Here is a 72,089-nt window from a genome sequence, read left to right on the forward strand (position 1 = left end):
CAAACCCTGTGCCAGTATGACCGCCAGCAGCAACAGATGCTGATTTTCTCACTATTTCATCTTGTATCAATTCAATTCCTTTATCTAATTCCTTGTGATATCTTATATGATCAGTGGAAGTGGCCTTGGGAAGAAATTGAAAATGCTTGTGGCCGGTCAGGGCAAGAGTAGGAAAGGATTAGTGGAATCTGATCCAGAAGATGATCGTCAGGACTCCGATTGGATGCCATCTCAGGAGATTGGCGAGGAAACCTCATCTTTTTTCGGTAATATTGATCATGATATGGAAGGTGCAAGTGATGAGGACCTTGAGATTAACCATCAAGCATATGTTGGATATAAAAAATCCTGGAATTCAACTCAATACACTAGAGCTAGGAACACTTATCAATATAATCTAGATAATGATGCTTCTCAACCACATTTTTATACCATGGTGCAACAAGATGCCTTCTATAGTCATCTCTTGAATAAGAAAGTTTTTGAACAAAAATGGATAGATTGGAATTATGTGAGAAGTCAACCTAGCATGGATGGTTTAGCTGATATATTTCATGAGCTAGGTCTTTATGAGTTAGTGAGTTTCAAATGTAATTGGAATGCCACTGTCATCAGGCGATTCTATGCAACAATTGAGATTTCACATGAGTCTCAGAAAATTGAATGGATGACAGGAACAAGAAAATTTGAAGCTTCATTTAGGGATTTTGAAAATGCCATAAGAACCCCTTATGATATTGTTTATGGCACCACTGATATAAATAATGAAGAATGTTTAGCTAAAAATGTGTGGAGTGCCTTCTATGAGCCACAAGAGGTTGTTCCTAGAGTCATACTTGGGACAATGACTGGATTGAAGGTATTGCCCGCTATAATTAATAAGATTTTAAGAGCCATTTTTGCTCAAAAAAGTGGAAACAGTGATGCTATTCGGGATCACTACTAGAATATTATTAATCATATCATGAATAGGAGGAAAATCAATGTGATTAAGTACATTTTGAAGGCCATTGATGATATCAAAGTGAGCATAACTCCAAACCTTTATTTTGCTCAATTTATAATGTCTCTTGTTCTCATGAAGAAAAACATCCGGTATGCATCTTGTGATATTAAAAATGTAGGATACAAGCTGTTCAAAGTTAATCCTCGCATTCTGAATAAAGGTTAGGGAGGCCAGGATATCCCTGTGGCTCAGGGAGGTTAGGAGGAGGAACCTCAGTATTATGTCCGTCCTAAGGCTCAGCTAGTTCCTCCTCAGTGGGCACCTCCAACTGGTTTCTTTGATTCCTACATGGCATCCATTCAACAGGGCTTTCAGCAGAGTTTGGATTCTTTCCAGGCTAGATTTCAGCAGAACTTTTATCGGCCTATGATGTCAGAACTCCAATCTACTCGTCTGTCCATCTCCTTGGCTCGTGTGGACATGGCTGCTCTCAGTGCTCAAAATTGAATGAAATGTTTTGCAACCTCTCTCTTGGACAACAGTGGCTTGGTGATCACTTCATTGCTTTCTCCGATCATTTCTACAACATCTATCTTCATCCTCCGCCTCCTCCTCCTCAGGATGACTAGGCTTTTTGGTATTTGATGCCAAAGGAGGAGAAGTTGGAAGAAGTAAAGAACCTATCTTACATTGCATCTTTGCTTCGTTAAGCATGTAATGAACTATGTTTGCATCTTTACATATTTTGTTGAGAACTATATGTGAACAATATATTGTAGTATGATGAACAATGTTTAGTTGCTTATGTATATGTTCTAACTTTGTTGGATGTCTCGAGGAGAACGCTCTTAAGTGATATATTGGATTTTGGTGATCTTATTGATTATAATGATCATATCTCTTTCCACGGATCCATACATACAAGGTAAACTTCATCAAAATTCCTTTTAAAATCTATAACCTGTGCCATTATCTTCTCTTTAATCTTATGGGCACATGTGTAGGGGGAGCTTACCTTGACATGAGTTTTTATAGCAAATTATTTTTTAATTTCATATCCTTGATATTCTCTCTATAGAAACTCACCTTCGAGTCTTCTTTTTGCTAATGGCTAAAAGTGGCTTCAAAACTTAAATCACATCACTTCTTAGTGTTATTGTCATCAATTACAAAAAGGGGGAGATTGAAGCATCTAGGCCTCTAATTCATGTTTTTGTAATTAATGACAATATATCTTTTGTGGACTAACATGTTTGAATGAGTTATGAAAAGGTTAGTCACATGTTAGTCCATAAAGATATACTATCATTAATTACCAAAACACGAATTAGGTGCCTAGATGCTTCACGCGGTAAGCCACAGCTCTTATCATTTTCGATATCTGATAAGTTCTACTATATCGAGGTGCTGGTTTGCCTCTAATCCAAAATCTTCATGCACCTCTTATCAATGAAACCTTCAGATTCTCCAATTTCAACTCGATATTCCTTCTCCAGATGTCTACGTAGCTCTTCCATCTAATTTCTACTGCCTTTAAGTTCTCTCTTACTTTAGGAACTTGCTCTTCAACATCCTTTATTCTATCAAACAAGACGCTAAGGATTCTCTGAGCGAAAGTGACTATGATCAACCAATTCATCAATTTTTTCCTCACAATTAATCCCATGCCATTCATATATTCATTTCAAAGACTTTATCCTTTTCCTCGATTACTCCACATGTATCTTTAAAGTCCAAGGACATCTATTTTATAATCCAATTATTACTCTTTGAATCTTTGGTGTATCCTCTTTGATTTATTGTAGGCAGTATAGTAAGGGTAAACAATTTTATGATTTAGCGCTTCTTCAAATTCTTGACTAATTCACCAATGATCTTCTTCTCTTATCATGCATATAATGTCATATGTTTCCATCGAATCCTGTCAGAATTTTCAAGAGACTCCAATGATTTCCATCTCAAGGGTTTAATTCAGTTATATTCACCGAATAATATATTCTTTGCCCTAGATATTCAATCTTATTCCATTGATAATTTATGGGGCGATCCATACTTCATACTTATTCTTATTAGATCCGATAGAGGTGTATTAATCGTCTAGCCCCCAAATCTCATTGTAACTTCCTCATATATATAAATTTCTGTGCTTCAATTATGACTACCATTATACAACATCTGTTATCCATCAGAAATCCTTAGTCAATGACAGGTCCACTTGCATCCACCACCACTTCATTGGTGATATCTGATAATCCAAAAGGTCCTTCAACTCACTTTTGATTTATGTTCTTAAGGCTATTCTTATAGTGAGGGTGGTTTAATAGTCTCTATCTGATAATCTTCTTACTTCGAGCTTATGACTCCATCTATACCGTTTCATAAGCGACCTGGGTGAACGGGAGGCGGCGGACACTGTGGTTAGGATGGCCACAGTACACGGAGGCTACCACTATGCATGCGTGTGCAAGGCGGTGGCATGAGGCATGAGGGGGATGGCGCAGGGCGTGATGCGTGCAACCATAGGGTTAAGGTGGCGTGGCACTATGCCACACCCGAATAGCGGCGGGACAGGGTTGGGGAGAGAGAGATTGAGAGATTATTTTTCTTTCAACTCTTTTTTTTTTTTGGTGAAAGCACGGGTGTGACAGATCTATCCCACTTAGAAAAATCTGATCCTCGATATTTAGAAGGGCTAGATAGGGTAACTCGTTCTTGAGATCGTCATCGTGTTCTTAGGTGGCCTTAGCTTCTGTGTAATTGTTCCAATCTATTCAATAGAATCTGGCAGTTGATCTCTTCGTCTAACGGTCTGCTATATCCAATATTCTAATTTTTGTTTTGTAGTACCATATACCAGGTTGATGGTCCATTTATTTCAACGGTATGAGCTCTTCAAGGATTATCATATGCTTAACCATGACACATGAAAGACGTTGTGTGTGTTTGACATTTCTTAGGGAAGCTCGAGGCGGTAAGCCTCGGCACTTATCGTGTTCAATTAATCTCATGCACCTCTTATCAATGATACCTTTAGGTTCTCCAATTTCAACTCAAGATTCCTTTTCCAAGTGTCTACGTAGCTCTTCCATCTAATTTCTGTTGTCTTTAATTTCTCTCTTACTTAGGAACTTGCTCTTCAACATCCTTTATTCCATCAAACAAGACACTAAGGATTCTCTGAGCCAAAGTGACTATGACCAACCAGTTCATCGATTTGTTCCTCACAATTAATCTCATGCAATTCATATATTCATTCCGAGGTCTTTATTCTTTCCTCGATTACTCCACATGTATCCGTAAAATCCAAGGACATCTATTTTAATCCATCTATTACTCTTTAAATCTTTGGTGTATCCTCTTTGATTTATGGTAGGCACTATGGTAACGGCAAACAATTTTATGATTCAGGGCTTCTTCAAATTCTTGAATATTTCACCAATGATCTTCTATTGTTAGCATATAATGTCATATGTTTCCATCGAATCCCATCAGAATTTCCAAGAGAGTCCAATGATTTCATACTCTAGGGTTTAATCCAGTTATATTCACCGAATAGTATATTCTTTGCGCTAGATATTCAAGCTGAGTCCACTATTAATTCATGGGGCGATCCATACTTCATACTTATTCTTATTAGATCCAATAGCAGTGTCTTAATTGTATGTCCACCAAATCTCATTGTAACTTCCTCATATATTTAAATTTCAAGACTTCCATTATAACTACCAATATACAACATCTGTTATCCATCGGGAAAACCTTAGTCAACGACATATCCACTTGCATCCACCAATACTTCATTAGTGATCTCTGTTAAACCAAAAGGTCTCTCAGCTCACTTTTGATTTCTGCCCTTAAGGCAAACAGAGGGTGGTTTAACTGTCTCAATCTGATAATCATCCAGGCTTGGAGCTTACGATTGCATCTATACCCTTTTTATAGGCGGCCAAGGTGAACAGGAGGCAGTGGACATTGTGGATGGGGTGGACACAACGCGGGGCTACGGTCACTGTGCGCGCATGTGTGAGGCAGCGGCGTGAAGCACAAGGGGGACGGTGCGGGGGCATGAGGCATGTGGCTGTAGGGATGATGTGGCGTGGCACTGTGCAACGCCCGACAGTGGCGGGGCATGTTCGGGGGGAGAGAGAGATTGAGAGATTTTTTCTTTTGTCTCTTTTTTTTTTTGAAACTACGGGTGTGACAATATGTTAATTGTCCCATGATATATGCTCCTGTTATAAATGAGCGGACAAGATCAATTCTAGTTTCTTGGAGATTAGTTAGATCCACTATTGTCAAGCCAAATTAGGGACGCAACATAGTTTAGCTAGAAATGAAACCTGAGTAGAAAAAGTCTAATTAATTCCTCACAAATTCCAGTTTTTAGTGAGTACTTGAGACGAAAAAATTCCTGCACAGACAGTGCGACAAGGATTCTAGAGCGCGTAAATTAGGTTAATTAGAACCACAAGAAATCGAAATCTCATGCATCAATATATGCTTTGACTTTGACGATAGTAACTATTTTCAAGGAAACTGGTTAGCCAGAATTAATATTTGATCATTTCCATGATTTTTAGCTATATACCATTATATTGACCATAGTGGTACCAATGATCATAAAAATATATGGGACGATGGATACAAGTTGTCACTACTATAAAAACTATTTTTAGAGACACTTAAGTGTCTTTCTACAGGCGGGCCATATAGCAAACCGATTGAGCAATTTTCAAAGGCGGGTGACAGAAGAAACCAATTGTGTAAAGGTCATTTCTAAAAGTGGTTCCTTATGTGAACCGACTGTGCAAATCATACCATTTTTACTTGCGATTCCTTAAGTAAACCGCCTGTGAAAATAGACTGATTAATACAGGCAGTTCACATAAGGAACCGTCTGTGGTAATAGTTATTTTTACAGGTGATTCCTTATGTGAATCACTTGCGAAAATTGAGGGCCCTTTTCAGAGGTGGTTCACATAAGGAACCACCTATAAAAATGGATGCTAGGTTATCTTAAAAAATTCATAATTTTTTTATACAAACTCGGATTGAGACAAATTTTATTTAAAAATTGTAACCCTCGTCGAGATCTACAACTTTGTAGTTGAAATCTTTTTTATTTAAGATAATTTATGTGTCCAAATAATCAGTTAAAGTTTTACACATAAGTTTCGATCACACATATGCTATTGTTACCATAAGTCCTATTAATACAAGTAAACTTAGAGAAGAAAAAGAATACTACCAAGTTCAACATCTTCAAAAATATCAATTAGAAGAAGATCAAAGACCTCACTATCAATAACAAGACTCTACTTACAGAAGTACTAGTGATAACAATAGCATCAAGTGTCATGAAGCGTCAGCACGACCATAAATATTTATTATTTTTATTTTATTTTTCTCTTATTTTTTCTCAACTAAGCAGCACTAGAATAGGAACTATAGTATATTTCTGCTCAAGTTTGATATAAGGGGTGACGGCTATGTACACAAACGTGTATTCCAAAAACTGTGCAAAAACCTCTCGGGGCGAGAACTCAATCTTCCAAGCTATTTTTGGCCTCCAAAAAATTACCGAACCCTATATGGCGAGGGAGAAATGGATGTAAGTTTTTACCATGGCCTTCAAAAAACAGCCAAATCATAGTCCGCATGCAAAAGTTATGGCCGTTTTACCGAGGCGGTTCACAACAATTATCACAAGAGGTTCACTTAAGGAGCCACCTATGAAAACCTTCGGCATAAAAGGTTAAAAGGATAAAATATCCCATTTCAATTGTAGCTACTTGATGGATGAGGTGGTAAGGCGGTTCGCGTGCGAGGGTAGATGGGAGGGAGGTCGCGGGTTCGATTCCCATCAAACGTAAAAACTAAAAACAGTGTGAAAATATAGCATGGCCATTGGCTTGCAATGGCATGGCTGCGAGGGTTCCTCAGTTAAAAGAACTTTTTTTCACTTGTTCAGACAGAAAAATATCGATTCGGAGACCGACTATCATAGGCAATTCACTTAATGAACCACCTGTGAAAATCCATTTCCACAGCCGGTTCTTTAAGTGAACCACCTATGAAAATCTATTTCCACAGGGGGTCTATTTTGCACATGTTGAAATCATCCATTTTCGCCGACCTTTGATCACAGGCGGGTGCACTAAACGCCTGTGAAAACGGGTTACGAACTGCCGCTGAAAATAGTTTCTGTAGTAGTGTGTACATTGATCTATCAGCTTTGTTGTTATCTGTTGGAGAAAGAGTTCATCTTGCCCTAGCAAGTACGACGAGAGTTTCTTCTAAGGAGGAGACTCAAATTTGGAGATGAAGTTTAAGAGGAAGGAACACCACGAATGTATTAATAGTAGAAAAAATGAATCGCTCTGGGAGGAGTATCACAGCGTGACTTAGTGTGTTTTCACCTTTGTTTCTTTTTTTTGTTGTCTTGCCCATCCCCTACCCAGAGGACCATGGCCTCCTATTTATAGGGTCGTGCGTAGCTTGGCGTACAAGTTATCATAATGTAGAAATATCCGGGATCTGACCGAATTACTGGGCCTTATCCCGGATAACTACATTCTACCATATCGGGGAGATAAATATCCATCGTGGTAATTGTCGTGGTGCCTGCCCCCTGAAGCGGGCGAGCTGGTCGCCAACTACAGCTCAGCACCGCACTGTCAGGGGTGTCAGGACAGCCTCCATCATACCGGGGTGTCAGAGCAGCGTCCGTTAGCCTAGGTATTTAATACCGGTCACCTCCTCTCATGCAAAGTACGACCGGTGCTTCCCTTTTGGCATATCTTTCCTGAGGCCTGACGACTCACCCAGTAGCCTCTGGGAAGCCAGCTCGGGCAGCGGGAGGCTAAGGTATCGGGAGACCGAGCCTTTGGGAGGCTGAGTCTCTGGGAGGTGGCACTCCGGAAGGCTGGGGCTTCGGGAGGCCGAGGCCTCGGGAGAGCGAGCCTTCGGGAGACCGAGTCTTTGAGAGGCTGAGCCTTCGAGAGGTAGGGCTTTGGAAGGTGGATGCTTCGAAAGGTGGAGGCTTCGGGAGACCGAGCCTTTGAGAGGCTAAGCCTTCAGGAGGCAAGGCTCCAGAAGGCATGGGCTTCAGAAGGCGGAGGCTTTGAGAGATCGAGCCTTTGGGAGGCCAAGCTGGTTAAGCCAAGGGGCCATCGGGGGTCCATGATAATGACCCCCAACATTATCTAAATAACTGATATATCCATTTCAAAAAAAGATCTGATATACTCTAGAGTATCCCTTTTTGATCTTACACCTTCCGGTGGGCTTGTGTGTGAGATCAAAAATCTGGTGCAATTTCATTAATCTGGTTGCGCTCACTACTACAGAAAACCCTATCACTGACGGCTATTAAATCCTCTTCATTGCAGGTTTTTCAGCCAGCAGTGAAGGGGGTTATCACTGCCGGCTCAAGGCTTCAGCCGGCAGTGATACCCGTGTATCACTGCTGGCTATTGGTTTCCACCGGTAGTGATCCTCAGGGAATCACTACCGGCTGAATCCTTGAGCCAGCAGTGTTCTCCCTCTCCTCCCTCTCTCCTCTCTCCTCTCTCTCCCTCTTAGTACATGCATACAAAGAGATACATATTTAATGTAAATCTATAATAAAGACATATTCATTAATACATAGTAATTTATGTCTTTTATTAATACATAGTGTATGGAATTGAGAAATATGGTGTCATTTGAACATATATATGCTATCAAACCCCTTGGTAGACTTCTTCCTTATCGCATGCATACTCTCTACTAGAAGGTATGGTGTTATCTGAAGGTCTCCCAAATGTTGATGGCACAATCAGTTAATGAAACTCGCCATTTGGATTGATAACATGCTTGATGAAGAATCATGCGATCTTTTCTTGAATGACATGTATTTCCTTAGGGAATATCAAACTTCTACGGCATTTGATGCGTTGCATTCAAAGAATCAAAAGAATTATCCTTGAATACATATAGAATTGAAAAGAAGGCATTGACATGTAGTTTCATACATAAACATCATTAAACATTACAACATCTCCATCTCCGCTGAATGTGTGCATGAAACTAAGAACATAGAACCCGCAGAGATTGTTGCTAGGTGGCTACCTCATACACTTCAAGAGTAAATGATTTGTTAGTGGAATGAATTGAACAATTCATTTAGTAGGAAATAGAAGACATGAATATTCCCTGCATACCAAAAAGTCAGTTTTTACATCGTATTGCTTTCTATATAGAAAGTAGACAATACTTTTTTGCAGTACTTTGTGTATGCCCTGTACGTCAATATAAATACTAATTAAACTTATATGTAATCAACATGAAGATTAAATGATCGAGTTTACCCATTTAGCATATCAATAAGGTCTTGGTAAGTTAACTTATGTCTCTTATGTGAGTCCAAAACAATAACCTTGCTTAAGTTTAGGTGGATGACAAGGAGGATCTAATGAAAATTGCAGAAATATGTGACCATAACAAATTAGTACTAGAATCGAGTTAGTCATAAAAGCAGAATGCCCTGGCACGCAAACACGTACTCAAAGATGTAGGATAAGAGTACGACGGTCTTATGTTGGTGGTGAAGCAGATAGTTCAATAAGTAGTCCTTGGTGAAGTATGGATTCATCTTTACAAGTTTCTCGTTGATAAGCCCAAAACAATGAATCCTAATTTATTACCTAATTCTTGTCTGCATGTGTGGATCTCCATTCTACGAAAGATAGAAGGTAGCCATGCAATTTCAAGGTACAAGATCATATAGAGTCCACGCGCTGATTATGGACAAGTCGAGGACATCTTCCTGGTACAATTCAGACAAGTACTTGAACTTCACCCAGAAGCAGTCATCCCTATTGAGGATCTGTACCTTATAGGGAATGACTGTATATTTTGTCTGGACTGTTCCAAAGGTTTGGCCAACTCAAACAGCCATCTAAAATCCAACTTTGGAATTTTTGCTCTTGCAACAAGCTGTGCTAGTTGCTCTTCTAATAACCCAGAAGTAGTAAGGAAGTCCCCAATGCTTGGAGCATCCTCAACGATTGGACGTGATTTGCTCTTGGCATACTTCTTGCTGATGCATTCATAGTCAGTTGGTGGCTTACTTGAAGTCGCCCCGTCTGTTTAACTTTGTTTATATTAATGAAAAATTTCATGCTATCGTCAGGCACAACTTGCTTTGGTGGAGGTGCTAGAGGATGGAAAAAAGTCGTTACATTGGCATCCACAATCTTTTTTGTTTGCTCAGGATTAAGTGAATATTTGGTTCCACAAACATCTTAGATAGCACTAACTTCTTAGATGATGTCATATTCTTGGATGCTACAAAACCTGATCATGTTTTTCGAGATGATGACTGGCTTCTTGATGGTGCTAGCTTCTTGAGCAGTGGACCTCTTTGAGGCTTTGGCTAAGGTGCACTTCTTCTAGGAGATCACTGAGGAGAGAGAGTTCCACGAGGTGATGACAGCCTGGGTGTCATGGAGAGTAGAGGTTCTTGGGAGCTGTCCCTGATGGAAAGACTATGTAGGCCTTGTCCCACGCGATGAATATATGCTTGTTTCCTCCTATAGTGTTCACACCCTCCTCTGCAGGGTTGTCCACCTCAACATGATGATAATGGTCAACTTCCTCGTCTACTTCGACCACAATGTAGCCTTCGGTATCGGACGTCCGAGCAAAAGTTTATGGGCGCTGTGGGGATAAGCCACGCCGAAAGCCATCTTGATGGTAATGTTCTTAGAACCAATATGTAGTTCACACGGTGTCCATGCTTTGATGTAGTCCATGGGATAAGTGATGGAGTCAGCTCTCGGAACTCTCATGGACGCACAGCTATTCCTACGACCACCGAGGCTAGAGCAGACAACATTAGGAGACATTGTCAGCTATTCCTGTTCGCTCCCAATGGCGGCCCATTCATGCGTGATGGCTTCATATACTGCTTATCTTATTTTTATATCTTTCTATTCCCTCTCACGTTGTAGCACAAGTTCGAGTATGTTCATCATCCTAGCTTGTTCTACATCTTGTACTGCTTGGGATCTCTTTCAACTCTTGTAACTGTCGACGACACCTGGAAATCCATATTTCCAACCCACCACACCAATGCCTCATGCGAGGCCACCGTGCTCCTTGTTTTCTAGGGCTAAAGTAAGCTCGTATGTATCCCTATCTGGTTTGAAAGAGCCATGTGCAGACTACGTGTGGGCGTCAACAAGCCTTTTTGCAAGAGTTTGCATCACTTCCTAATCTTTAGAGGTTGTAAATAATAAGCTTCCATCAGCCGAGTAAGATACACCCCTCCCACGAAGGAAGCACATCGATCATTTGCTTCAACCCTCTGTCTTAAGTGTGGCATCTCTTTCTTGCAGTTCATCTAGCTCTTGTTGCCACCACTGTTCTTTCCTCACGTACCCATGACTACTGACTTTGCGGAGGCAAAGGTTCTTCTTCGAGTTTGCTTTGTTCACCTCACTCAACTTATGTGCTTCTTCTGGCAGCTTGTACTCCGCAAAAGGCTTTCAAATGATCTTCCAATTGCGGCCATTTGCTGAAATCTAGCATTGTACCTTTTGCACATAGGTTCTGTTCGGTGTGCCCTTCCAATTCTTAAATGAAATACCCATGATCATTAGCACCTTATGCTTAATTACTTGCATATCTGTCCCTTCAAGGAACTCAAACTTCCCTAATATCATAGGCCACAAGATGTTGTTCTTGATTGAATCAGGAACCATGTGCGGATCACCTCGTTCACTAGTCCACATTTGTACTTGATGGGCACGTGATCCTTAACAGCTATCCCACAAACTGACTTGTACGGCCCTAGAACTTTCTCTAGTGTAGCTGGCCTCCTGCTGGTGAGATCTCCGTGATCAAAAATCATCTTGTAGCCATCTTCTAGGGACCACAGACATGATGCCGCTCTTAGGATTGCTCATTGTGATGACCCTCCGGAGCATCAGGCATCTACACATAAGCTAAATATCATCGAGCACCTATACAATCATATGTACAACAGATGCATTTATCTACCTATGAATTACCTCATTGCCTTCACTGGCATCTGCTTCGTGCAGGTTAAGGTAGTTACTTGGGCTACCTTCTTCAATGTTTGATGGCGGCATATCTCCTTCTAGCACTTGGGTCGGATCATAGGAGCCACCTTCCTGAGTGTTCTACATACGATGGCGATGAGTGGTTGGTGGCACCATCCCTTCCTAAGTATTTTACATAGGATGACGATGAGTGGTTGAATGTTCTGCAGATAGAGAGCTAAGGAAGTAGGGGGATAGAGAGAAAGGCGACCAAGGAGAGAGAGAGAGGGGCTGGCAAAATAGTGAGATAATCGGGAGGGAGTCAATAGAGAGAATGCATACACATACAATATTGTAGATGAGTACATTATGATGACATGTAACTAAAAAGGTACATTGCCATGACCACAACATATTTGCCCCAAAAAAAGAAATGAGCCAAAATCAAGAAATAGTACAACCATCATGCCATAAAATACTTAAAGTACTAATTGGGCAAACCTTAGAAATGAAACTAAAGCTAAACCAGAAAGAAATGAGCTTTCACACAAATAGGCACAAAGTACTAACAAGTGACATATTGATCTTAGGCAACAATCAAGAAAAGTTTAGTGTTTCTTATTGGAACTGCCCAACAAAGCACCTAAAGCATGATTACTAATGCTATTCTTGGTTGAATGGCCTAACTAAAAACAAACAACCTAAAGAATCAGCTCTCCCAAACCTCCTACTTTCTGTGTTGAGAATATCTCTATCATTTCTCAACTTTGCATAGTCCCGATTAAAACAAGTCACATCATCTTACATAGCAAAATAATGATGATTACAACCATAACTAGAATTATGATATCTTTACATGTGAAATCACACTTCTTCTCCTTATTTTCATTGTTAGCCAATTTTAGCTTGGTTTGGATAAATTGACTATGGTATGCCGCAATAGCTTCAAGTTTGGACTTGTATCCTTTGTAACAGGCTCATTCAAATCCATTAACTTGTGCATGGCATGCCTCCTAACTGGAGAACACTCCAATTTGCCGACCACGATGGACAACATACCATGTTATAGCAGTCCTATATTTTAAAAATTATGCATGAGCAGACAAACTAGAAAATAATTCATATTTCAAAAATTATATTAGTGATATGGACACATGTTACATTTTTTCCTCTATCTATATTTATATTCATGATATGATTTGCTATCAGAGGGCTAGTTGTAAGCAACAGGCCCTGTGTTTGATGATTGATTCTTGTGGCCAATAGAAAACTAGTTTCAGATGGTTGGCATCTCATTTGAAGTTGATTGCCCAACAAATACATTTAAGGAGATAAAAAGAGACCTGACAACGATATCTTTCAAATCGATAGATGCATAATCTGGATTTTTCCAAGAGCTAGATACAGGGAGAATGTACATCTCCAACAAATACAGGACCAATAAAACAAAATAGAAAGGTCAATTATGAAATTGAAAGTCTTCTCATCTTTTCATATAACCAAAGTAATCAAATCTAAAAGGAATGGTTTATGATCTAAGACTATCAGAAAGACCAATAATAAACTTGTTATTTCAATCAGTGAGATTTATGTATGACAAAGACCATTTGTGATCACTATTATGGAGCAGGCCATAAGCAGCACCCTATCAGTGTCGGTTGTGCAAAAACTATGACTAAAAATGTACCAGTGCCGGTTGTTAAATTCTTGTGCATGAACAATAGCTGAGGCGCTAAGAACTGGCACAAATAGTCATTATCAATGTCAGTATTAGTGCCAGTTCTAGCCACGAACTAGCAGATAGTTCTTTTCAGTGCCAATTCAAGGCACAACTAGCATAGATCTGTTCGAACCCAAAATTTCTATGCAATGAAATTTTGGCTCGCACTCTACCTCCGCTCGGCTCCTTCATGGCTTGGCCAGGCCTTATCCTCTTTGTCTCTCACCCTCGTGTCCTCACTCCTCAATCCTCACCCCCATCTCTCTCTCTCTCATCCGGTCTCTCTACTCTTGCAGTCTCCTCTACCTCCACCGGCCTCCCCTCCAGCCTCCTCTCCTCTGGCCTCCTCCCCTCTGATAGCAAGTACAAGCTCGGCCACAAGATCAAGAGTGGCTCCTTCGACAAGATCTACCTCAGTTTGATCTCCATCCCGCCTTGCTCCATTTCCTTTCCCCCGTTTGCTTTTCTTAATGTTTGGATCTGATGATGTTTTTTTGTTGTGTTGTGGTGCCCTCTGTGTAGCGACGCACATCGACACACGACGACAGTGGTGGCGGGGGAGCAGCGGGTTTGAGCTCGACCGGTAGGGAAGAAGGGAGCATGGGGAAGTGTGGAGGAGGGCGGTTAAAAGAAGAGGAGCTCGGCGGTGGACCTTGCCCCCTCTCCTCTCAGATTATTCCTCTGTTGGAACGTGACCTTGCCCCCTCTCCTTTCCTCCCCACCTAATTCATTTCTTTGGATAGTCACCGATTTACACTACATAAGCAACCAGTAAAGGAGACACCACATTAGTGACAGCTGCTCAACACACTAAGGACGTGTCCAATAAGGACGTGTCACTAATGTCCTTTCTGATTGGGATAATACTGATAGGTCGTGTTGTGATTGTCACTAATGACTAGGTCATCAGTGACGGGTCAAGTTGTGACCCATCACTAATGATAAGGTCATTACTGATGGGTCAACCTAGGCTAGTCATTAGTGATGGGTCACAACTTGACCCATCACTAATGATCCACTCATTAGTGATGGGTCGTCCTATACCAGTCATTAATGACGTGTCAACTTATAATCCATCACTAATGACCAGCTTCACTCACTAATGACAGTATTTGCAAATATTTTTTATTTTTATTTTATTTTTATCTTATTTTTTTCTCACATCAACAGGACTACAATAGGAACCATTGTACATTTCTCCTCAAGTTTGATGTAAGGTGTGGTGGTTACGGACACAAACACGTGTTCCGAAAAGGGTGCGAAACTTTCGGGGCAAGAATCAATCTTCCAAGCCATTTTTGGCCTCGAAAAAAATTGTCGAACTTGATAAGGTAGGGGAGAGATGGATGTAACTTTTTTTTTGATGGCCGTAGCGCCAAGAAACGTTGAAATCGGAGTCCGTATGCAAAAGTTATGCCTATTTTATGGAATGCACTCTAGGTCACCTATCAAATTATAACCATCAACAAAATTTGGCAAAACTAGTCATTAGTGATGGGTCATGGATATAACGCATCACTAATGAACTTTGGCAAAGAAAGTTAAAAGGATAAAATAGCCAGTTTCTATCACAACTACGTGATAGCAGAGGTGGTAAGGTGGCTACATGTGCGAGTAGGAGGTCACGGGTTCGATTCATATGGAACGCAAACTAGAAAATAATGTGAAAAATGTGTGGCTTGTGATGCATATCGGATGGGCCTGTGTTGGGACGGCTCGGGTGAAAAAATATATTTTTGACTTTTTTTGTGTCAAAAAACACAAAAAATGATCATCGGTCATTAGTGACAGATCAAGATTACAACCCGTCAATAATATTCAGTCAATAGTGACAGGTCACGGTTACGACCCATCAATAATGATGGAATATTAATGACGGGTCACGGTCACCCGTCACTAATGTCCTACCATTAGTGATGCGATAAGAGTGATGGGTACGGGACCCGTTCACTAATGCTTGTTATCAACAGTCACTAATAACTTTTTTCACGTAGTGTTAGCTTTCAATCCCCTTGACTCCTCGTACATCTGAGCTATTGGCATTGATGGCATCAAAACTTGTATGATTGATTGTGTGATGTGTTTGTATGATCAATGTTGATTGTGAGATTGATAAGAGCTATATCTTGTATAGCATAATAACCTTATAAAACTATGTGGGATGAGTCGATTTGATTATGAGATGTGTTTGTATGATTAGATGAGTTGATTTATGCATGCGACAGCAGTGGCGGCAGCAGGAGCATGGTGGTGCTAACAGCGCTAGGAGCGGCAGCCGAGCCAGGTTGAAAGAGCCAACTCGTTTATTTTTTTGGCTCGGGAAACCTTTTCAGTGCCGGTTCCAGACCCGACACTGAGAGTCATGGAATATCAGTGCCGATTAAAGAGTGCTGATTCAAAAACTGGCAGTGAAGCCTTTTTCAACCAGCACTAATATGCCTCTTCGTAGTAGTGGATACTACGTTAGTTAAGCAGTCAAAATAGATAATTGTAACATTTAGACACCTTCTAGTATTATCTATTTATCCAAAATGGCTCCAATGACTAATATTATAATTCCCACTCTCCTAGTTAAAGGATGGCACCTACTAGCTACATTCCCCTAAAACAGATTTGTGCTAGTGAGAGTGCGAAGACCAAAAAGATCTTGCCCTTCTTTGAGACAAGCTTGCAGGCTAGGCTATGCATACTACAAAACTATAAAAAGTAAACATGTACATCATCTTAATAGCTGTCTAAACATGAGAAGCCAGATGGAGAAAAATGAAAAGTGGCATGCAAGTTGATACACAGGCTAATAAACATGTTATTCAAATTTCAAAAGTTACATGTTATAATTTAATCAACCAAGTAGCAAACTAACAATGCTACCTCATCCACTAATCTATCTCCTCACCAATTAACACCAGTACCAAGCATTACAAACCCTAAATCAGCTAACTTCTCCAGTTCATAATCCTCTTATGCATAAGTCAGTCGAACTGTATAATTTGGAATCAAACCCCAAAACCCAACCTACTTGATTGTATCATCTCCACAACAAGCCAACCTAACCCTAACAAGGCAAGCGGCCTTGGGGACAGTGGTTGACGATAGTGTGCTCGTCGGTGCAGGCTCCTGGTCCTCCGGAGCAGCAAGGATGGCTGGGCCGGAGGCACTCTAGGGATGAGGACAATGCATAGACTTTTGGGCTAAGGCACAACAGGGGAGGGGATGACGGGCTCGTGCTAGACAAGGTGAGATGACGGCTAGCTTGTCAGTGCATGCTCCTGGTCCTCCGACGGTGTGGGCAAGGACAAGGCACGGACGGGCTACTTGGTCCTTCTCCTCCAAGGGCAGGGATGGCGGAGCCGACGGTGCTTGAGGATGGAGCACAGGAAGAGATTTGGTGAAGGAAGATAGAGGGAAAGCCCGGAATGGGGAAAAAACTCTAAGTCCTCAAGCGCGGAGGCGGCGATTTGGTTTAATAGGGGAGGGTCTTCACTGATGGCTTAAGAGGACAACCGACAATGAAAGAGGACCTTCAGTGCTAGCTCATAACATAGGCGGGTAGTGAAACCCATTCCACTGTTGACCCTAGAGGTCCACCGGCAGTGAAACCCCTTTCACTGCTCGAGTAGTCGACAACGGTTCAACAACCATGGTGGTCTACACCGACCACGGTTCATCGATCCTCTTGTCATGGCAGCCTACCACTTGCTAATTAATTTGAGCTTCCTATATACCTCTACTGACCACTTGCTAAACCCTAAACCCTAATTGGAGCTTCCTATATACCTTAATTTCATGGATAAATATTTTAAGTAATTAAAAATTTAAAATAAATATGCTCATACCAATAGCTATTGTAAATCAATAATAAAGACACCTTCATTAAGAACATAGTAAACCATGTCCTACATTAATACATACTAATTCATGTCGTTCATTAATATGCAAATAAAGTTACTTAATCTAGCTTAATGATTCACACTTCATTATGATCATGGTGTACATAGGAGGGTTCGTCGGTGTCTTCAATGAGACCTAGGTCGACGTCCTCTCTAAAAGGAGGTAGCAAGCACATCAAATTAATTGTAGTCTTTCTCATCCATGACATTCTCCACTCCAACAATCCTTTTTTTTTCTTGAAGAACAACATGTTGCTCTTCCTTATTAGTCGGGTCTGGGTTCTTTATATAGAATACTTGTATAACATCTTACGCAAGTACGAATGATTCTTCTATGTAACCGATGAGTTTTTGGTCTACTGCAATCATACCGTCCTTGTCGATCTTCACGCCCCCTAGGAGTCTGATCCATTGGCACCAAAAAGAGGAACCTTTAACACCCCATAGTCGAGATCGCAGATCTCCTCTATGAATCCATAGTAGATCTCCCTATTGCCATTATAATCGTAGGCATCTATACGGACACCGCTATTTTTGCTGGTGCTCTTATTATCTTGTGCTCTCGTATAAAATGTAAAGTCATTTATGTCATATCCTTGGAATGTGAGGATTGTAGTTGACGGTCCATGGGCCAACACATTCAACTGAGTACACTCTATCTGCTTATCCATTCCCTATCTACATAACTAGGCACCCAAATGATCTCGATGCTCTCGCGTGATCAAAACATCATACTTCCCTAGGTTTTTGGTGCATGTACCATATTTTTGTGTTCTTTGACATATGGGCCCACTACAATTGATTATTATGGAACTGTGAAATGTGCTTGCATGAATGAAACGGGATTGTTACCGCGGAATAAGTTCGATCCTATCGCCCCTTTCCCATGTAGCCTCCCCTCATGGCTAGATACAAGCACACCAACTAATTTTGATTCATGTAGTCGATGCAGAAATTAATGACCTCCGCGGTTTCCCAGCTCTCAGTCATGCAGCCCTTTGGCCAATTTCAGTTACAAATGTATTTCTTTAGAACTCCCATGAACATATCGAAAGTGTACATCTGATGCAAAAACATGTAGCCAAGAATCTATATCTCTTTCACAATTTGAACAATGAGATGCACTATGATATCAAAAAAAGATGGAGGAAAATATGCCTCAAGCTAGGATACTGTCTCGACCATGTCTTCCTGTAGTTTATCTAGCTTGGTCGGATCGATAGGCTTCTGTGATATCATGTTGAAGAATGAACACAACTTTATGATTACATTTGAGAACTTTAGCAACCGAACACCTCGAATTGTAATTGGAAGCATATGCAATCACGAGACTTCATGCTCATTAATTTGAAATCTTTCATGTTGGCTAGTCTCTTTATGTTGGTGGAGTAACCGGATGGAACTTTGATTCCATGCAAGCACTCGCACATTACAATTTTATCCAACTTGCTCAGACTGTACCTAGCAGGACAAATGTATTTGTTGCCTTCTTCTATATCTTTAGGATATAGATCATGTCTGAGTTTCAAATGTTTCAGGTCCTTCCATGCTTGGAGTGTATCCTCTGTTTTGCCAGGTATGTCTAGTTATGTACCAATCAAGCTATCACACACGTTCTTCTCAATGTGCATGACATCGATTGCATATTGAACCAACAAATCCAGTCAATAAGCTATCTCATAAAAATCATATCTCTTTTTTAACATAGTAGCTCTAAGATTAGATTTCGGAACTGGTGTACTTCTGCCTCCCTTTCCAAGGATAACCCTAAGTCCCTTTACCATCTCATATACCTGTCTCCCAGTGCAATGCTTAGGAGGTGGTCAAGTCTCAACATTTCATCAAAAGCTCTCCTATTGCTACGGTACAAGTGATCCTTACAAAAAATTTACGATGACCTAGGTACACTATTTTTTAGTAGTTCTTCAGCCACAATCTCTTTGTTTCATCCAAGCAATGCATGCATGCAAAGTAGCCTTTGACACTCTAGCTCGATAGGTTGTCCAGGGTTGGCCGATCTTGGATTTTTATGAACAGCACTACATATAGGGTGAAGTTCTTTCGCTTGTATTCGTCGCTTACCTGCATACCATCATTCCATAGTGTTATAATATCTTCTGTTAATGGTTTCAAGTAGGCATCGATATCGTTGTTAGGTTGTCGCAGCCCTTGTATTAGCACCGGCATCATAAGGTACTCTTGCTTCATAGACAACCAAAGAGGAAGGTTGTAGATACATAGAGTCACATGCCAAGTCCTATGACTACTGTTCATGTTGCCAAATGAATTCATCCCATCCATACTCAATCCAAATCTTATATTCCTCACATCCATTTTGACATGCAAGTATTTTTTGTACTTCCAACTCCAATAGGCACACAACATGCTTAGCGTAGTACGTGTTTTGTAGAACACATTCCCCTTTGGAAGCAATTTCTACAAGAACAATAAAAACTTTGTGAAGCTCGTATCAGACGACCTACTGGGTGGCAAAAAACTGCTTCTTGTTCTCGTAATCAATGCATGGATATCACATGTCTTAAGACTGCGTATTTGACTTGTGCGCCGAGGTTGCTACCAGAAAATACTCCACGTCATTCTTGTACTCTACAATCACACGGATCACATCGTACATCCATCTTTTGTCCATCTACAATTGTATCAATATTGTAAATTTATATTCATAATACCTAGAAGATTTTTCAATCATCAACAAATAAATAACCTCGTCATCTCCTACCGGAAATTGGCCCGAATTGGAGGAACAACTTTTTGTATGCTTTCGTGTCCGCTTCCGATGTGTTTGTTGGTGCCATCTCATTATTATTTAACTTTTATAGGACTAATTAAGTAAAAATGGAAAATAAATACGCTTATATATAAATTTTCTATATTGGAGCTTGCTAATTGAATAAAATATAAATATTATAATTGGATCTTACTACATACCTAAATATCATGGCTAAATTTTCTAATTCGTTAAAAATAAATAATATCATATCTAAAGTTTCCATATTGCAGCATGCTACTTAATTAAAATATAAAAAATAAAATTAGAGCTTTCTACATACCTAAATATCATGGCTAAATTTTCTAATTCATTAAAAATAAAAAATAAATATGCTAATTCCTAAATTTTCTATATTGGAGCTTGCTAATTCATTAAAATATGATAATATAACTGGAGCTTGCTATATACCATAATTTTATGGCCAAATTTTCTAATTCATTATAAATCAAAAATAAATATGCTCATACATATAGCTAAGGCAAATCAATAACAACGACACTTTCCATCATAAGATACTAATTGAATCTTCCATATCATAAATGACGTATAATAATATCTATGTTGATGTGTGTTTGCCCGATCTTTTAAAAGGTAATATGATAAGTCGATTGGTGGAGCTTCGACGTTGATGATCTAAAGGCTACGAACAGAACAGATCGAGAACCCTCGCAACCACTACACCACTACTCTGTGGTTATCAACCATGCCAAGACGCAGTTGACCTCACCAAGAAGGCTTTTCCTGCAAGCGAATTGAGAACACAAGTAAAACAGTTAAATGCAATCTGAATATTGCTAATTTCAAATGTAGTACTCGAGTTGGGGTTCAACAAACCGATAAATGGTGAAACTATCTAAAACAGAATAATCTAAACTAAACTCGAGCCTAAACTACGATGGCTACTATGTATATATAAAGGGATGTGAGGAGGTCGACCTAGGGTTGTACAGACATGGAAAGAGGCATACACAACCTGGACTCCGACCCCGACAAGATTACAAGACCCAATAGGGTCCGATACGGTGGCGCAACACTTTATTTCTTTGATTGACTAAACTGTCAGGAATATTTGGTCGAGCTCATATCCATTGGAAATGGCTCGTCGTAAGCTTTCCAGAATGTCCAAGATTGGCTAAAACAGACTTCGTATGAGAGAGTTATGCCAATTTTACTGACGTTTTATCCTGAGACTCGACCACGACCACGACTTTGACCACGACTAGAGCTCAGCCTCGAGTCAAAGTATACTTAGCCTTCGAGGGGTGACATCTGGGTAAAGTTATGGTACTTGTCCCACGTTCCTAAGCAATAAAATATCATAAGAATTTAGTAGTAATCCATCCAAGGAAGCATAAACAGCAGGGAACGAGTTCACATGGTCGTCTAATTATCGTGCACGTGCCCTTTTATTTGGACCTTGTATGATTTGAGGATTAGTGGTGGTATTGATTGTATTCGAAGGAGCCATAGGCTCATTATATGTTGTCTTAAAACATCATGGTCATAGGATCATCTCAATTATTTCAAAATCTAGAGCAATTTCTCAAAAAAAATTTCAACTACAAATGGATTGGAGATGAAGTTACATACATTAGAACACCTAGGACATGAGAAATCCAAAAACTTTTAAAGCCCCAAGAACTAGGTGGTAAAAATGGTCACCATCGAGTAAGAACAAAGCTCTTCTCTATTGTGATTGAGATTGGAGAGGGAGAGGGTCACTGTTATATAGGTAAGACATCACTGTCGGCTTATACGACCAGCCAACAGTCATGTCGTGCTAGCACTGCCAGTCAGTGGCTTTAGCCGACAGTGATGATGGATTTAGGCATCACTGTCGGCTCAAACAATCGACCAACAGTGATGCCCATTATCACTGTCGTTTCGTAAGCCACAATAATTGAATCTTCCCATGTGACTTATGAACTAGGAATGATTCCCATCACTGTTGGGCTATTAGAAATCAGTAGTAATGAGCTAATATATACACTACATGAAAAATAGCCAAAGGAGACTACATAAGTGACGGATCGTAATATAACCCGTCATTTATGATGAAAGTGACGGGTCGTAGTTGTGACCCGTCACTAATGCCAGTCATTGGTGATGGATAAAAATTTAACCCATCACCAATGACGACTCATCACTCATAGGTCATCTTAGGACAGTCATTGGTGACGGGTCAAATTTTGACCCTTCACCAATGACTAACTCATCGGTGACAGGTCTCATAGACCTATCATAAGTGAAGGGTCAAGTTATCACCTGTCACTAATGATGTTATTCAGAAATACAGAAAATGATCCAAATATTATAAAAAAAATTATTTTTATTTTATTTTTCTCTTATTTTTTTCTCACTTCAAAAGTACTAGAATATGAACCATTGTACATTTCTGCTCAAGTTTGATGTAAGGGGTAATAGCTATAGACACAAACATTCGTTCCGAAAATGGTGCAGAAACTTCTGGAGGCAAATACTCAATTTTCCAAGCCGTTTTAGGCCTCAAAAAATTCGTCGAACTTTACAAAGTCGGGGAGAAATGGATGTAACTTTTTCTATAGATGTCTGTAGAGTCAAAAAAATATTAAAATCGGAGTCCCAATGCAAAAGTTATGGCCATTTAACCAAAGGCACTCCGAGTCAACTGATTTTTATGTCTATTGTAAAATTAACATTCGTGACGGGTTATTACTGTGACGGATCAAAGTTGTGACCCTTCACAAATGACCTTAATAAGTGACTGATCAAGTTTTGACCTATCACTAATTACCTTATTGGTGACAGGTCCTTACCCGTCACTTATTACATGTCATCAGTGACGCGTTTGGGGTGACGGGTGTGGAACCCGTCACCCATGACGTTTATGACCCATCACCTTTATCTATTTTTCACGTAGTGATAAGACCTATTTTATAGTAGTGGCTTGCTTTGGTAGCATTGGTGAATGTGGGCATGGTAGAAGCTGATCCAATGTTGAACAGTTTGCTGGATTGTACAAGTTATGGTTGCTGGTGATTCTTCTGCGACACCACCGATTTAGTGCTAAAAAAGTAACAGTCAAGACCAAAATGATAATGTTGGAAAAACATTGCACCCCGCTCTCTCCGTTCTAGTATTGATGCGTTCTTAGCACGCAGCCGGCAGTTAGCAAGTAAGGGTCAAGATCCAATCACAATGTCGATGGCATATTTTCCGCTTCATCTGTCGGTGTATAAAATGTGATCTATTTTGACCAATGGAGTAATTAATAATCATATGACTCGTTCCTGATCCACAAAATGACTTCATCCTCATTTGCATACGATTCTACTGCTCCTCATCGCTAGCTCCTCCGGCATTCCGACTCCCGACTTCCTAGATACTACGTTGGTTGGCAGGAAGGGTAGCATTTTGTCCATTTAGACGTGAGGAGTGGCAAATCCAAGACTGGCATCCTAAAATGTGGCAAATTAATGATCAATATATTCTGCCTTGTTGACTTCTTTAACATCTTGATGGCACCCCTCGTCAATCCGCTCTGGACCTAGCTTGATCTCAACAATAGAACTCCGTAATCAAATGCTATTTCCCTTGAATTGAGCGAAATTAAGGCTGCTTATGACATTGTCGGTTGAATCAGAACAAAATAGAGAAGATGTCATTAAGTTCAAATCAACATATTATATTTCTAAACAAGGCTGGAAAAACTATGTGCATTATTATATTGACGGCGAGAAGCGCATGGGTGTCTGTTGCCCCCTCCATTCTAGTATTGATGGGTTCTTAGAATGTAGCCGCCGGCCAAGTAACGATCAAAATCCAATCACAATGTTGATGGCATATTTTCTGCTTCATTTGTCGGTTTCTCAAATGTGATCTATTTTGACCAATCGATGCATGCGACTGTGCTCACTTGTACGAGATCAATATCAGGATCATAAGACACGCGCGCTCACATATCTTGATGATCGAATTGATGGGTTGACCACTAAATTTCGTGCTAATAAAGCTTTAACGAACAGGTAGCAAGTAATGGTCAAAATAAAAATATAATGACGTCTGAAAAATATTGCGTCCCGCTCACTCCGTACAAGTATATGGATGGGTTCTTAGCAGCCGGTAGTTATGATTTCGTGACGGGAGGGAGTAAGTTAATGAATTGGACAATGACATATTTTCTACTACCTCCAAATCCCAAATATAAAAGTCTATTTATGTTGGTGTAAGTCAAATTTTTTTAGCTTTGACCCTCGATAACTCAGAAATCATATAGATTGATATCACAAGGTTGTGTTACTAGATTCATGATAAAAATATTTTCATAATATACAACAATTTCTACTTGAAACAATATATATTTTTTCATAGATATTATTAGTCAAATTAAAGTGTTATATTTGAGACCGTATGGATGTCCTAATAGACTTATATATAGGCATCATTCCATATTTTTCTATTGCTACATCAACATTTTTTTTGCAAGTTTGACTGCTCCTTAGTTTTTAAATTAGACGATACTATATATTTGTAACTAATAAAATCCATCAATACCTAGAAAAGATATTGATGGAAAGATACATATTTTTATACAAGTTCAGACATCACTTTGATAATAGCCTAACGTCATGTCTCAATTTGATTAATCTTAGAAAAAGATAACTATAATTAAGAGGTGTCTAATCTAATCCTAGAATCTCACGAGTTCCTCTCGGGGTTCTAAGTCTTGGAAGTCCTGTCGGATGATTCTGTTCATGGATCTTAATAATAGTTATAATTCTGGTTCCTATCCGACTAGGTTTTCTTTTTCTTCCGGTCTCTAGCTCCGGTTTGGTTCAAGATACGATTCTTCTCCCACGGGCTTAGCTTCTGATCTTGCTCCGCGATCCCTTGGATGTACAAGACAGCTGTTGAATCTGGTTAAGGGGAATGTTTCGATCTAAGGTGTCTCTTCACTCCGCGTAGTCAATGCTATTCCACTCCCGTCAATGGAAAAAAAAAACAAAGAAATTTCCATTGGATGGATTGGTCACATGGGTGAGAGGCAGACATTAATTTGACGAGACTGATCCTAACGTTTACCGAGAAATTAAACATGAGGACGAAGAAGTCTAATTCCACACGTCCTAATTATAACTGAGTAACGTCAGACAAAAGCAGTCCTGTACGAACAATGCGACAAGGATTTTTGGCCCCACGCAAGTATACCCTGGTGCACAGATGTTTCTTGCCAGTGGAGAAACATCGATACTGTTACATTCGATTTCAAGAAGAAACCAAATGCCAACAGTTTACAGATACATATAGTGATGTTATCAGTAGATTACGGACACACGTGCTTCATTATTACAATATTATTTATTACAAAATGACCACACGGGTTTAAAGAAAATTATGTCACAATATAAAATATAACTCAGCGTGCTGCCCCACTCCAAAGTAAGTCGGTCGAAAGCTCCGCATATCATCTTCACACTAAGTAAGAAATCATCAAAGGAGACACATCATTAATGATGACTCCTCAGTACGCGTCACTAATGCACTATTAGTGATAGATTTAGTGATAATCCGTCACTAATGTGTGGCCCTGGCTGGGACCCAGCTAGAATCTATTACTAATGGCCCCCTCCTATTAGTGACAGTGAGAGAACGACTTGTCACTAAAGATAATAGTGACGGGTGTCCTTATAATCTGTCACTAATGATTGATGTTGCAATGCGGTATTGGTTCCCGCAAACTTCATGACAATATCGTCATTAATTGTTTGTCGATGATCATCCTACAATATTGTGAGTTATTCCCTCAAAATAGACTCTTTCGCATGCGATGCTTCTCCTGCCATGGTTAGTCAAAGATAAAAACAACGAAAGATAAATTATCCCTATCAACTACTAGGTGGTGGAGGTGAAGTCACACACTCTCAAGCGTCTTACAACGCTCTTTCAAGTGTTCTTACTAATCACCACAGTTGGCACAACCGGCGGTTAGTTCGTGATACCGTATCGGGTACGAGTGAGGTAGTTGCATGGGGAGAAACCGTTCTGATCGAGAGAAGGTATAGCTTGGACAGGAAATATTTTTTAGCAAGGAATGGCAATAATTGAAATCAGATTTGCAAAGCTGAATAAAAGTCCATAGTATTCGTCACAGTTGCTGGCCCGAACACGTTCCTAGAACTAGCTCAAGCAAACCGTAAACTATAACAAACACAAGCACAATGGAATAAAATTAGCAATGCAAACTGATTCTCTCTTTTTTTTGCACTCTTTGTTTTCTTTTTTTTTTTGCACTCTTTGTTTCTTCTTTTTTGGCACTCTTTGCTTCTTACTTTTTTTTTCTTTTTTTCTTTTTTTCGAATGTGACACAAACTCAAAAACTTTTCTACCGCATTTTCTAAGACCATTGAGGTACGTGGGTCGTAAACTTTTTCTGGAGAGTAGGGGTATAAAGGTAATAAAAAGATACTCTCTCTGAACTTTGGCTACCTTTTGTTTCAGCTATCGAGTGATACTCGAACTTTGTCAAATGTTGCTCGATATGGTGAGTATGTAGGGTGTCCGAGAGTAGCCAGAAACAGATAGACTCCGACTAGGTAGTTGGAGTGACTGGTCGGGACCCCGAGTGGGTGGTCAGAGTGTCTGGTCGGGACCCCGAGTCGGAGGTCGGAATGCCTGGTCGGACCCGAGTGGGTGGTCGGAGCGACTAGTGGTCGAACACGAGTAGATGGTCGACTCGACCAGTGGTCGAACACGAGTAGATGGCTAAAGCAACTTGATGGTCGACTCGACTAGTTATTGAACTCGAGTAGATAAACAATCTCAGCTATAGCAAATAAGGCTAGACCGAGATACACAACAACTAAATAGCAAGACTCGACACTAGAAACTAAGATCACGATGACTTGACCAGCAACAAAGACATTGACGATGGACTCAAACTCAACAATTGCGAAGGCTCAAAGTGGTTTGGACAGCGGAAAAAACTAAGATATAAATATTTTTGTGGGGCAATTTTCTGGACTCTAGGTAATGGAAAATGACAAAACAAAGGGGATAACTGAGATTACCTAACGGGCAACCGAGGCTCTGATACCACTTGATGTGCGTTTGCCCGATCTTCCGAAGGGTAATATGATAAGTCGATTGGTGGAGCTTCGATGTAGATGGTCCAAAGGCTGCGAACAGAACAAATCGAGAACCCTCGCAACCACTACACCACCACTTCATGGTTATGAACCATGCCAAGACGCAGTTGACCTCACCAAGAAGGCTTTTCCAGCAAGCGAATCGAGAACACAAGCAAAATAGGTAGATGCAATCTGAATATTGCTAATTTCAAATGAAGTACTCGAGTTGTGGTTCAACAAATTGATAAATGGTGAAACTGTCTAAAACAAAATAATCTAAACGAAACCCGAGCCTAAACTATGATGGCTACTATGTATATATAAAGGGATGTGAGGAGGTCAATCTAGGGTTGTGCAGACGTGGAAAGAGGCATACACAACGTGGACTCTGACCCCGACAAGATTACAAGACCCAATAGGGTCCAATACGGTGGCGCAGCATCTTATTTCTTTGATTGACTAAACTGTAAGGAATATTTGGTCGAGCTCATATTATTGGAATCGGCTCATCGTAAGCTTTCCAGAATATCCAAGATTTGCTAAAACGGACCACGTATGAGAGAGTTATGCCCGTTTTACTAACGTTTTATCCTGAGACTCGACCACAAACATGACTTCGACCATGACTAGACCTCAGCCTCGAGTTCGAGTAGACTTAGCCTTCGAGGGGTGACATCTGGGTAAGGTTATAGTGTTTGTCCCACGTTCCTAAGCAATAAAATATCACAAGAATTTAGTAGTAATCCATCAAAGGAAGCATAAATAGCAAGGAGCGAGTTCACCTAGTGGTCTAATTATCATGCACGTGCTCTTTTATTTGGACCTTGTATGATTTGATGATTATTGGCGGTATTGATCGTATCCGAAGGAGCCATGGGCTCAACATATGTTGTCTTAAAACATCATGGTCATAGGATCATCTCAATTATTTCAAAATCTAGAGTAATTTCTCAAATAAAATTCAACTATAAATGGATTGGAGATGAAGTTACATACCTTGAAACACCTAGGACATGAGAAATCCACAAACTTTTAAAGCCCCAAGAACTAGGTGGTAAAAATGGTCACCATCGAGTAAGAACAAAGCTCCTCTCTATTGCGATCGAGATTGGAGAAGGAGAGAGTCACTGTTATATAGCTAAGATATCACTGCCGGCTTATACCACCAGCCAACAGTCATGTCATGCTAGCATTGGCGGTTGGTGGCTTTAACCAACGGTGATGATGGATTTAGGCATCACTGTCGGCTCAAACCATCGACCGACAGTGATGCCCCTTCACTGTCGGCTCATAAGCTACGATAATAGAATCTTCCCGTGTGACTTATGAATTCACATCACTACTGGGCTATTAGAAATCAGTAGTAATAAGATAATATATACACTACGTGAAAAACAGACAAAGGAGACACCACATAAGTGACGAGTCGTAATATGACCCGTCACTTATGATAAAAGTGACGGGTCGTAGTTGTGACCCGTCACTAATGCCAGTCATTGGTGACGGGTGAAAACTTGACCCATCACCAATGACAACTCATCACTCATAGGTCATCGTAGGCCAGTGATTGCTGACGGGTCAAGTTTTGACCATCACCAATGACTAACTCATCGGTAACGGGTCACATAGGCCTGTCATAAGTGAAGGGTCGAGTTATGACCCGTCACTAATGACGTTATTGAGAAATACAGAAAAATGATCCAAACATTGCAAAAAAAATTATTTTTATTTTATTTTTCTTTTATTTTTTCTCACTTCAGAAGCACACTAGAATATGAACCATTGTACATTTCTGCTCAAGTTTGATGTAAGGGGTAACGGCTATGGACACAAACGCTCATTCCGAAAAAGGTGCAGATACTTCCAGAGGCGAGAACTCAATCTTTCAAGATGCTTTAGGCCTAAAAAAATTCGTCGAACCTGACATGGTCGGGGAGAAACGGATGTAACTTTTTCTGTAGATGTTCGGAGAGTCAAAAAACATCAAAATCAGAGTCCGTATGCAAAAGTTATGACCATTTAACCGAAGGCACTCTGAGTCAACTGGTTTTTATGTCTATTGTAAAATTAACATTGGTGACGGGTCCTAACTGTGACCCATTATGACTTGTAATAAGTGATGGGTCACAGTTGTGACCTCTCACTTATGACCCTCGCCAAAATAGTTAAAATGATCTTTTATCCGAGTCCCTTCAGGACGCACGCGAGGTTGAGGTGGTTAGGCAGCTATGCGCTTGAGGGGCCGTCGCGAGTTTGATTCCCACGGAATGCACATTCTAAAAATATCCTGCAAAATAGGTAGAGACTCGTGGCGAGTGGTGATGGGCCTGAGTTGGATTGACTTGGGGATAAGCCAATGACCTTAATAAGTGACGGATCAAGTTTTAATCCATCACCAATGATCTTATTGGTGATGGATTCTTACCCGTCACTTATTATATGTCATCAGTGACGCGTTCGGGGTGACAGATGCGAAACCCATCACCTATGCCGGTTATGACCTGTCACCTTTGTCTATTTTTCACGTAGTGATAAGAACTATTTTATAGTAGTGGCTTGCTTTAGTAGCATTGGGGAATGTGGGCATGGTGGAAGCTGATCCAATGTTGAACAGATTGCTAGATTGTACAAGTTATGGTTGCTGGCGATTCTTCTGCGACACCACCGATTTAGTGCTAAAAAAGTAACAGTCAAGATCAAAATGATGATGTTGGAAAAGCATTGTACCCCGCTCTCTCTGTTCTAGTATTGAGCAAGTAAGGGTCAAGATCCGATCACAATAGCGATGGCATATTTTCCGCTTCATCTGTTGGTGTCTAAAATGTGATCTATTTTGACCAATGGAGTAATTAATAATCATATGACTCGTTCCTGATCCACAAATTGGCTTCATCCTCATTTGCGTACGATTCTACTTCTCCTCGTCGCTAGCTCCTCCGACGTTCCGACTGCCAACTTCCTAGATACTACGTTGGTTGGCAGGAAGGGTAGCATTTTGTCCATTTGGACGTGAGGAGTGGCAAATTAATGGTCAATCTCTTTTCTCCCTTACTGACTTGTAAAACATCTTGATGGCACCCCTCTTCAATCTGCTCTGGACCCTAGCTTGATCGCAACAATAGAACTCCGTAATCAAATTCTATTTCCAATCTCTTGAATTGAGCCAAATTAAGGCTGTTTGTGACATTGTTGATTGAATCAGAACAAAACTGAGAAGATGTCACTAAGTTCAAATGAACGTATTATATTTCGTAACAAGACTGGAAAAACTATGCGCATTATTATATTGACGGCGAGAAGCACATGGGTGTCTGTCGCCCCCTCCATTCTAGTATTGATGGGTTCTTAGAATGCAGCCGCCGGCAGTTAGCATGCAAGTACCGGTCAAGATCCAATCACAATGTGGGCGGCACATTTTTTGAATATAAGCGCTTAATTTGTCGATGTCTAAGACGTGATCGATCTATGTTAGAACAGATAGACCAATGGAGTAATGATCGGAAGACTTGTTTCTCATCCAAGTACAAAATGGCGTTTATCCTCATCTGCGTACAATTCCCCAGCGTGTTCAGCTCCACGCGTTCCGACTCCGCCGGCCATTCGTGTTGGCTTCGTCTTCCTGGAAATCATCACCCTCAACGACCTCGTGGTCCTCGTGGGTGTCACGTGTCGCTCACCGCACGCCAATGTCACACTGCAGTTATGCTTTTCGAGAAGCAAACTATATTAGCCCCCGTCATGACAGTGATGCATGCGACTGCGCTCACTTGTACGAGATAAATATCAGGATCATAAGACACGCGAGCTCACATATCTTGACGATCGAATTGATGGGATGACCACTTAATTTCGTGCTAATTAAGCTTTAACGAACAGGTAGCAAGTAATGGTCAAAATCAAAACATAATGACGACCGAAAAATATTGCATCCTGCTCACTCCATACAAGTATATGGATGGGTTCTTAGCAGCCGGTAGTTATGATTTCGTGACCGGAGGGAGTAAGTTAATGAATTGGACAATGACATATTTTCTACTACCTCCAAATCCGAAATATAAAAGTCTATTTATGTTTGTTCTAAGTCAAACTTTTTTAGCTTTGATCTTCAATAACTCAAAAATCATATAGATTGATATCATAAGGTTGTGTTACTAAATTCATGATAAAAATATTTTCATAATATACAACTCTTTCTACTTGAAATAATATATATTTTTTCATAGATATTATTAGTCAAATTAAAGTGTCATATTTGAGACTGTGTGGATGTCCTAATAGACTTATATATAGGCATCATTCCATATTTTTCTATTGCCACATCAACATTTTTTTGGAAGTTTCACTGCTCCTTAGTTTTTAAATTAGACGATACTATATATTTGTAACTAATAAAATCCACCAATACCTAGTTCTAATTTAATTTTGGCCAACCAGATCAATGTCCAGATGTTTTGCATTTTTTAAACAATTTCCAGTATTCTTCTTTTCCTAGGAATTATAGTAGGTTTCCCATGGACTTTTAATATATATTAGATTATTACCACAACATGTTCTTAATTCGTTATCATTTTTGTGAGTGTGTAAAGATTTAAAAAATTAACCATCGTTTTTGCCCTAAAGTTATGTATTGTATCTTTAAAAAGTTACCATGATAAAATTTGAACCTACAATTGGCTGTGTGGTAAAACCAAACTTTATGTCATTTGTACCCTAAATATCTTCCGTAGTTTCACTCTCACAATTTCAAATTTTACCATCACAACATGAGTGTGTTCAAAATGTACCATACTTTACAGCCTGAGTCGTCATCGACAACTTTAACATATTGCCACGTTATATTTGGAATTTACCATTAGTTCATAAAATTGGTTCAGTCTGATTGTGGCCCCAACCATTGAAATGTGCTTGACATTGCGTCGTCCTCACCAATGGAAACAAACAGCTCTGCTTCCTACTTTTCTTTCTTTGTGGTGAGACCTGCAAGTTGCTTTCCAATTAACCGGTCTGAATAGAAACGTGGTAGACCATCTGAATGGACTGAAAACACTAATCACTTTATGGATAGTACCTTCTCTATGCCTAGTTTAGTTGAAGAATATACTGTCAAATGTCCATGCTCCATGTGTAGGAATTATGTTAGGCTCAAAAGGATAATGATAGAATAGCACTTGTGTAAAATGGGTTCAAGAAAAACTATAAAATAGGGACTGCACATGGTGAGAGCTTTGTTAGTGGACAAGATGAAGCTGGCCGATGGACAATATGTTGGTTGACATAGCTAATGTACAAGTAAAGCTCAATGAAGAGCCAATTCCTTTTGCACGAGCTTTCTAGCTATAGGATAGTTGTTGGTGCTGATGAGATGGTTCATGAGAAAATTGCACAGTCGCACATGTCTGCCATAGCCCGTATAATAGATATCAAGTTAGAATACAATATGTTTATTTCCTGCTATGATGATATGTTAGAGCTAATAAAGGCAGCAGCAACCGCTTGATGGAAAAATTATGTACAAGAGCATTGGTGGTATGCCACATGGGCATCTTGCAATAGGACATGGTGCATAAGGAAGGCTAATGTTCTTGTTGCTGCCAAAGAAAACAATATTAGACCAGCAACCTCCCTTTCCTACCGAACTATGCTTCAAGATAATCAGCGGTTGGCCCACCAAACCGCAGAACTCGTTCAAGAAAATGAATCTGAAACAATCATCAATAGGGGACTTATTGCTTGTCATGACTCCTCTACTACTACAGAACTGTTCAAAAGTAGCGACATATCAGTGCCGGTTGTACAGGAACCATCACTAAAAATGTATCAGTGCCAATTCTTAACCTCCCGCACCTGAATAGTGATGGAGCTCTAAAAACCGACACTGATACGGACTATCAGTGCCAGTTGTGACTAGAACTAGCACTGATAGTTCATCCGGACCAAAAATTTCAATCCATTCTAATTTTGGCTCGATCAAACGTCCGGCTCCAATTATCAGTGCCGGTTCTAGTCACAAGCAGCTCTAATAGTCTCTATGGATCCAATATTTTGTTTCAATCTAATTTTGTCTCGATCAAGTCCGACTCATCTAGATATTTTTGTTGCCTCAAGCCAACAGCCTCTCTCTCTCTCTCTCTCTCTCTCTCTCTCTCTCTCTCTCTCTCTCTCTCTCTCTCCTGTTGCCCATCTCCCATCTCAGATCTCGATCTCTCTCTCTTTCAAGTACTTCATCCCACCACCGGCCTCCTCCCCTCCCCATCCCTTTCTTCCTCCTCCACCGGCCCCTCCCTACTAGCCTCCTCCCCTTCCCATCAGACATCGCCAGTCATCGCATGGGGCAGCGGGATCCTGCTCGTGAACAGTGGGATCCAGCATGTAGGCAGCCATCGACCATGTGCTAGAGAGCCTCCCTGAGCAACGGGCATAGAGGCTGAAGGTCTAGATCGTGTGGGAGTCCGCTATGCTAAGGTTTGTGGCACAGGATGTGGGCATCTGCTGTCGACCATGTCACCATGCTGAAGTTCGAACTTGGTGTTCGCCACGCTTGGCGTGACTATAGCCCTGGCCATGGCAGCCGGTGGGGGCTCTAGTGGGCAGCCACCACCTCCCAGAGGTCCAACGCACGGAGGCCTGAGCTCCACAGGCACGGCGACGACCTCAGCGCCCTCCAAGTCCTACATGCATGAGATTCATCCAGTTGATTTGTTCTTTGTTGTGTTCACGAGTTGAGATGAGATGCGATTAGTACTACATGCATGCATCATCTAGTTCACGCACTGACCATGAAATGTTCTTGAGTTGAGATGCATGAGATGAGTACTGAAATGTTCTTGAGTTGTGTTCTTGAGTTGAGATGCATGAGATGAGTACTAAAATGTTCAAAATAACATGAATGAGATGGATGAGATGAGTCAATTTGAGCATGTTGTGGCAGTGGTGGTAGCAGGAGCATGACTATGGTGGTGTGGCGGGAGCAGTAGCCAAGCCAACTCTTTCGAGCTACCTCGTTTATTTTTTGGCTCAGGAACCTGTTTCATTGCCAATTGGAGGCATGAAGTGGCACTGAAAACAACTTTCAATGTTAGTTTCAGACCCGACACTAATAGTCAGTAACTATTAGTACTGAGTGAGGAGTGACGGTAGAAAAATTGGCACTAAAGCCATCTTCAACTGGCACTCTTATGCCTTTCTGTTGTAATGCTCACTTTTCTATCTTCATATAATATATTTTTGTGTGACGTGTACAAATGATTTTATGCTGTCCATAGGTGCTTTATGTAAGAAATGGAATGGAACTGCCAGGTGGTGTAACTCTCTTAACTATCCTTCATGTTGAAGAGCAAGTAACTCCCTTGACTAGCATAAATGTAGAGGGTACTACTTGAAAATGAGCAGATGATAACACTTTTTTAGATATCTTCATCAGGCTTCTCCTACTTGCTTCGACTATACTTGTCGAAATGCTTGACTTTATGTAGAGTGCAAGTATGATATGAATTAATATTTGTATTTCTAATGAGTTGTGTGTTGTATGATGTGGCTGGTGTCTACAAGTGCTTAATCACTGAACTATGTGTTATGTGCAATTTGTGGTTTGTATGCTGTACGAAATGCACATTTCGGTGGACACTATATATCAGAACAAAACCTGACAAAATGCATCTAGTCAAGGAAAAAAATTAGTAAAGGAAAAGTCAACAAAACCTGATGGTACCTACCCACCGAGGGAAAATCAACAAATCCTGACGGTATGCATCCAATCAAGGAAGAAAACCAACTGTTTAACACCATATGTTTTAGCATTTAGAAAATACCAAAAATTCACTCTTGTTTAAAAAATTCTTAATGATTAAACCAACTTAAAATTCAGGAAATATATATGTGTGTATGTATATTCTTATGTGCATATATACATGTATAATATTATTGGACTATGAATTCCAAAATTCAATAGAGTCAATTTCTAAATTTAAACCCTGCATTAATTTGAGCAATTGCATTTTTTCTTTCTCGAGTCATTGTTTCCTTGTGTGGTGATTCAAATTTGAATGCCTCTCAAATGTGACTCAATTTTAGCTCTTTTCGGTAGTTTCCCAATCCAATTCAATCCTCGAAAATCGATCTTCCAATCCAACTCAAATCTATAATTCAAGTTATTTGGATTGAATTATTCCCAAATTAACTTGATCAACTCGAATTTGAATGTCTCTCAAATTCAAATCTAAATCTTGATTCAATTCAGCTAAAATCCAATTAAATTCAAATCTTTTGAATTCGAACCTCTACCAAATATCAGGGCTTCAATTTCACATCCAAATACATCTTAATTCAAATAAACTAATTTGAATTAGTAAAAAAGATTAATTCAAATCCTCATTGAGTTTCGTATTCGAATGCAATTCTAATCATTCGAGGTCTTTTCAAACGCTTTCCAATTAAATTGCTTTGTGAATTCAAGTCAGTTTGATTCAAATCTTGTTTCAATTCAAATCTCATATTCAAATTCTTGTTCCAATGTTATGTCAATTATAATTTGAATTCAATTTGAATTACCCCAACTCAATTGAATTCAAGTTATTTATTTTGAATCATCATACGTCCGTCACAAATTCAAATACATTTAATTTCAATTATTCCAAGTCCAGTATCAAATTCAAATACATTATTAAATTTAACATCCAAATTCTCTCTCTTATGATATTTTCTCATCTCTCTATGTTCTTTCTCACTCTATCTGATATCTCTCTCTGGCACCACTTGAAGCATGGTAGCAAAAGTCCACTGTCACCACTCTGCCTCCCTTTCACACCATAGCAGCAGCAGCATCGGCCATCACCTCTCTCCCTCTAATATTTTCACCGGGAAGCAAAAGACATCTCCTTGTCCTCTGCTCCTCTCTCTTCCCTCTCCCCGCAAAAGGTCATCTACACGCCGTAAAAAAAACATAGAGTACCACGCCGCCAAACACCCTGTAACATCAGCAGCAATGCAGCCCGCGCCATCTGAGCTTGCGTGCGCCATCGTCCACTACATCATAGTCATTAAATCACCGCACAACGGCATTCCGCCACCTTGAGCCATCATTACCTCATCCCGTGTCCTCAATGAGCACCACCCTTCTCCCTCCTCCACTCTTTTCTCCACCCATACGAGGCTGGCACCATAGTGCCTCCTCCCATGGCCTGTCTCCCCAACCACCTTTGGTCGCTTGCCGTGTCCAATCACCAGCCGCTTGCCCCAGTTGAGCCCATCTCCTCCCTTCCCCAATCTACCACGATTTTATGTGCCTAGGCTGCATCATCCAACACGCGTTGTTGCTCGGCCGCGTCATGCCGCGTGCCACACCGCCAAGCCAATAGTCCAGCTGGCATGTACATCGTGTAATTAGTTGACCCTTCCTCGCTGAGCCGCTATAAGATCTATCATCATGCGTGCCATTGCTCTGCTGCACCCCAGCTCTCTTGGTAATGAGCCTTAGCTCCATCTCAGAACAGTGCACTGCACCGACCTCTGTCTCCCTGATGAGGACATCACTCCTTCGGTTACACGCACCACAAATATTCCTCCTCGCGCTGCTGTAATTCAAGGTCCTTTGACAAGAGCTCGTGCACGAGAACTTAATTATCAGGTGAACTCGTTCCTCGCTTTCCATACAAATGTTTCTAAGGATTGGATGCTACTAACTTATTACGATGATTTTATTATCCTTAGGAACCTGAGAGAAGATCCATATAAGCACAAGTGTAACCGGAGGGCTACCGCGCATAAATCCAGTTCTGTCCCCAAGATCAATTCGGAATCAGAATGACAGACAGCACCAAATTCAAACGACCATAACTCTTGATTCCGAAAGGTGGTCGAGGCCCATGAGTACTGGTTGGAAAGCACGCGGAGTCTACTTTCATACGGATCTGACCTCATCTCCAAATACCTTCTTTGTTGTCCGGAATCGGCAAAACAAGTCGCATCGCTCTTCCAGTCCGAATCAGTTTGGACCTTGGGCCTTGTAATTGAGTTGTATTCGAGCTCCATCAGTTGTGGCCGAATCCTTTCTCCTCCTAGCTTATAAATAGATAGCTGCCCCCTCTTCTAGGGTTTGGGTTTTGCTTAGATTACTACTAGACAATTAGTCAGTTTTTCGCCGTTCATCGGTTTGTGGAACCCCAACTCGTGTGCTTCATCTTTATTAGCAATTCAGATTGCATCTTCCTTGTTCTTGTGAGTTGCTTCGATTGCTTGCAGGAACAATAACCCTCGTGGTAAGGTCAATCGCGTGCGAGCGTGGTTGATAACGACAGTCGTGCGGGTGTAACGAATTGCGAGGTGACAATCTGCGGGTTGAAAGCCTCCAAGCGTCAACGTCCTCACGACGAAATCAATCGAACCTATCGGAAGATCGGGCCGCTGTTCTCATCACTCCCAGCAGTCATGCACACGTAGATAGCCACGCATCCCCTTGTGCCACTGGCTCGGGCCTCGAGCCACCGCCGACACCATGGAGCGCACCACTCTACTCCTCTGACCCGAGTCAGCCTCCCTGTGCTCTGTCACGCCCTAGCGCATGCTGTCGCACCATGCCACACCACTCCACCGCTTGGCCGAGAAGTCTCGGCGACCACCATCTCTTCCCCACCAGCTCGCATCTCAAACAGCCATCAGGCCAAAGAGACTGCCACCGCTGGCTCCCCAGGCCGACCGTCCTCCGACCATCTTGATGAGGACATCACTCCCTCGGATACATACAATGATCCTCCATTGAACTTTCAAGGTCCAATCACAAGAGCTCGCGCACGACAATTAAATTTAGAGGTGAGCTCGTTCCTAAGCAACTCTTTATATAATTTTGAGAATAGATTACTACCTAATGATTATGTGTTGTTAGGAATCATGGAGAGGACAAGGAAACACATAGAGGAAGGCTTGGAGGCGTGGAGGAGCAGCTAGGACGTCCAACAACAGCAGGAGGTCCAGTCCAACTCGAGTCCGAATCAGCCTCGGCCTCCAGGACCAGCGAGAAATAAAACGGACGCCCAGGACGCATCCGGACTTCGTTTTCGACGATTCACATATGGTTGGAAAGATAATTTCATAAGGAAACCAATGGCGTTGGTTTGAGGTCCAAATTCCTTATGAGTCAACGGGAAACGTCGAAATAAGTCAGCGTCCAGAATCTGTTCCGGTGCTGCGTCACCGTTTTTGGTCCGTTGGGCCATGTATTGTGTTGGAGTCCATTATGGACGCGTCTAGGGGTCCTTGGCCGACCCTAATCCTTTATATACAGTAGCCGCCGCCCTAATTAGGGTTGGGTTTTGCTTAGATTATTCTGTCAAGAACAGTTTCGCCGTTTCGTCGGTTTGTGAGACCCCAACTCGTGAGATTAATCATTCATCTGCAATTTGGTTGCATTCTTCCTTGTTCTTGCTTGTGTTCTTCGATTCGCAGGTAAGGTTTTTAGCCTTCTTGGTGAGGTCAATCGTGCAACGCCGGTTGATAACCAGAGGAGACGTGGTGCTGCGATTGCGGGGTTTCGGATCGTGTTGTTCGGAAGCCGGATCGACTTGTGTCTCGTTTCCACCAAATCGAGAGTTACCAGAACCTTTCGGAAGATCGGGAACCCTTGTTCATATTAAGTGGTATTCAGAGCTTCAGGTATACCGTCAGGTTCATATCTACCTTTAGTTTCGAGTGTTTTCGCCTTCGTTCCATAGTCCACTGCCATATCGTTTTTTTTTTCCTGTCCTACAACCCTTCCGCGCCTTTAGCTTTTGCATATTTCAGTTTCAGAGTTCGTCGTGTTGAGTTTGTGTCCTGGTCAAGGTCTTGTTGCTGGTTAGGTCGTGTTAGAGTCCAGTTCGTGTGTTTTCCCCCACCGTTTCCATCAAACCCTAGCCTCCGTCGCATATTTTCCCCACTTTCTTCCCGTTTTGTCCTCTAATTCGGAGTCGTTTCTCAAATCGGGCATAACTTTCGCATATGAACTCCGTTTTCAGAAAAGTCATAGAGTTTTTCGCATCGAAACAGCGTTTCGGATCCGTTTGTCCCCCGCTTTGCCGGGTTCGGCGAAATCAGAATTCCCAAATTCGCCTCCGAAGTTTGAGTTTTCAATTTCCAAATATTTGTCTCATTTTACGGCTGAACTTCAGAAAATTCTACAGGCCACGTCTTTCACTTGTTTAAGCCCAAATTTTCTGTGGTTCCCTCTTGTGTGCTCCTAAGTGAAAAAAAAATATCAAAAAAATAAAAAGAAAAAGTCGAATTTTCCCAAAAAAACAACGACAGCCCAAAAAAATAGAAAAAAGAGAGGGGCAAAAGAGGAACAATATCTAGAGGAGCACATAGAGAAGGGCAAAGTGAGCTGTGTTAGCGTGTGCTGTTTAGTTCTTTGTTTCTGTTGCTCTTGCTATCTATCATACTTGTTTCTCCACCTTGTTTAACACACATACTTGGTACTTGCAACACTTTAGGCCAGCAACGAGAACAAGTACTTGGGACTATAATTCAGTATTACTATCTGTTTCTGATTTGTGTTCCACATATACATATTTGTTCTCTTTGTGTGCCTTCCAAGCCCCACAGATTCTTCTGAACAGCACTGGTTTGCATCCCTGCAATCGCTCGCACGCCTTCCAGGTATCCTTTGCTTTGCTGGTAAGAACCCTGGTAAGAGCTTGGTAAGGTGTCTACCTTTGCTGATCTTGATTGAGAGGCACCACTCCATCTTTGTAGTACGATTATTAGGGATAACCTTCACTGTTTGTTGTTGTGTTTGTTTCCACAATGTCAGTTGAAGGAGATAAAACGCCAAAGGACTTCAAGGAGTGTGTGAGCCAAGAGCAGCTACAAGCTGTTGTAGACAATGCTCAAAAGGAGATGAGGGAGACAGTCATCAAGGCTGTAACTGAAGCGATAATTGAGATGAAACTTGCAAATGCGGTTGAGCGGGTGGACAAACGGTTATCCGAGCTCACCGACAGGGTAAATGCTTTGGAAAACCGTCCTGTGCACAACGAAGATGTGAATGGAAGCAACACCGGTGATGAGTTGTATGATGACGATGTTAATGTTGATCCAGCGGCGACATTGCAAAACAGATTACGGCGTCGTCTTCGCACTAACACCACAGGTATGGGTGGCGTTCCACATCACCACCACCATCGAGGTATGTATAATCGAGCTCCTGAAGATCCTTATGCTAAGGTTAAATTTACTATACCTTCTTTTTCGGGACATTATGATGCTGAGGGATATCTTGATTGGGAGATGACAGTAGAGCAAAAATTTAGTGCCCATCAAGTACCTGAACAACATAGAGTTAGACAAGCCACTAGTGAGTTTAAAGATTTTGCTATTATTTGGTGGACTGGTTTAGCTGCAGATGGTGCCACACCTCGTACATGGGAAGAGCTTAAGGTTGCTATGCGTGATAGATTTGTTCCCCCATCTTATCATAGAGACTTGCGTAAGAAATTGATGCGCTTAGAACAGGGAGATAAATCTGTGCAGGATTATTATGGTGAGCTTCAAAAGGGCTTGATGCGTTGTGGCATAGTAGAGGGAAACGAAGATTCTATTTGTCGATTTTATTCGGGTTTGAGACGTGAAATCCAGGATATTATTGATTATAAAGAATTTAACAATGTCAACCAGTTGTTTCAGTTTGCTATGCTTGCAGAGAAGGAGTTGCAGGGGCGTGAGCAGCAGGGCAAGTACAAGGCCAGCACCACATACACGCCGCGCACAGGACCATCATTTGGGCTGTCCAAACCATCCACTTACAGGGCTCCCTCACCAGCGAGCAAGCAACAAGCAGCTACGGCACCAAATCCTGTCACTACACGACCTTCGGGCTCAGGTAAAAATTCTGTTTTGCAGGGACCTTCCAAGAGTGCTTCCTCTGTTGCATCAACGGGACGCACCTCTGGCATTCAATGCCGTCACTGCCATGGATTCGGTCATGTGCAGAAGGATTGCCCAAGTCAGCGGGCATACATTGCAACGAAAGATGGGTACATCAGCGCCTCTGACATTGAAGAAGAAGAAGAACCAGTTGTTGAGGAGAGCAACGAAATCTTGGGCAGTGATGACACAGCGACCTATAGGAGCATCATTGTGTAGCGGGCGCTCAGCACAAAGGTACAACAACCAGAGAAGCTGCAACGCCATAACTTGTTCCAGATTTTCTTCGTCATCCAAAATCGGCGAGCACGTGTCATCATCGATGGAGGTAGTTGTAATAATTTGGTGAGTTCAGATTTGGTCAAGAAGCTTGGCTTGACCACACGCCAACACCCCCATCCATATAATCTTCAGTGGTTTAATGATGCTGAAAAAGCTAAGGTAACACAAACTTGCAGAGTTTCTTTTTCCATTGGTTCCTATGCTGATTATGTTGACTGTGATGTGGTACCTATGGAAGCTTGCTCACTTTTATTGGGTCGACCTTGGGAATTTGATAATGATGCTATACACCATGGTAGAAGTAATACATATACTTTTATGCATAAAGGAAAGAAAATTACTTTGGTTCCTATGACCCCTGCTGAAATTGTACAAGCTGATAAAGAACGAGCTGCTAATTTGCGTGATACTAAATCTGAAAATCAGCAAGTTGCTAATTCTCTTTACCCACCTAAAAAGGATAAGTCTACACCTAGTTCTAAGGTAGAGGGCATAAAATTGAAGGGTGGTGTTATGCTTGCACTAAAAAGTGACCTTACTGAAATTTCTAATAATGATATTTGCTACACCTTGGTTTGCAAACGAGTTTTGTATTCGCTTGATGATGTTATTAGTTTGATACCTCCTGCTGCCACTAACCTTTTGCAGGAGTATGAGGATGTTTTTCCAGCTGAGATACCCCCGGGACTACCACCTATGAGAGGGATAGAGCATCAAATCGATTTGATCCCGGGAGCAACATTGCCAAATCGTGCTGCGTATCGAACCAATCCCGAGGAGACTAAGGAAATTCAGCAGCAAGTCCAAGAGCTTTTGGACCGCGGGTATGTACGTGAGAGCCTTAGTCCTTGTGCTGTTCCTGTGATTTTGGTTCCTAAGAAAGATGGTACTTGGTGTATGTGTGTTGATTGTAGAGCCATTAATAACATTACTATTCGATATCGCCATCCTATTCCTAGACTTGATGATATGCTTGATGAGTTGTGTGGCTCTGTAATGTTTACAAAGATCGACTTGCGTAGTGGTTACCACCAAATTAGAATGAAACTTGGAGATGAATGGAAAACAGCTTTCAAAACTAAATTCGGATTATATGAGTGGTTAGTAATGCCTTTTGGTTTAACTAATGCACCTAGCACTTTCATGCGTTTGATGAATGAGGTTTTAAGAGCTTTTATTGGACGATTTGTGGTGGTTTACTTTGATGACATATTGATTTATAGCAAGTCTTTGGATGAACATATGGATCACTTACGTGCTGTTTTTAATGCTTTACGTGATGCACGTTTATTTGGTAACCTTGAGAAGTGCATCTTTTGCACGGATCGAGTCTCTTTTCTTGGCTATGTTATTACTCCACAGGGAATTGAGGTGGATGAGATGAAAATTGAAGCCATAAAGAGTTGTCCGGTGCCCCAAAACATCAAACAGGTGAGAAGTTTTCTTGGACTTGCAGGTTTTTATCGTCGTTTCGTGAAGGATTTCAACGCCATTGCTGCCCCCTTACACGAGTTGACAAAGAAAGGTGTGGTGTTCCATTGGGGTAAGGCACAAGAGGAGTCCTTTGACACTTTGAAGGACAAGCTTACGCACGCACCATTGCTGCAACTTCCAAATTTTGGTAAGACCTTTGAGCTAGAATGTGATGCTAGTGGAGTTGGCATTGGAGGTGTTTTGATGCAAGAAGGTAAGCCCGTTGCATACTTTAGCGAAAAATTGCATGGCCCTGCTCTTAATTACTCTACGTATGATAAGGAATTGTATGCACTTGTACGTTCTTTAGAGACGTGGCGTCATTATTTGTGGCCTAAAGAATTTGTTATACATTCAGATCATGAATCGCTTAAGTATCTTCGTTCTCAAAATAATCTGAATCGTAGACATGCTAAGTGGGTTGAATTTATTGAATCTTTTCCTTATGTTATCAAACACAAGAAAGGGAAGGATAATATAATTGCTGATGCTTTGTCTAGACGATATGCTTTGTTGTCCCAACTTGATTATAGAATTTTTGGACTTGACTCAATAAAAGAACAATATGTGCTTGATCCTGATTTTAAAGATGTATTGCTGAACTGTAAAGAGGGACGTACATGGAACAAGTTTGTGATCAATGATGGATTTGTGTTTAGAGCTAACCGTCTATGCATTCCAGTTGGTTCCGTTCGTCTTTTGTTGTTGCAGGAAGCACATGGAGGAGGATTGATAGGACATTTTTGGTGCTAAGAAGACGGAGGATATGTTGGCCACACATTTCTTTTGGCCAAAGATGAGGAGAGATGTTGAGCGGTTCGTGGCACGCTGTACCACATGTCAAAAGGCTAAGTCTCGCTTGAATCCACATGGTTTGTATATGCCTCTTCCTGTTCCTTCTATTCCTTGGGCAGATATTTTGATGGACTTTGTTTTGGGATTGCCTAGGACTAAGAGGGGGAGGGATAGCATTTTTGTTGTTGTGGATCGTTTTTCTAAGATGGCACATTTTATACCTTGTCATAAAAGTGATGATGCCGTTTATATTGCTGACCTCTTTTTCAAAGAGATTGTTCGCTTGCATGGTATGCCTTCTACTATTGTTTCAGATCGCGACGCTAAATTTTTGAGTCACTTTTGGCGCACTCTATGGAATAAGTTGGGTACAAAACTATTGTTTTCTACTACTTGCCACCCACAAACTGATGGCCAAACGGAGGTAGTGAACCGCACTTTGGGTACCATGTTGAGAGCTATTTTGAAGAAAAATTTGAAGATGTGGGAAGAATGTTTGCCCCACGTGGAGTTTGCTTATAATCGGGCAACACATTCTACCACCAAGGTAAGTCCTTTTCAGGTAGTGTATGGTTTTACCCCTCGCGCTCCTATTGATCTTTTGCCTTTACCTACCACTGAAAGAACACATAGTGATGCTAGTGCACGTGCTGATTTTATTCGTAAGTTGCATGAAACAACTAAAATAAATATCGAAAAGATGAATGAAAAGTATAGAATTGCTGGTAGTAAAGGTAGGAAAGAAGTCAAACTTGAACCGGGTGATTTAGTGTGGTTACATTTAAGAAAAGATAGGTTTCCAGAGCTGCGTAAGTCTAAATTAATGCCAAGAGCTGCTAGTCCTTATAAGATAATTGAGAAAATAAATGATAATGCATATAAACTTGAGTTGCCACCCGAGTTCGGGGTTAGTCCTTCTTTTAACATTGCAGATTTGAAACCTTACTTGGGAGCCGATGATGAGCTTGAGTCGAGGACGACTCCAATTCAAGAGGGGGAGGATGATGAGGACATCACTCCCTCGGATACATACAATGATCCTCCATTGAACTTTCAAGGTCCAATCACAAGAGCTCGCGCACGACAATTAAATTTAGAGGTGAGCTCGTTCCTAAGCAACTCTTTATATAATTTTGAGAATAGATTACTACCTAATGATTATGTGTTGTTTAGGAATCATGGAGAGGACAAGGAAACACATAGAGGAAGGCTTGGAGGCGTGGAGGAGCAGCTAGGACGTCCAACAACAACAGGAGGTCCAGTCCAACTCGAGTCCGAATCAGCCTCAGCCTCCAGGACCAGCGAGCAATAAAACGGACGCCCAGGACGCATCCGGACTCCGTTTTCGACGATTCACATATGGTTGGAAAGATAATTTCATAAGGAAACCAATGGCATTGGTTTGAGGTCCAAATTCCTTCTGAGTCAACGGGAAACGTCGAAACAAGTCAGCGTCCAGAATCTATCCCGGTGCTGCGTCACCGTTTTTGGTCCGTTGGGCCATGTATCGTGTTGGAGTCCATTAGGGACGCGTCTAGCGGTCCTTGGCCGACCCTAATCCTTTATATACAGTAGCCACCGCCCTAATTAGGGTTGGGTTTTGCTTAGATTATTCTGTCAAGAACAGTTTCGCCGTTTCGTCGGTTTGTGAGACCCCAACTCGTGAGATTAATCATTCATCTGCAATTTGGTTGCATTCTTCCTTGTTCTTGCTTGTGTTCTTCGATTCGCAGGCAAGGTTTTTAGCCTTCTTGGCGAGGTCAACCGTGCAACGCCGGTTGATAACCAGAGGAGACGTGGTGCTGCGATTGCGGGGTTTCGGATCGTGTTGTTCGGAAGCCGGATCGACTTGTGTCTCGTTTCCACCAAATCGAGAGTTACCAGAACCTTTCGGAAGATCGGGAACCCTTGTTCATATTACATCTCCCTCTCTGGTCGGCCACGTCCACCACCCTCCAGCCTCCAACCTCTCTGCCCCCCTCTCTCCGTGGTCACCCCTCCCTCTCTCCCTCCACCTCTCTTTGTCACCATGAAACCACCAGCCTTATCGTCTAGCACCTCTCCCTCTAAGACTATTCGGTGGGCCCCACATGCCATACCGGCCACCTATCCACCGGTTTATCCAAAGTGGACCAGCCCACCGAGCTCCCCTTTAGACCACCAACCATGGGTCGCATTCACCGTATAGTTACCCCATCGGCCCACGCATTCGGTGCACCATGCACTCCCGTCAGAAACTCCCTCTGGTTGACAGCTACATGGACCAAGTCCATGGAATAGTAATCCCTCTTTCTTTTTCCAGAAATTAACATTTCCAACAAATCTTCCGATGGCCATATCTTCTCTATTTTAACTCCGATATCAGTGATTCTTTCGCTAATATTCCTCGAAATTTATAGTATACCTCCCTGCAAAATCATGTTAGTTTGGGGGCTCTCATAATTTTCTCGTCCAGTATTTATTTTTGTGTCACAGTGTTTAACCTAGAATAGATTTTGTCGTTAGTAAATAAAGTTAACTTTATATAGTTCAATATTTATGCTACGTTATAATGGTAGTTTATTCGCATATGTTAACCAAGGTTAAGTATAGGTTTAATCCTTATGTTAATTAAAGAATAGTTTTTAGAATAACTAAAGAATTAATCTTTTAATAAATATTTAGAAAGTAGATGGTTATTTTATGCTATAGGTTATACGTTAATCTTAGTTTAATTAATGTAATAAGATTAACATAGGTAGCTAATAAATAAATAAATGTCAATCATTAGAATATAATAGAATAATTTCACATTGGTAATTAATTAATTAATTAATTACCCATTTATATGCAATTATTAGATTTAAAGAATAGTTTAACCTAGTTAATTAATTACATGCATGCTTTTATGATAGAAATAAAATATAGCTTAATTAGAGTGGCAATTAAAAAACACTAGGTAATTAAGAATAATTACTAAATAACCTTAGTTTAGTGTTATACATTAGAATATTAATTCGACCCTTAAGCACATATAATCACCTAGACTTATACTTACATATATATGTATACATGCTCACACACATATAGATATAAGAATCAAATATGTTTATGTCTGTACACATGCACTCACCTACACATAGAAACTCTAACTATAGCTTTTCGGCAATTAAGCTATTAGACGCTCATCAAGTAAATAGTAATTTGTTCGGGCTTTCTCTTAAGCTAATAAAACAACTAGGCTAACAACTTGACCTAGCTTTACTAAATGACCCTGCTAGACTATGTGTTCGTTTCGCATAACTAAGAGTGGCTGATCGTCTTTCCATTAGGTTAGCTTTCGTTGTTTTTCCTGTCGTTCTTCTTTCCTTTGGCGTTTTCTTTGGTTTTATTCTAGTATTCCTCTGCTTAGTTGTTGTGCTTTTTTGTCATTAATCTATGTAGGCTTGGAGCCAAAAATCTAAGCAAGGATGCAAAGAAGGAAGTGGAGTCAAGAACTAATGATGAAGAACCCAAGAGACTCGAATGACAAGACTAATCAACGGTTGACCTTCATCAACGAAAGTCCTATCCCCTTGATCATTTTGAGCTCATGTTTTGCAATAACTAATTGATCAACTTAAAATATGACTTAATATCATATGTGATATGTATTATACTATTTTAAACTTCTTGCAGTAGTACATCCTATCAAAGAATTATCATGCCTCAAATGTCTTATCCAGAATACATATCACCCTAAGATTTACATGTTATTATCTATATTTACATCGAGCGAAGCCATGATATCTAGCAAGCTTAGGATGGAATACACCACTTCATAAAATGTTGCTTGTGGAATACGTCTCTTCGGAGATGTCGCTAGTGAAATACATCTCTTCGGAGATGTGTTTAATCATTTCAACTCATAAGCCATGAATTTTTGGTGAGTGTGGAATCTTTGATGTCATGTGGGATATGGCAGGTGGTGTGTAAAATAGGTGAAAACTGTTTTGGTGAGGGTCGGATGAGTAGTTCTCTAGTGAGGATGCTCCTGGGAGCTAGAGTTACCCGACTGTAATAATTGCAAACTGAAGATACCTACCTTAGCCGTATAAGTACCGAATCATTGTGCCATTATGCTAAGCTAAGACCATACGTCCTATATGGGTAGAATTTGGTCTCAAACCTCATTAGCTGAGCTCATTGACATCCTAGAGGCAGGGGTCCAACGGGAGCTCAGGAAAAGACTCGTTACTGTGTGCAGTATGAGAGCTGGCTGGTGGCATTGCAGTGTCTATCGAGCCGCAATTAATCCAATGCTCCAGACCCTAATGTCTTTCCCATCGACGGATCGTGTAGCAACATGATCAATGGGTACGGGATATTAGTATGATTTGCTCCTCCACTTACAACGGTTAGAGGCTAAGCATATCATATGGGTACAGTGTACAACCTCTACAGAGCCTAAATCTATTCGAATAGCCATGTCTACAATCATGGACATGCACAGCAATGACATCATTGATTAGACTTGGGGTGTGACGGTCTTTGATGAGTGAGTGTACAGACTAGATGTCCGTGTGATGATATTGTTGGCTCAATCCGCTAGGAGCTGTGTTGTACTAGAGGTACACCAAACACAATGACAGGGACTTCGGAGTGATGTATATCCCCTCCCAGGATCGCAACCATCTAGATAAACCTCAACCCAGATAAAGTTAAAGAGAAGAAATCTAATGTCGCATCTGCACCCGAGTTGCCTGTGGCATTGGGTTGTTCTGCTTTGCGTTGTTTTATTCCACTATAGGCTCTTCTTCCTGGATGATTTGTCGTAGATCCTAATCCACAAGATCATCGTTTATTCTATTCTGGTAATTATTTTATTCGAGGTATGTACTTGATATCATTCAATTGAATTATGTGCGTATTAGGTACTTGATCGAAGGACTGATACATGAGGCACAGAGCAACCTGAGGTCGGGGTCCTCACAAACCATGACGGCTAGAAAACATCATGGATGGTCACTGTCACAAAAAGGTATTCATGACAGTTTCCTGTTAGAGAAGGGTTGTATCCCTGACTATGTAGCCCTGATGGGAGATGGCTGATGGGTGCCTTTCACGGATGGTTATTCCTGATGTTAGCAGGCCTTCGGTGATGGTTTCTAGCTGTCGGGAGAAGTTAATTTCCTGGTAGTGCATGGACGCTCATTTTAGCTACGTGGAATCAATCTATTCCAGTTCCTTGAAAATTACTCCACTATTATTAAACTAAATTACTGTTGAGACACGTACAATTTAGTTACTTGTAGGTCTCACTTTAGGGAATGCACAATAGTGCCGCCTTATAGTTTCCATTTAACAGACAATCTTGACAATGGTTTGTCCACATTCCCTTAGTTTGTGGCTCACTTGAAGGAGAAGAATTAAAATGCTTGCCTCGCAACAACATGTGATACAATAGTGTGTGCGTCATCTTGTGTAGCCCTGAATTTTTCCCCATGTGACAGTTGTTTCGTGAGACAATGATCAACATCTTTCTCTCAACTCCCTTTCTCTTCCACATATCTTATGTGGCAATGCTTCTATCAATGACCCGTAAAATTAATTATGTGAATACTTATTTAAAAGTAGAGATATCTGATCATCAATATATGTATTGAAGAAAAGATACATATTTTTATACAAGTTCAGACATCACTTTGATAATAGCCTAACGTCATGTCTCAATTTGATTAATCTTAGAAAAAGATAACTATAATTAAGAGGTGTCTAATCTAATCCTAGAATCTCACGAGTTCCTCTCGGGGTTCTAAGTCTTGGAAGTCCTGTCGGATGATTCTGTTCATGGATCTTAATAATAGTTATAATTCTGGTTCCTATCCGACTAGGTTTTCTTTTTCTTCCGGTCTCTAGCTCCGGTTTGGTTCAAGATACGATTCTTCTCCCACGGGCTTAGCTTCTGATCTTGCTCCGCGATCCCTTGGATGTACAAGACAGCTGTTGAATCTGGTTAAGGGGAATGTTTCGATCTAAGGTGTCTCTTCACTCCGCGTAGTCAATGCTATTCCACTCCCGTCAATGGAAAAAAAAAACAAAGAAATTTCCATTGGATGGATTGGTCACATGGGTGAGAGGCAGACATTAATTTGACGAGACTGATCCTAACGTTTACCGAGAAATTAAACATGAGGACGAAGAAGTCTAATTCCACACGTCCTAATTATAACTGAGTAACGTCAGACAAAAGCAGTCCTGTACGAACAATGCGACAAGGATTTTTGGCCCCACGCAAGTATACCCTGGTGCACAGATGTTTCTTGCCAGTGGAGAAACATCGATACTGTTACATTCGATTTCAAGAAGAAACCAAATGGCAACAGTTTACAGATACATATAGTGATGTTATCAGTAGATTACGGACACACGTGCTTCATTATTACAATATTATTTATTACAAAATGACCACACGGGTTTAAAGAAAATTATGTCACAATATAAAATATAACTCAGCGTGCTGCCCCACTCCAAAGTAAGTCGGTCGAAAGCTCCGCATATCATCTTCACACTAAGTAAGAAATCATCAAAGGAGACACATCATTAATGATGACTCCTCAGTACGCGTCACTAATGCACTATTAGTGATAGATTTAGTGATAATCCGTCACTAATGTGTGGCCCTGGCTGGGACCCAGCTAGAATCTATTACTAATGGCCCCCTCCTATTAGTGACAGTGAGAGAACGACTTGTCACTAAAGATAATAGTGACGGGTGTCCTTATAATCTGTCACTAATGATTGATGTTGCAATGCGGTATTGGTTCCCGCAAACTTCATGACAATATCGTCATTAATTGTTTGTCGATGATCATCCTACAATATTGTGAGTTATTCCCTCAAAATAGACTCTTTCGCATGCGATGCTTCTCCTGCCATGGTTAGTCAAAGATAAAAACAACGAAAGATAAATTATCCCTATCAACTACTAGGTGGTGGAGGTGAAGTCACACACTCTCAAGCGTCTTACAACGCTCTTTCAAGTGTTCTTACTAATCACCACAGTTGGCACAACCGGCGGTTAGTTCGTGATACCGTATCGGGTACGAGTGAGGTAGTTGCATGGGGAGAAACCGTTCTGATCGAGAGAAGGTATAGCTTGGACAGGAAATATTTTTTAGCAAGGAATGGCAATAATTGAAATCAGATTTGCAAAGCTGAATAAAAGTCCATAGTATTCGTCACAGTTGCTGGCCCGAACACGTTCCTAGAACTAGCTCAAGCAAACCGTAAACTATAACAAACACAAGCACAATGGAATAAAATTAGCAATGCAAACTGATTCTCTCTTTTTTTTGCACTCTTTGTTTTCTTTTTTTTTTGCACTCTTTGTTTCTTCTTTTTTGGCACTCTTTGCTTCTTACTTTTTTTTTCTTTTTTTCTTTTTTTCGAATGTGACACAAACTCAAAAACTTTTCTACCGCATTTTCTAAGACCATTGAGGTACGTGGGTCGTAAACTTTTTCTGGAGAGTAGGGGTATAAAGGTAATAAAAAGATACTCTCTCTGAACTTTGGCTACCTTTTGTTTCAGCTATCGAGTGATACTCGAACTTTGTCAAATGTTGCTCGATATGGTGAGTATGTAGGGTGTCCGAGAGTAGCCAGAAACAGATAGACTCCGACTAGGTAGTTGGAGTGACTGGTCGGGACCCCGAGTGGGTGGTCAGAGTGTCTGGTCGGGACCCCGAGTCGGAGGTCGGAATGCCTGGTCGGACCCGAGTGGGTGGTCGGAGCGACTAGTGGTCGAACACGAGTAGATGGTCGACTTGACCAGTGGTCGAACACGAGTAGATGGCTAAAGCAACTTGATGGTCGACTCGACTAGTTATTGAACTCGAGTAGATAAACAATCTCAGCTATAGCAAATAAGGCTAGACCGAGATACACAACAACTAAATAGCAAGACTCGACACTAGAAACTAAGATCACGATGACTTGACCAGCAACAAAGACATCGACGATGGACTCAAACTCAACAATTGCGAAGGCTCAAAGTGGTTTGGACAGCGGAAAAAACTAAGATATAAATATTTTTGTGGGGCAATTTTCTGGACTCTAGGTAATGGAAAATGACAAAACAAAGGGGATAACTGAGATTACCTAACGGGCAACCGAGGCTCTGATACCACTTGATGTGCGTTTGCCCGATCTTCCGAAGGGTAATATGATAAGTCGATTGGTGGAGCTTCGATGTAGATGGTCCAAAGGCTGCGAACAGAACAAATCGAGAACCCTCGCAACCACTACACCACCACTTCATGGTTATGAACCATGCCAAGACGCAGTTGACCTCACCAAGAAGGCTTTTCCAGCAAGCGAATCGAGAACACAAGCAAAATAGGTAGATGCAATCTGAATATTGCTAATTTCAAATGAAGTACTCGAGTTGTGGTTCAACAAATTGATAAATGGTGAAACTGTCTAAAACAAAATAATCTAAACGAAACCCGAGCCTAAACTATGATGGCTACTATGTATATATAAAGGGATGTGAGGAGGTCAATCTAGGGTTGTGCAGACGTGGAAAGAGGCATACACAACGTGGACTCTGACCCCGACAAGATTACAAGACCCAATAGGGTCCAATACGGTGGCGCAGCATCTTATTTCTTTGATTGACTAAACTGTAAGGAATATTTGGTCGAGCTCATATTATTGGAATCGGCTCATCGTAAGCTTTCCAGAATATCCAAGATTTGCTAAAACGGACCACGTATGAGAGAGTTATGCCCGTTTTACTAACGTTTTATCCTGAGACTCGACCACAAACATGACTTCGACCATGACTAGACCTCAGCCTCGAGTTCGAGTAGACTTAGCCTTCGAGGGGTGACATCTGGGTAAGGTTATAGTGTTTGTCCCACGTTCCTAAGCAATAAAATATCACAAGAATTTAGTAGTAATCCATCAAAGGAAGCATAAATAGCAAGGAGCGAGTTCACCTAGTGGTCTAATTATCATGCACGTGCTCTTTTATTTGGACCTTGTATGATTTGATGATTATTGGCGGTATTGATCGTATCCGAAGGAGCCATAGGCTCAACATATGTTGTCTTAAAACATCATGGTCATAGGATCATCTCAATTATTTCAAAATCTAGAGTAATTTCTCAAATAAAATTCAACTATAAATGGATTGGAGATGAAGTTACATACCTTGAAACACCTAGGACATGAGAAATCCACAAACTTTTAAAGCCCCAAGAACTAGGTGGTAAAAATGGTCACCATCGAGTAAGAACAAAGCTCCTCTCTATTGCGATCGAGATTGGAGAAGGAGAGAGTCACTGTTATATAGCTAAGATATCACTGCCGGCTTATACCACCAGCCAACAGTCATGTCATGCTAGCATTGGCGGTTGGTGGCTTTAACCAACGGTGATGATGGATTTAGGCATCACTGTCGGCTCAAACCATCGACCGACAGTGATGCCCCTTCACTGTCGGCTCATAAGCTACGATAATAGAATCTTCCCGTGTGACTTATGAATTCACATCACTACTGGGCTATTAGAAATCAGTAGTAATAAGATAATATATACACTACGTGAAAAACAGACAAAGGAGACACCACATAAGTGACGAGTCGTAATATGACCCGTCACTTATGATAAAAGTGACGGGTCGTAGTTGTGACCCGTCACTAATGCCAGTCATTGGTGACGGGTGAAAACTTGACCCATCACCAATGACAACTCATCACTCACAGGTCATCGTAGGCCAGTGATTGCTGACGGGTCAAGTTTTGACCATCACCAATGACTAACTCATCGGTAACGGGTCTCATAGGCCTGTCATAAGTGAAGGGTCGAGTTATGACCCGTCACTAATGACGTTATTGAGAAATACAGAAAAATGATCCAAACATTGCAAAAAAAATTATTTTTATTTTATTTTTCTTTTATTTTTTCTCACTTCAGAAGCACACTAGAATATGAACCATTGTACATTTCTGCTCAAGTTTGATGTAAGGGGTAACGGCTATGGACACAAACGCTCATTCCGAAAAAGGTGCAGATACTTCCAGAGGCGAGAACTCAATCTTTCAAGATGCTTTAGGCCTAAAAAAATTCGTCGAACCTGACATGGTCGGGGAGAAACGGATGTAACTTTTTCTGTAGATGTTCGGAGAGTCAAAAAACATCAAAATCAGAGTCCGTATGCAAAAGTTATGACCATTTAACCGAAGGCACTCTGAGTCAACTGGTTTTTATGTCTATTGTAAAATTAACATTGGTGACGGGTCCTAACTGTGACCCATTATGACTTGTAATAAGTGATGGGTCACAGTTGTGACCTCTCACTTATGACCCTCGCCAAAATAGTTAAAATGATCTTTTATCCGAGTCCCTTCAGGACGCACGCGAGGTTGAGGTGGTTAGGCAGCTATGCGCTTGAGGGGCCGTCGCGAGTTTGATTCCCACGGAATGCACATTCTAAAAATATCCTGCAAAATAGGTAGAGACTCGTGGCGAGTGGTGATGGGCCTGAGTTGGATTGACTTGGGGATAAGCCAATGACCTTAATAAGTGACGGATCAAGTTTTAATCCATCACCAATGATCTTATTGGTGATGGATTCTTACCCGTCACTTATTATATGTCATCAGTGACGCGTTCGGGGTGACAGATGCGAAACCTATCACCTATGACGGTTATGACCTGTCACCTTTGTCTATTTTTCACGTAGTGATAAGAACTATTTTATAGTAGTGGCTTGCTTTAGTAGCATTGGGGAATGTGGGCATGGTGGAAGCTGATCCAATGTTGAACAGATTGCTAGATTGTACAAGTTATGGTTGCTGGCGATTCTTCTGCGACACCACCGATTTAGTGCTAAAAAAGTAACAGTCAAGATCAAAATGATGATGTTGGAAAAGCATTGTACCCCGCTCTCTCTGTTCTAGTATTGAGCAAGTAAGGGTCAAGATCCGATCACAATAGCGATGGCATATTTTCCGCTTCATCTGTTGGTGTCTAAAATGTGATCTATTTTGACCAATGGAGTAATTAATAATCATATGACTCGTTCCTGATCCACAAATTGGCTTCATCCTCATTTGCGTACGATTCTACTTCTCCTCGTCGCTAGCTCCTCCGACGTTCCGACTGCCAACTTCCTAGATACTACGTTGGTTGGCAGGAAGGGTAGCATTTTGTCCATTTGGACGTGAGGAGTGGCAAATTAATGGTCAATCTCTTTTCTCCCTTACTGACTTGTAAAACATCTTGATGGCACCCCTCTTCAATCTGCTCTGGACCCTAGCTTGATCGCAACAATAGAACTCCGTAATCAAATTCTATTTCCAATCTCTTGAATTGAGCCAAATTAAGGCTGTTTGTGACATTGTTGATTGAATCAGAACAAAACTGAGAAGATGTCACTAAGTTCAAATGAACGTATTATATTTCGTAACAAGACTGGAAAAACTATGCGCATTATTATATTGACGGCGAGAAGCACATGGGTGTCTGTCGCCCCCTCCATTCTAGTATTGATGGGTTCTTAGAATGCAGCCGCCGGCAGTTAGCATGCAAGTACCGGTCAAGATCCAATCACAATGTGGGCGGCACATTTTTTGAATATAAGCGCTTAATTTGTCGATGTCTAAGACGTGATCGATCTATGTTAGAACAGATAGACCAATGGAGTAATGATCGGAAGACTTGTTTCTCATCCAAGTACAAAATGGCGTTTATCCTCATCTGCGTACAATTCCCCAGCGTGTTCAGCTCCACGCGTTCCGACTCCGCCGTCCATTCGTGTTGGCTTCGTCTTCCTGGACATCATCACCCTCAACGACCTCGTGGTCCTCGTGGGTGTCACGTGTCGCTCACCGCACGCCAATGTCACACTGCAGTTATGCTTTTCGAGAAGCAAACTATATTAGCCCCCGTCATGACAGTGATGCATGCGACTGCGCTCACTTGTACGAGATAAATATCAGGATCATAAGACACGCGAGCTCACATATCTTGACGATCGAATTGATGGGATGACCACTTAATTTCGTGCTAATTAAGCTTTAACGAACAGGTAGCAAGTAATGGTCAAAATCAAAACATAATGACGACCGAAAAATATTGCATCCTGCTCACTCCATACAAGTATATGGATGGGTTCTTAGCAGCCGGTAGTTATGATTTCGTGACCGGAGGGAGTAAGTTAATGAATTGGACAATGACATATTTTCTACTACCTCCAAATCCGAAATATAAAAGTCTATTTATGTTTGTTCTAAGTCAAACTTTTTTAGCTTTGATCTTCAATAACTCAAAAATCATATAGATTGATATCATAAGGTTGTGTTACTAAATTCATGATAAAAATATTTTCATAATATACAACTCTTTCTACTTGAAATAATATATATTTTTTCATAGATATTATTAGTCAAATTAAAGTGTCATATTTGAGACTGTGTGGATGTCCTAATAGACTTATATATAGGCATCATTCCATATTTTTCTATTGCCACATCAACATTTTTTTGGAAGTTTCACTGCTCCTTAGTTTTTAAATTAGACGATACTATATATTTGTAACTAATAAAATCCACCAATACCTAGTTCTAATTTAATTTTGGCCAACCAGATCAATGTCCAGATGTTTTGCATTTTTTAAACAATTTCCAGTATTCTTCTTTTCCTAGGAATTATAGTAGGTTTCCCATGGACTTTTAATATATATTAGATTATTACCACAACATGTTCTTAATTCGTTATCATTTTTGTGAGTGTGTAAAGATTTAAAAAATTAACCATCGTTTTTGCCCTAAAGTTATGTATTGTATCTTTAAAAAGTTACCATGATAAAATTTGAACCTACAATTGGCTGTGTGGTAAAACCAAACTTTATGTCATTTGTACCCTAAATATCATCCGTAGTTTCACTCTCACAATTTCAAATTTTACCATCACAACATGAGTGTGTTCAAAATGTACCATACTTTACAGCCTGAGTCGTCATCGACAACTTTAACATATTGCCACGTTATATTTGGAATTTACCATTAGTTCATAAAATTGGTTCAGTCTGATTGTGGCCCCAACCATTGAAATGTGCTTGACATTGCGTCGTCCTCACCAAGGGAAACAAACAGCTCTGCTTCCTACTTTTCTTTCTTTGTGGTGAGACCTGCAAGTTGCTTTCCAATTAACCGGTCTGAATAGAAACGTGGTAGACCATCTGAATGGACTGAAAACACTAATCACTTTATGGATAATACCTTCTCTATGCCTAGTTTAGTTGAAGAATATACTGTCAAATGTCCATGCTCCATGGTGAGAGCTTTGTCAGTGGACAAGATGAAGCTGGCCGATGGACAATATGTTGGTTGACATAGCTAATGTACAAGTAATGCTCAATGAAGTGCCAATTCCTTCTGCACGAGCTTTCTAGCTATAGGATGGTTGTTGGTGCTGATGAGATGGTTCATGAGAAAATTGCACACTCACACATGTCTGCCATAGCCCGTATGATAGATATCAAGTTAGAATACAATATGTTTATTTCCTGCTATGATGATCTGTTAGAGCTAATAAAGGGAGCAGCAACTGCTTGGTGGAAAAACTATGTACAAGAGCACTGGTGGTGTGCCACATGGGCGTCTTGCAATAGGACATGGTGCTATAAGAAAGGTTGATGTTCTTATTTCTACCAAAGAAAGCAATATTAGACCAGCAACCTCCCTTTCCTACCGAACTATCCTTCAAGATAATCAGCGATTGGCGCGCCAAACTGTAGAAATCGTTCAGTGTTATGAATCTGAAACAATCATCAATAGGGGACTTGCTGCTTGTGATGACTCCTCTACTACTACAGAACTATTCAAAAGTAGCAACATATCAGTGCCGGTTGTACAGGAACCATCACTAAAAATGTATCAGTGCCAATTCTTAACCTCCCGCGTCTGAATACTGATGTTGCACTAAAAACCGACACTGATATGGACTATCAGTGCTAGTTCTAGTCACAACTGGCACTGATAAATCATCCGGACCAAAAATTTCAATCCATTCTAATTTTGTCTCGACCAAACGTCCGGCTCCAATTATTAGTGTTGGTTCTATTCACAAGCGGCTCTGATAGTCTCTATGGATCTGATATTTTGTTTCTATCTGATTTTAGCTCGATCAAGTCCGACTCATCTAGATATTTTTCTTGGCTCAAGTCCAATAGTCTCTCTCTCTCTCTCTCTCTCTCTCTCTCTCTCTCTCTCTCTCTCTCTCTCTCTCTCTCTCTCTTTCACTCTGTCTCTCTCTCTCTCTCTCGTTGCCCATCACCCCTCTCAGATCTCGATCTCTCTCTCTCTTTCTTGTACTTCGTCCCACCGCTGGCCTCCTCCCCTCCCCATCCCTTTCTTCCTCCTCCGCCAGCCCCTCCCTACTGACCTCCTCCCCTCCTCATCCCTCATCGCCAGCCATCGCATGGGGCAGTAGGATCCTCCTCGTGAGCAGTGGGATCCAGTGTGTAGGCAGTCGTTGACCATGTGGTAGAGGGCCCCCCTAAGCAGCGGGCACAAAGGCCGAAGGTCTAGGTCATGTGGGAGTCCGTTGTGCTAAGGTTTGTGGCACAGGATGTGGGCATCTGTCGTCGACCACGTCGCCATGCTGAAGTTCGAACTCGGTGTCCGCCACGCTGGGCGTGACTACAGCCCTGGCCATGGTAGCCGGTGGGGGCTCTAGTGGGCAGCCACCACCTCCTAGAGGTCCAACGTGCGTAGGCCGGAGCTCCACAGGCACGGTGATAACCCTAGCGCCCTCCAAGTCCTACATGCATGAGATTCATCCAGTTGATTTGTTCTTTGTTGTGTTCACGAGATGAGATGAGATGCGATGAGTACTGCATGCATGCATCATCCAGTTCACGCACTAACAATGAAATGTTCTTGAGTTGAGATGCATGAGATGAGTACTAAAATGTTCAAAATAACATGAATGAGATGGATGAGATGAGTCGATTTGAGCATACTGTGGCTGTGGTGGTAGCAGGAGCATGACTATGGTGGTGGTGGTGGGAGCAGTAGCCGAGCCAACTCTTTCGAGCTACCTTGTTTATTTTTTGGCTCAGGAACCTATTTCATTGCCAGTTGGAGGCATGAACTGGCACTGAAAATAACTTTCAATGTCAGTTTTAGACCCGACACTGATAGTCATTGACTATTAGTACCGAGTAAGGAGTGACAGTTGAAAAATGGCACTAAAGCCATCTTCAACCGGTACTCTTATGCCTTTTTGCTGTAGTGCTCGCTTTTCTATCTTCATATAATATATTTTTGTATGACGTGTACAAATGATTCTATGTTGTCCATAGTTGCTTTATGTAAGAAATGGAATGGAACTGCCACGTGGTGTAACTCTCTTAACTATCCTTTGTGTTGAAGAGCAAGTAACTCCCTTGACTAGCATAAATGTAGAGGGTACTACTTGAAAATGAGCAGATGATAACACTTTTTTAGATATCTTCATCAGGCTTCTCCTACTTGCTTCGACTATACTTGTCGAAATGCTTGACTTTATGTAGAGTGCAAGTATGATATGAATTAATATTTGTATTTCTAATGAGTTGTGTGTTGTATGATGTGACTGGTGGCTACAAGTGCTTAATCACTAAACTATGTGTTATGTGCAATTTGTGGTTTGTATGCGGTACCAAATGGACATTTCGGTGGAAACTATATATCAGAACAAAACCTGACAAAATGCATCTAGTCAAGGAAAAAATCAATAAAGGAAAAGTCAACAAAACCAGATGGTACCTATCCAACGAGGGAAAGTCAACAAATCCTGACGGTATGCACCCAGTCAAGGAAGAAAACCATCCGTGTAACACCATATGTTTTAGCATTTAGAAAATATCCAAAATTCACTCTTGTTTCAAAAATTCTTAATAATTAAACCAACCTAAAATTCAAGAAATATATATGTGTGTATGTATATTCTTATGTTCATATATACATGTATATTATTATTGGACTATGAATTCTAAAATTCAATAGAGTCAATTTCTAAATTTAAACCCTACATTAATTTAACTCATTGTTTCCTTGTGTGGCGATTCGAATTTGAATTATCCCCAAATTAACTTGATCAACTCAAATTTGAATGTCTCTCAAATTCAAATCGCAATCTTGATTCAATTCAGATAAAATCCAATTAAATTCAAATATTTGAATTCAATCCTCTAGCTAATATTTGGGCTTCAATTTCAAATACAAATACATCTTAATTCAAATAAACTTATTTGAATTAGTTCCAAATCATATCCAAAGCTAGATTAATTCAAATCCTCATTGAGTTTCGTATTCGAATGCAACTCTAATCATTCGAGGTCTTTTCAAACGCTTTCCAGTTCAATCGCTTTGTGAATTCAAATCTTGTTTCAAATTCAAATCTCATATTCAAATTCTTGTTCCAATGTTATGTCAATTATAATTTGAATTCAATTTGAATTACCCCAACTTAATTCAAATTCAAGTTATTTATTTTGAATCATCATAATCGTTCACAAATTCAAATACATTTAATTTCAATTATTCCAAGTCCAGTATCAAATTCAAATACATTATTAAATTTAACATCCAAATTTTCTCTCTCTCTTAACATATTTTCTCATCTCTCTATGTTCTTTCTCACTCTATCTGATATCTCTCTCTGGTGCCACTTGAAGCACGGTAGCAAAAGTCCACTGTCGCTGCTCTGCCTCCCTTTCACACCATAGCAGCAACAGCATCGGCCGTCACCTCTCTCCCTCTAATATTTTCACCGGGAAGCAAAAGCCATCTTCTTCTCCTCTGCTCCTTTCTCTTCCCTCTCCTCGCAAAAGGTCATCCACACGCCATAGAAAAAAACATAGAGTACCACGTAGCCACGCTGCCAAACACCCTGTAACATCAGCAGCAATGCAGCCTGCACCGTCTGAGCTTGCATGCACCGTCATCCACCACATCATAGGCATTGCATCACCGCACAACGGCATTCCACCACTTCTCCCTCCTCCACTCTTTTCTCCACCCATACGAGGCTGGCACCATGGTGCCTCCTCCCTTGGCCTGTCTCCCCAACCACCTTTGGCCACTTGCCCTAGCCGCGCCCATCTCCTCCCTTCCCCACTCTACCGCCATTTTATGCGCCTAGGCTGCATCGTCCAACGCGTGTTGTCGCTCGGCCGCGTCATGCTGCGCACGACACTGCCAAGCCAATAGTCCAGCTAGCATGCACATCGTGTAATTAGCTGACCCTTCCTCGCTGAGCCGCTATGCAATCCATGATCATGTGTGCCAATGCTCTGCTGCACCCCAGCTCTCTCGCTAATGAGCCCTGGCTCCATCTCACAATAGCACACTGCACCTCCCTCTCTCTCCCAGCAGTCATGTGCACGTAGACACCCACACATCCCCTTGTGCCACTGGCTCGCGCCTCGAGCCACCGCCACCACAATGGAGCCCACCGCTCTGCTCCTCTAACCCGAGCCAGCCTCCCTGTGCTTCGTCATGCCCTAGTGCATGCTGTCGCATCATGCCACACTGCTCCACCGCTTGGCTGAGAAGTTTCGGCCGGCCACCATCTCGCATCTTAAACAGCCACCAGACCGAAGAGACTGCCATCGCTAGCTCTCGCCCTCTCTTCCTCCCATTCCTACTTCTCCGCCAACGCGTCGCAGCTAGCTCCCCAGGCCGACCATCTCCCTCTCTGGTCGGCCACCTCCACCACCCTCCAGCCTCTAGCCTCTCTGGCCCCCTCTCTCCACGGTCGCCCCTCCCTCTCTCCCTCCACCTCTCTTTGTCCCTGTGAAACCAGCCTTATCGTCTAGCATCTCCCCCTCTCAAACTATTTGGTGGGCCCCACATGCCATACAGGCCACCTATCCACCGGTTTATCCACAATGGACCAGCCCACCGAGCTCCCCTCTAGACCACCGACCGTGGGTCGCGTTCACCGTATAGTCACTCCATCAGCCCACACAACCGATGCACCATGGACTCTCATCCCAAACTCCCTCTAGTTGACAACTTCATGGACCAAGTCCATGGAATAATAATCCCTCTTTCTTTTTCCAAAAATTATCATTTCCAACAAATCTTCCTATGGCCATATCTTCTCTATTTTAACTCCGATCTCGGTGATTCTTTCGCTAATATTCCTCTAAATTTATAGTATACCTCCCTGACAAATCATGTAATTTTGGGGGCTCTCGTAATTTTCTCCTCCAATATTTATTTTTGTGTCATAGTGTTTAACCTAGAATAGATTTTGTCGTTAGTAAATAAAGTTAACTTTATATAGTTCAATAATTATGCTACATTATAATGGTAGTTTATTCGCATATGTTAACCTAGCTTAAGTATAGGTTTAATCCTTATGTTAATTAAAGAATAGTTTTTAGAATAACTAAAGAATTGATCTTTTAATAAATATTTACAAGTAGATTGTTATTTTATGCTATAGGTTATACATTAATCTTAGTTTAATTAATGTAATAAGGTTAACCAGTGTAGCTAATAAATAAATACCAGTCATTAGAATATAATAGAATAATTTAACATTGGTAATTAATTAATTAAAAATCCTTTTATAAGCAAATATGAGATTTAAAGAATAATTTAACCTAGTTAATTAATTACATTCATGCTTTTATGAATAAAATATATCTTAATTAGAGTGGCAATTAAAAAACACTAGATAATTAAGATTAATTACAAGATAACCTTAGTTTAGTGTTATAGATTAGAATATTAATTCGACCCTTAAGCACATATAATCACCTAGACTTACATATATATTCATACATGCACACACACATATAGATGTAAGTATCACATATCTTTATGTCTGTACACATGCACTCACCTACACATAGAAACTCTAATTATCGCTTCTCGCAATTAAGCTATTAGACGCTAATCGTCAATAGTAATTTGATTGGGCTTTCTCTTAAGTTAATAAAACAACTAGGCTAACAACTTGACCAAGCTTTACTAAATGACCCTGCTAGACTATGTGTTCGTTTCGCATAACTAAGAGTGGCTGATCGTCTTTCCATTAGGTTAGCTTTCGTTGTTTTTCCTGTAGGTCTTCTTTCGCTTTGGCGTTTTCTTTTGTTTTATTCTGTATTCCTCTACTTAGTTGTTGTGCTTTTTTGTTGTTAATCTATGTAGGCTTGGAGTCAAAAATCTAAGCAAGGATGCGAAGAAGGAACTGGAGTCAAGAACTAATGATGAAGAACCCAAGAGACTCGAATGACAAGACTAATCAATGGTTGACCTTCATCAACGAAAGTCCTATCTCCTTGATCATTTTGAGCTCATGTTTTGCAATAACTAATTGATCAACTTAAAATATGACTTAATATCATATGTGATATGTATTATACTATTTTAAACTTCTTGCGGTAGTTACATCCTATCAAAGAATTATCATGCCTTAAATGTCTTATCCAGAATACATATCACCCTAGGATTTACATGTTATTATCTATATTTACATTGAGCAAAGCCATGATATCTAGCACGCTTAGGATGGAATACACCACTTCAGAAATGTTGCTTGTGGAATACATCTCTTCGGAGATGTCGCTAGTGGAATACGTCTCTTCGGAGACGCATTTAATCATTTCAACTCATAAGCCATGAATCTTTGGTGAGTGTGGAATCTTTGATGTCATGTGGGATATGGCGGGTGGTGTGTAAAATAGGTGAAAACTATTTTGGCGGGGGTTGGATGAGTAGTTCTCTAGTGAGGATGCTCCCAAGAGTTACCCAACTGTAATAATTGCAAAGTGAAGATACCTACCCTAGCCGTATAAGTACCGAATCATTGTGCCATTATGTTAAGCTACAACCATACGTCCTATATGGGTAGAACTTGATCTCACACCCTATTAGCTGAGCTCATTGCCCACCCTAGAGGCAGGGGTCCAACGGGAGCTCAGAAAAAGTCTCGTTACTGTGTGCAGTATGAGAGCTGGCAGGCGACATTGCAGTGTCTATCGAGTCGCGATTAATCCAATGCTCCAGAGCCCTAATTTCTTTCCCATGGGTGGATTGTGTAGCAACATGATCGATGGGTATGGGATATCGGTATGATTCGCTCCTCCACTTACAACGGTTGGAGGTTAAGCATATCATATGGGTACAATGTACAACCTCTACAGAGTCTAAATCTATTCGAATAGCCATGTCCACAATCATGGACATGCGAAGCAATGACCTCATTGATTAGACTTGGGGTGTGAGGGTCTTTGATGAGTGAGTGTGCGGACTAGATGTCCGTGTGATGATATTGTTGGCTCAATCCGCTAGGAGCTGTGTTGTACTAGAGGTACACCAGACACAATGACAAGAACTGCGGAGTGATGTATATCCCCTCCTAGGATCGAAAACTTCTAGATAAAGCTCAACCCAGATGAAGTTAAAGAGAATAATTCTAAAGTCGCATCTGCACCTGAGTTACCTATGGCATTAGGTTGTTCCGCTTTGTATTGTTTTATTCCGCTATAGGCTCTTCTTCCTGGATGATTTGTCATGGATCCTAATCCATAAGATCATCGTATATTCTGTTCTGGTAATTATTTTATTCGAAGTATGTACTTGATATCATTCAATTGAATTCTGTGCGTATTAGGTACTTGATCGAAGGACTGATACACGAGGCACAGGGCAACCTGAGGTCGGGGTCCTCACAAACTGTGACGGCTAGAAAACATCATGGATGGTCACTGTCATGGAAAGGTATTCATGATGGTTTCCTGTTAGAGAAGGGTTGTATCCGTGACTACGTAGCCCTGACAGGAGATGCCTCATGGGTGCCTTTCACGAATGGTTATTCCTAATGTTAGCAGGCCTTTGGTGATGGTTTCTGGCTGTCGAGTAAAGTTAATTTCCTGGTAGTGCATGGACGCTCATTTTAGCTACGTGGAATCAATCTGTTCCAGTTCCTTGAAAATTACTCCACTATTATTAAACTAAATTCCTGTTGAGACACGTACAGTTTAGTTACTTGTAGGTCTCACTTTAGGGAATGCACAATAGTGCCGCCTTATAGTTTGCATTTAACAGACAATCTTGACAATGGTTTGTCCACATTCTCTTAGTTTGTGGATCAATGGAAGGAGAAGAATTAAAATACTTGCCTCGCAACAACATATGATACAATAGTGCGTGCGTCATCTTATGTAGCCCTAAATTTTTGCCTATGTGACAGTTGTTTCGTGAGACAATGATCAACATCTTTCTCTCAACTCCGTTTCTCTTCCACATATCTTATGTGGCAATGCTTCTATCACTAACAAGTAAAATCGATTATGTGAATACCTATTTAAAAGTAGAGATATCTGATCATCAATATATGTATTGAAGAAAAAATACATTTTTTTATATAAGTTCAGATATCACTTAGAATATAGCCTAACGTCATGTCTCAATTTGATTAATCTTAGAAAAAGATAACTACAATTAAGAGGTGTCTAATCTAATCCTAGGAATCTCACGAGTTCCTCTCGGGGTTCTAAGTCTTGGAAGTCCAGTCGGATGATTCTGTTCATGGATCTGAATAATAGTTATAATTCTGGTTCCTATCCGACTAGGTTTTCTTTTTCTTCCGGTCTCTAGCTCCGGTTTGGTTCAAGATACGATTCTTCTCCCACGGGCTTAGCTTCTGATCTTGCTCCGCGATCCCTTGGATGTACAAGACAGCTGTTGAATCTGGTTAAGGGGAATGTTTCGATCTAAGGCGTCTCTTCACTCCGCGTAGTCAATGCTATTCCACTCCCGTCAATGGAAAAAAAAACAAAGAAATTTCCATTGGATGGATTGGTCACATGGGTGAGAGGCAGACATTAATTTGACGAGACTGATCCTAACGTTTACCCAGAAATTAAACATGAGGACGAAGAAGTCTAATTCCACACGTCCTAATTATAACTGAGTAACGTCAGACAAAAGCATTCCTGTACGAACAATGCGACAAGGATTTTTTTACCCCACGCAAGTAAACTCTGGTGCACAGGTGTTTCTTGCCAGTGGAGAAACATCGATACTGTTACATCCGATTCCAAGAAGAAACCAAATGCCAACAGTTTATAGACACATATAGCGATGTTATCAGTAGATTACAGACACAAGTGCTTCGTTATTACAATGTTATTTCTTACAAAATAACCACACGAGTTTAACGAAAAATTACGTCACAATAGAAAATAACTCAGTGTGGTGCCCCACTCCAAAGTAAGTCGGTCGAAAGCTCCGCACATCGTCTTCACACTACGTAAGAAATCATCAAAGGAGACACGTTATTAGTGACGGCTCCTCAGTACGCGTCACTAATACACTATTAGTGATAGATTTAGTGACGATCCGTCACTAATGTGTGGCCCTGGCTGAGACCCAGCTAGGACGTATTACTAATGACCCCCTCCTATTAGTGACAGTGAGGGTACGACCTGTCACTAAAGATAATATTGACGGGTTACCTTAAAACCTGTCACTAATGATAAAGGTATTAGTGACGGGTTGTAGTTATCACCCATCACTATTGTGACAGTTATTAGTGACGGGTCGTAGTTGTCACTTGTTACTAATGTTTCCTTGGTACCCATCACTAATGTGAAATTATTAGTGACGGGCTTTCTTATCACCAAAGCCCGTCACTAATGTGAAATCATTAATTACGGGTTTCCTTATAATCTGTCACTAATGATTGATATTTACTATTATTTTTTGCCCCAAGTTGCATGACCAGACAATGTCTGTCCACTGACTGCTCGGCAAAGGGGTGATTTTTTTTTTACGATTCTATTGAGGACCAATCAAATCTTGGTGATTTGAAGTTGGGAATGTCTCTTGGCCTTTGAAGGTTGGAATCCCCCTCTCCTCTTCCTGTTGCTCATATATGCATAGTGGTTTAGAGTTTGAGCTGGAATAAACAATTTTACTCATTTTCCCAAATCTTGAAATATGTGGATTGTCCCTCTTGGCCTTTGATGGTTTGCGTCCCCCTTTCCTCCTCTTCTTGCTCCTATTTAGTAGATTTTAGGGTTTGAGTTGGTGTTCACAATTTCTCCTTCTCTCAAATCTTGATATGTATATGGCGCAATTATGTTAATTGTATCAATAGAAGTGAATTAGTGTACATGCGTAACCTACGTTTCCCGTTCAGGACTATTTGATTATAAATATGACTTGACAACTCATCATATTTATAAGAAGATGCTCTCAGATTATCCATGGACTTTGGATAGTTCAACAATATGTGGCTCGAGTAGTAAATTTCTATGCTCTTGTATGGTTCTAGAGAGAATTTCTATGGTATCTTCTTGTTGTTCTCTGAATACATACCCTACTGGCTCATTACCAAAACTTGTATTTGGACAATAGCAGAGAGGTATTGCCAAAATTTTCTCTAAAACTATACAATAGCATAGAAACCTACTCGGTCTACATATCCTAGAATGAGATTAGGACCTATCCTTGCCTATGTAGAAATTAGCTAAGATCTTTCACCATAGATAATATGTATCATATTTGGATGTTAATTGTTGGCTTGAATCTCAATAGAACACATGCAGACACTTAATTTAGTTAAAATAATTTAGAATTTTTATACTTATTCTAGCTACTCTATCGTTTATGTTAACAATGAATATTTTTTCCATTCGTAGATGGTGGACCGAAGTTGGATATACCTTGTACTTATAACGAGTACATGAGCGGGGTGAAGTTTTTCATGAGTGCCGTGATGGCGCATATGCAAAGTTGTGGTAAAATGGTAATGTGGTGTCTATGTTGTGATTGCAAGAATGAGAAGACGTTACCAAAACCTGACAATGTGAATTATCACTTGTTATAGTGTGGATTCAAAGAGAGATATGATATTTGGAACAAACACAACATGGAATGCCTTAACGAATGGGAAATAGATCGGGTCCTCCAAGACGGCACTATGGATCAAGGACTCCGACCAGCCGGTAATATGAATATTATCTCAAGCATGTAGACATATTAGGATTCAATAATGACTATGTGGATTTCGTGGAGAATGTGGACCAAATGGTGCGCGATGTTGAGGGGTACGACGAGTATAGCATGTCCCTTAGCTCGAAGACAACATTTTATCCTGGCTGTAAGGAAAGATACACGCTGTTGTTTACGGTGCTTACTCTTCTACAATTGAAGGCAACCCATTGTTGGTATGAAAGGAGTTTCAAAGTATTGTTACATGTGCTAAGGGACATGCTACCAGAAGGGAGCAAGGTGCCCAAGACTATCCATGACGTGAACAAGATAATTTGTCCTTTGAGATTGGCAAAAGAAAAAATGCATTCATGTAAGGAGGATTGTGTCCTATTTCATGGAGAGTATGCAGACTTGGATCAATGTCCTATTTGTGAAACCCATCGATACAAGTGTAGAAATGACAATGCCAACGTGGAGGAAGGCAGCAAGAGAAAAGGGCCTCCTATATAGGTGATGTGGTATTTCTGTAGCAAAAATGGTCCTATTAGACTATGATTGTGATTTTGGTGATTAATGAGAACATAGTCAATGGGACTAACATTTTTGTCAAGAATATATGTTATTAGGTGAAGGGATCGGTGACGTCCTAAGAGCGGGGGTGAATTTGGACACTTAGAACTATTCCTGCTCCAAAAACAACACAAGATAAATCTATATCAAATTCTATCCAGATGTGCTCTAGGTTTATGTAGTGTGTCTAATCTACCGATCAAAGCACTTGCAACCTATCTATGAAGATAAATTGCAAGAATATAAATGCGGAAAAGTAAATAAGGTAGAGAGAGCAAAGTAAACTCGGCACAAGGATTTTTTTTCTCGTGGTATCGATGGCTTGAATACCACCCCTAGTCCACATTGGATCTCCACCAAGGATGTGCTCCCGGTTGGCACCCGGTCACGGCTCTTGAGCTACCAAGTCACAAAGACAAGACCTCCACCTGGATGAGCCACCAAGTCACCAAGGCTAGGTATCACTACTAGACTCTCTTCCCGTTCCTTGCCGCTGTGATTACTTTGGAGCTTGAGCTACCAAGGCAAAGATCTCCACATCCCATACAATTGCATTGACGCTGTTCTACACCAATCATAGGGTCAACAAGCTTACTAGACCAAGACTCCAAGGTCCTAGCGTACCACTTGATACAAGGTTGGATCACTCCTTGATCCACTCTCTGCACAGCAATCACATAGCAACACTCTCTCTGGACCTATAAGGGCTAGTCACTCTCTAATGGTGTGCTTAATCGCTTTGAATGATCACCTTGAGTACATTTGGTGGCTTGGTTGTCTTCTCAGGTGTACATTAACTTCTCTGGACACTAGCAGCTTCAAATGGTCGAGTGGGTGGATATTTATAGCCTCAAACTCGTGCACTAGTCATTAACCCAATGGCTCTGAAAAGCTATTAACACTGGATAATCCGGTGAGAATAATAGTACTAACACCGGATCATCTAGTGAGTAAACTCTCACAAACTAGCTGTTGGAACCCCACTCAACCCTTTGTTAACACTGGACACACCAGTGTATACTTCATTTTCATCACCGGACCATCTGGTGATTTATCCTTAGCTATCCGAGTCTTTCCTTTTTCTCTGTGTAAATTTCTCCAGTGTGTTCATTCGGTGCACATCATTGCATCACCAAACTATCTGGTGAGTTAACTTCATCCAACCGAGCCCATGCAACTCTCTCTGGAAATAATACTCTAGTGTTACACAACCTTCATCACCGGACCATCTGTTGGGTTAAATTTTATTCTGCTTCTATGCACTGTTTATTGTCTAGTGTATTGTCTGGTTTTCATTCCATTCACACCGGACTATCCGATGGGTTGAACCTTTGATCTTCAGCGGTTGCATCCTTCTCTGGTAATAATGCTCTAGTACATTCATCCTTCTCAATACTGGACCATCCAGTGGGTTGTGCCTTCTCTTCTTTTCTCTGGAAATGCTTCGGTGTAACTCCCACTGATCACCGAACTATCCAATGAGGCTTCTCCTTCATTCTTTAGCACATCACCTTCTCTGGAAGAATTGCTCCGGTGAGCACTCTGCTCAAATACCCGACCTTCTGTTGTGGTCTTCAGGCCTCTCTCCCATTTGAGAAATATTCTCTGGTGCGTGTAAACACCGAGAGCACAGGACCATCCGATGAGGCAAATCTTCTTGGGATTTCTTCAATTCAGTCCAACTTCATCCCGGCTGCGGTGGCTTCTTTATGTATTGCATACATGAGATCTACTAGCATATAATCTTGAATAAACATGTTAGTCCCATTGACTATATTATCATTAATCACCAAAATCACAATCATGGTCTAATGGGGCTATTTTCGCTACAATCTCCCTCTTTTTGGTGATTGATGACAACACAACCAAAGAAAGTGGCAAATAATAAATGATACTAAATGTAAAGATCATAAACAAGCATAAAGTCTTACCACATTGCTTGGATGCATGTTCTCACCATTTAGTCCCCCTTTGTTGTGGCTCTCTTTTTCTCCATTGCCACTATCTCCCTTAAACGACCTATGCAAGAGTTTCTCTTTTGTCAATCTGGGCACCTAGCATATTTTCTTCTCCCCCTTTTTTGACTTCAGCATTCCTAGATGTCTTGCTTGTTACTATAATCTCCTCGCATTGTTCATCTTTCTTTCATCTTGCTTTGGTCGTCAAATTTCTCCCCCTTCGTCAGTAATATCCCAAAAAGGACTATAAACACATGTTGAACTTAAGGGAAAACATTAGAATACATGGGAGAGAGCTTCACAAATCATGATCCAATAAAAGGATACCAATTGTATGTATATTACTACAAAAGAATGATACCAATTGTAGGCTATGCAAGCACATGAATCATAATTATGAAACTCACATAATATAGTCTAAACTCTCCCTATATGTGTTCATATATTTGATGAGAAAGAAATATAGGCACAACTAGACAATATATCAATATAGAAAGTTTAAGCTATATTATGTATAGAGATAGCTTAAATGAATAAAACATTTGACAATGATACCAATTGAAGTATTTAAGCATTTCATACCTCCGAGGACATGTTAATTACTCCATGAGACTATAAATGATGTCACTGAAAACACATGTTAGTCTCAAAATCACAACCTATAGGATATGCCCCCCCCCCTCAATGTGTGCATGCAAGTGTTGAATAGTTGTGAGATATGTGTGCATGCAAGAGGGGGGTGAATTAGGTCCACCACCAAAGTGATCATGGTAGAAATGAACCGCAAGAGAGGCTTGTGGTGAGGCCTTGCCTTGGTGGCTTGGTAGCTCATCTGGGGTGAGACCTCATCTTTGTGACTTGGTGACTCAATAGCTGTGACCGAGTGCCGACCGTGAGCATATCCTTGGTGGAGTATATCCTATAGGTTGTGATTTCGAGACTAACATGTGTTTTTAGTGACATCTTTTGTAGTCTCATGGAGCAAACAACATGTCTCCGGAGGTATACAATGCTTAATGCCTTAACTGATCTCTTTGTCAAATCTTTGTTCATTTAAGGTACCTCTGTGCATAATATAGCTTAAACTTCCTATCTTGACACATTTTCTAGTTGTGCATATATTTCTTCCTCATCATATATATGCACACATATAGGGGGAGTTTAGACTATATTATATGAGTTTTATAAATTATGATTCATATCCTTTCATAGCCTACAACTGGTATCATTAATTTGTAGTGATATCCATACAATTGCTATCCTTTTATTGGATCATGGTTTGTGAAGCTCTCTCTCATGTGCTCTAATATTTTTCCCTTGAGTTCAATATGTGTTTATAGTCCTTTTTGGGAGATTATTGACAAAGGGGAGAAGTTTGATGACCAAATCAAGATGAAAGCAAGATGAACAATGCGAGGAAATTGTAGCAACAAGCAAAACATCTTGGAATACCGAAGTCAACAAAGGGGGAGAAGAAAAGATGCTAGGCACCTAGATTGACAAACGATAATCTCTTGCATAGGTCGTTCAAGGGAGATAGTTGACAAGGGGGGGGGGGGGGAATTTTGATGACCAAAGCAAGATGCAAGTTTGCAAGATAAACAATGTGGTGGAGACTGTAGCAACTAGCAAGATACCTAGGAATGC

Source organism: Phragmites australis, chromosome 7, assembly GCF_958298935.1.
Source record: "Phragmites australis chromosome 7, lpPhrAust1.1, whole genome shotgun sequence".
NCBI classification, from domain to species: Eukaryota; Viridiplantae; Streptophyta; class Magnoliopsida; order Poales; family Poaceae; genus Phragmites; species Phragmites australis.